This window comes from Anoplopoma fimbria, chromosome 9, assembly GCF_027596085.1.
Source record: "Anoplopoma fimbria isolate UVic2021 breed Golden Eagle Sablefish chromosome 9, Afim_UVic_2022, whole genome shotgun sequence".
Classification (NCBI taxonomy): domain Eukaryota; kingdom Metazoa; phylum Chordata; class Actinopteri; order Perciformes; family Anoplopomatidae; genus Anoplopoma; species Anoplopoma fimbria.
The window spans coordinates 11,801,716-11,861,338 of record NC_072457.1 but is presented as its reverse complement, the minus strand read 5'-3'; the positions used below and the strand labels follow the sequence as shown (position 1 = coordinate 11,861,338).

At 41.0% G+C, this 59,623-nt stretch overlaps 4 protein-coding genes across 4 annotated transcripts; 3 read left to right on the top strand and 1 right to left on the bottom strand.

Annotated features, from left to right (window-relative positions):
- Positions 1 to 986: 986 nt before the first annotated feature.
- On the top strand, positions 987 to 8,971 carry dnajb14 (DnaJ heat shock protein family (Hsp40) member B14). Its single transcript, XM_054604476.1, has 8 exons — positions 987 to 1,233; positions 4,376 to 4,550; positions 5,696 to 5,841; positions 6,446 to 6,652; positions 7,074 to 7,159; positions 7,342 to 7,451; positions 7,754 to 7,926; positions 8,063 to 8,971. The coding sequence occupies exons 1-8, from the start codon at positions 1,095 to 1,097 to the stop codon at positions 8,185 to 8,187; spliced, it is 1,161 nt and encodes a 386-aa protein (XP_054460451.1). The 5' UTR covers positions 987 to 1,094; the 3' UTR covers positions 8,188 to 8,971.
- A 1,082-nt stretch (positions 8,972 to 10,053) lies between these two features.
- On the top strand, positions 10,054 to 13,318 carry pla2g12a (phospholipase A2, group XIIA). Its single transcript, XM_054604820.1, has 4 exons — positions 10,054 to 10,437; positions 10,847 to 10,923; positions 11,058 to 11,223; positions 12,364 to 13,318. Exons 1-4 carry the CDS (start codon positions 10,224 to 10,226, stop codon positions 12,480 to 12,482), a joined length of 576 nt encoding a protein of 191 aa, XP_054460795.1. The 5' UTR covers positions 10,054 to 10,223; the 3' UTR covers positions 12,483 to 13,318.
- Positions 13,319 to 13,770: 452 nt separating this feature from the next.
- On the top strand, positions 13,771 to 18,464 carry LOC129095932 (caspase-6-like). Its single transcript, XM_054604545.1, has 8 exons — positions 13,771 to 13,852; positions 14,162 to 14,203; positions 15,225 to 15,267; positions 15,370 to 15,519; positions 15,635 to 15,711; positions 15,901 to 16,076; positions 16,186 to 16,336; positions 17,427 to 18,464. Exons 1-8 carry the CDS (start codon positions 13,822 to 13,824, stop codon positions 17,660 to 17,662), a joined length of 906 nt encoding a protein of 301 aa, XP_054460520.1. The 5' UTR covers positions 13,771 to 13,821; the 3' UTR covers positions 17,663 to 18,464.
- Positions 18,465 to 18,563: 99 nt separating this feature from the next.
- LOC129095931 (calcium uniporter regulatory subunit MCUb, mitochondrial-like) lies at positions 18,564 to 33,456 on the bottom strand. Its single transcript, XM_054604544.1, has 8 exons — positions 33,149 to 33,456; positions 22,841 to 22,910; positions 22,529 to 22,696; positions 21,238 to 21,342; positions 20,929 to 21,086; positions 20,550 to 20,753; positions 20,146 to 20,262; positions 18,564 to 19,686 (listed from the first exon to the last, which is right to left on the bottom strand). The coding sequence occupies exons 1-8, from the start codon at positions 33,254 to 33,256 to the stop codon at positions 19,609 to 19,611; spliced, it is 1,008 nt and encodes a 335-aa protein (XP_054460519.1). The 5' UTR covers positions 33,257 to 33,456; the 3' UTR covers positions 18,564 to 19,608.
- Positions 33,457 to 59,623: the final 26,167 nt, after the last annotated feature.

Here is a 59,623-nt window from a genome sequence, read left to right as displayed (position 1 = left end):
CTGAAGGCCATGGGGAGACCAAAAGCAAGTTGTCTCACTCTGTTTTCTTTATTTTTGACCACATTGTAAGAATGAATGAGAAGGTGTTCCTAGAGTATGGGGGAACGCACAGTAGCAACTGATCTGGTCTATTTTGTTTTCATAACACTTTTTTCTGACTATGGGAAAAATAACATCTAATATATACATTTAGGTGTTTATTTTACTACTTTGTCTGTGGATTCTTCTAAAATCACAAAAAAATGCATTAGATAAAGGTTGATTTGCATGTTTAAATATTAAAATGGTGTGACGTTTTCAGTACCAAGTCAATTATTCACATTTTGCCAAAATGATAGTGTGATTGGGCATGAAACAAATAGATGTTCAATAGTTATAGATTCTTCAAGGTGGAAACGCCAGGTGTCAACCTCATATGTAAACTCTTCTTGTTAGCATTTCAGCTGCTGTATAATATCTATTAATAATTTCATACTTTAATTATTTGGCCTTTTACAATATTGCCCATTTTAAATATTGAAATGTGATTGTTACATTATTACCTCTTAGTCTAATATTTGTGTCTCTTGTATAATCATGAAAACGTTGACATTCGCGAATTTTCCAGGTCAGGTCAGATCAGAAACAAAAATTTTAAAATGTTACTAACATACCAATTTTGAGTCCACAAGTTTTTTTTCCTATTAATTGTAATTGTTCTGTTGTTCCACAAGGTGGAGTCATCTGGAGTCAAGTTGTGGGTTATATCATCTTTCAGTAAATACAGTATTTCTCTATGAAATTCTGACATCTACAGAGACAATGTTGTCATTTAAAAAGCACATTTTAGCATAAATTCCAACCCTCCAATTAAAAATAAATATTTCTCATTATGTGAAACCATATTGACCAAATGTGTACCATAAGGCTTTTTTATCCAGTTAATCTTAAACAACACTGCTACCACTGACTCAACGCTTTGAATCCTCCCATATCACATTCTTTGACCAGTCCTGATTCTCTTAAGACAACACAGCCTGGACGTCCATGCTGTCAGTGCTGCGGACCACGTGGTCTGTGGCTGATCAGCTGACTCTGTCGGAGGAGGAAGGGGGATGAAGATGGAAGGGAACAGAGACGAAGCTGAAAAATGTATAAATATAGCGACGAAAGCCCTCAAAGCCGGAGATAAGGAGAAGGCGTCGAAGTTTTTAATCAAAGCAGAGAAGCTGTACCCCACGGACAGAGCCAAAGGTAAGGCCGCTGATGACCGACCGGCCCGGGGCTGAGCTACACTACCGAGGGGCCTAGCTGTACGGTAGCTAACCCGGCCACAGAGGACTCCCCTTTCAATCTGTATTACACACAGAGACGTGTAGTGGACACGTGTTGGCCTGTGGCGTCCCCTCTGTCGGTTTACCGGAGGAGGTATAGTGGAGAACAGGGTGACGTCCATTACCGGCCGAGCCACCAGCGGTCCAGAGGCTAATGCTAATGCTAATGCTAGCTGTCATTCATTGTGACATCTTGAAGACCAGCTGACCTCTGAGAGCTTTATTTATGAGCCGTCGTTTCACATTCATCTCAAGTAGTTAAGAGACTGTTAACCCACGTTAATCCACGTGTGTGTGTGTGTGTGTGTGTGTGTGTGTGTGTGTGTGAGTGTGAGTGAGAGAGGGCCGTGGGGTTTCGATGAGGGTTTGTAGTCATGGCTACGCCTTCATGCTGGCCCTGACTGCCAATCCTTTAATTGAATGATTGACCCGGGATATAGGCTAATCCGGGTCACACACACACACAACTGTCTGTGACATGACCGTGAACAGTTAGATTAAGTAAGGATGGGTTCATTCTACATGGGGCATTGTGAATGACTGTCATAGGTAGATGGATCTCCTCAGATAATACATTGTAATTTAATGTTAATTAAATGTATTTTCTTTCCACAGTTATGTGCCTGCACCCTCAGGTTTCAATGTGTGTGTTTTTAAAGCAGCAATGACAGATCTCAAGCTCCAGCAGGAAGCTAATAGATAACTGAGCTTTCCTAAGCAGGACCTTGAAAAAAACAAAATGTCACTTTACAACACACACACACACACACACACATTTGCTGTGAAAGTATGCAAGTTCCACTCATCTGTTTTTAAGTTATTTGAGCAAATCGTCAAGGAATGTCATGGATTCCTACTAAACACATGCACAGTACAACCCATCATCTTTGGCACATTGTCCAAAGCCTTGTCTTTATACAATCTCTTTTGCACATCCTGTTGTGCAAAAGAGATTGTATAAAGACAAGGCTTTGGACAATGTGCCAAAGATGATGGGTTGTACTGTGGAAGGAGCTGAAATAAATATTATATAGGAAGAAATATGTACATTTAGGTGTGTATTGAAAGGAGATGGGGAGTAAGGGGACTGTGTGGGTTTCCTAGCATTGAGCCCTGGCAAGATGAGGGTTCACAATCCTGATTGCTGAGGGGAAGAAGCTCTTTCCGTGTCTCCAGTGAGAGTGTTCCCAGATGTTGGAATCCTGCACATCTGGCATGAAGGGTTGACAGAATAAAGCAGGCCATGACAGCACCTGTACACCAGCATTCCTCAGTTATTTTCATAATTGTCCTACTCTCTTTGAGTTATCTGGCATCAGCATGCTGGTTATCGACTGGCTCAGTGAACTCAGCATTATCCAGTCGGCTGTGAATGTGTTCACATTAAAGAGGGAAGGTTGTAACAAGCTGTCAATATAATAACATATCACAATATGGCACCAAGAGGAGTGTATTTGGTCAAATTAATAGATTAAACAACAGATTCGTATATTAAACTATTGATCAGTGTGGGCAAATGAGGTTGTTGCCGTTGTGAAAACATACGATTCAGCATGAGAATAGCATGCTGAATAGTATGCAAAAAATGCAGTAAACCTGACTTTCTCAACATGTTAAGTAGTCTAGAGTGCCCTGGGATTATGGTTGTGTGCTTATGTTACATGTGACTGCATTATGACGAATAATGCATTAATAAACAATAAGGAACACCAGATCAGTTGAAAGCATTTGAGAGAGAGAGAGAGAGAGAGAGAGAGAGAGATGATTAGGCTGCCCTACTGTTGCTGTTCTGTCTTTGAGTCTGTAGTTTTGTATCACTGACCATATTTTCCTACATGAATAGCAAGCTTGACCCTTAAGTGCCTTTCACTCAGGACGTGGTTTGCGCTGCGCTCAGCGCTCATGCTTTGCTCAATGCAGCAAAAAGCCACTGTGGAGCCGCGCAAGCCGTTGGAAATAATGTGTTTCAGATTGCAGTGGTGCCGTTGGCGCATTCTGTGTGAAAGGATCAACTACTAAAGGGGCACTGCAAATAGTGTAAATCTGTAAATATAAAAATAATACTTGAATCAAGGCCCTAATGAAACACTGTGTATAAAATACAGCAGACACATTTAAAGTTTTCATTCTTCATGAATTTAAAGTCTGATCACTACCAGCCATTAGGGCACAGTGGCCATATTGGTGGTTGTTGAGAACATAAGCTTTTATTTCCTTTTGATGTGGGCATCTTTACTTGACTTTGCAGCAAGATGACTGTGGTGATTAAACCTGGTTATAAATGAGCTGCCGCCATGACACTGTAATGCCAGGTTTCATCCTAACCTGTCTTGCATTGTCCTAATATCATGTTGAAACACATGCTGATATTGCACAATATTGTCTCTATAGCATATAACATAGTACTTTTTAAATGATAAATACGCTAATTTAAATGTATCATGGGTACAAAAAGCATGACAGGTTTGCAAGGTTTTCATCTGGCTTCAGTTACTGCAGTAGGCAAATGAAAATCTTCTTGCCCTTTGTTCCCTGCACCCCAATAGGTGCCTGGAACTGGTCCTCAATGTTGAGTTGTAGTATGACTCGTCCTCTTGGTTTTGATGTACTTGCAAGCTTCTTCATTCAGTGATTAAAGCCAGTGCCTCCTTGTACTGTACCAAATTTGGTTGGCTGTTTTTCCTTACTGAAGTAAGGCCTTTTCAAATATTGACTTCGCTTTAAAGTAAGAACTATTGAAAAAGGACTGATTGGGCATTTCTCCAACTGGACCTTGTTAGGTAGAGGTGCCCCCTAACAGCATCACATCCTGACAATGCGCCTTAGTGCGGTATTTCTAACTACTTTAGCTACTTAAAAATCTTTAAACTGCAATTAACTGTAGTACTTTGTGTTTTTGTGTCTGAGTAAAGCTGTGCAATAAATACGTTATATCATTTACAGTGTTGTTTCAAAGTTGTATAGAATCTTGATACCAAATCTGAAATGGTATGACCCTCATAAGACACCAAAGGTAATCATTTGTCATCTAATAATCTTAAGCCTCTTCTTCTCTTCTTTAGCTCTGTTGGACGCATTAACAAAGAATGGGAGCTCAGCGGGTAATGGTGCATATCGTAGGAGACCAGCAGAAAGCTCAGAAAGCAACGGTGGACAATCAGGTGGGGAAAGCCAAGAGTCTGGAGGAGGCGACTCCTCTAAAGGCTTCAACAAAGAGCAGGTTGAAGGTGTGCAAAGGTGAGAACTTTAGGATTCACTGGGACTTCCCATCATGCTGTATTTCTTTGCACACTAACTGTTGCTTTGATCCCTCCTACTCCTATTTTGGCGCTTCCCTACAATTGGCCCAGTGACGGCAGTACTGTGTCTATTATACTAGAATAGCCCTTTCATCTGTGGCTGCAGGAGGACACTGTAGTCTCTGACTGCAGTGTTGTGCACACATTGCTAATTGTCATGGGAACCCCGTCAGCTTGGTGTCTTGCACATTAGGGGATAAAGTGAGAGACGTTTAGCGGTGTGGACTAGACACCAGGTAACCACAAAAGGCTCTAATCTTAGACCACGAGACTGGACTACAGAGAGAGGAAAGCAGTCGCTGCATTTTATCCACAGCTTATGGCGTCAATCATATCCTCGAAAGTTGCAAATGGCAACTTGAGTGCATTAAGAGGATAAACATGCTGCTCGTCGTTATGTAATCCTACCAGTGTATTGCACTTAAACAAATCTAATCATTCCATTCCTTAGTGTTTTCATACAAAGTCCTTTGGGTAAGCTTCAGTGGGTTTAAAATTGCATCACGTCTTCTAAGAAAAATAACACCAGTTTACATTAAAATTGTCTCCCATGTGACCTCATTAGTAATCCAACTTCAGTTATGATTCAATGACGAGTAGGGTGGACCATAACTCAAAAGTATCGACTTATATCATGATTATTCAGATCATTAACGTTTGATAAAATACTGTTTTCTGTTATACAGCAAATTATAATCATCAAAAACTAACAAAATGTTTTATTTACACGTGATGAGTGTTGTCTGGTGTATAACGGTGGAATAAATGAACGTCAGTTTAATTAGTCAGTATGTGAATTTTCATACATTTGCTGTTTTGTAATGCATATCAATGATTGTAAAATATTTCTATTCATTTTGTAACACTGATTTCAACCATAGGCCAGTGAATATGCGGATCTATTGTGATAAACAAAGTATACGTACATGCTTGACATTCACAAGCTGCCAGAGAAAGACAATGTAACACTACAGTTACGCTCGAGAACTAAGAACATTTTCCTCATCTGCCTTTCTGATGGAGTGGTCAAAAAGATCCACTAAATAGTTTTCAGCAGCTCCACTCTCTGTCCCTTTCTTTCAGAATAAAGCGCTGTAAGGACTACTATGAAGTGCTGGGTGTCAATAAAGAAGTCAATGAAGATGAGCTAAAGAAAGCCTACAGGAAACTAGCGCTCAAGTTCCATCCAGACAAGAATCACGCACCTGGAGCAACAGAGGCCTTTAAAAGTAAATCATTGCTGTTTGCTGATTTTAAATGTGGTTCGCATGTGATATAACATTTTTGCATGTTATGCAAATGTTGAATATCCAAGCATTGTTTTCTTAAGGGGATGAATTTGCAATTTAGAGTATGAATATGATTTAGGGATTCCTCCACATGGCTCTCAAAATGGTGAAGGTTGGCTAGCAGATAACAGTGCTAACAGAACTAACAGTGGTGACAGGCAATGTAAGAGAACATATTTTAAAAACTAGATGTGTTTTTTGGCTCCCAATAAGAGTGAAAATGGAGGAGGAGCCTGTACCATTAGTTGGTAGCCTAGTAACAGCCATGCTGTTGTTTTGAGTTGTGAGTGAAATATATTGCTGAGCAACCTGTATCTCAGCAAAAAAGGGGTTTGGGTTTTTTCAGTTATTGACAGTTTTATTATTTCAAATATTGATTTTTTTTTTTTTTGCACCTCTTTTCACCACAGCCAAATGGGATTAACATACATTACTTTAAATCTCTGAGGAAATTTAGCACCTTTAACACTTAGAAAAAAACGTTTGAAGTAATGTTTGTCCATTAATACTTCCCCTCCCTGATACATCAATTTTCCTCCTCCAGAGATTGGTAATTCATACGCAGTGCTCAGCAACCCAGACAAAAGACGGCAGTATGACCTGACAGGAGGAGAGGAGCCGAGCAGCCCGGGTCATTCACATGGAGGAGGAGGAGGAGGAGGAGGAGGCTTTGACTTCCACCGGGGCTTCGAGGCCGACATCACTCCTGAAGACCTCTTCAACATGTTCTTTGGAGGTGGCTTCCCTTCCTGTAAGTGAGCCATTGCAATGATTCATTTCCCACTTATACTGAATCAGTGTTTTATCCAAATATATAGATTTTATTCATATAGTCTTATGATATTATTATATGTTATTACTTTAGTAGTCAAATATTTTTTATATATAGTATTTAGGTCTGTTGGTGAATTGTGACTTGTGTCCTCTTTTCACCTCTACACCATGTATTACTATTGCTTTTGTTTTGTGTTTTTCTCATGTAGCAAAGTGGGACTACAACTCCATTTTGTTGAGCAACCCTGTTGCACAATAACAATAAATGAAACCTTGACCCTTAATGTAGAACAGCATGAACAAATGGTTTTGAATACGAATCTCTGTGAGTAGGTGTAATTGATGACCTAGTCCATATTCTTTGTATCTTACCTCAGTCATAATATTTGTGTCTACAGCAAGTGCACACACCTTCACCAACAGCAGAACAAGCTATAGCAACCAGACGGACTCCCGACAAGAGAGAACAGAAGAAAGGGGAGATGTATGTACATGGCTGCAGATTTTGTACCTTATATTTTAAAAAGGTGTATTAAACATTTTATTTTCACATGTACATTATAATTTGAAATGATGTGCTCCTATAGAAACTACATGCTTTCCCAGTGCATTATCGTGTGTGTGTTGTTGAAAATGAAGTACTCACTAAACAGCGTTTGCCTCCAGGGTGGATTCTCAATGTTTATCCAGCTGATGCCCATCGTGGTCCTGATTTTAGTGTCAATACTGAGCCAGATGATGGTTTCCCCTCCACCCTACAGCCTCTACTCGAGACCGTACGTGCACACACACACACACAAACATTTTCTGTTTTTCCGCTAATAACAACTTGATGTCACATTAACTTCCTATCTGTAAATCTGATTACAACATTTAATGTCATAACATTAGACAACGAGAAAGTATCCACCTTTATTTATTTTGAACATGTATTATGATGATTATGTTGACACAAGCAGCTTCTCCTGGTGTCACAGTAAACCTGATCCTTTAAAAACACATTCAGAGTGCAACACGTGGGGATCAAATGCATTTCAGTATTTTCCCTAACAACTAGTATTTCCTCCATCTCCTCCAGGTCCACAGGTCAGACCGTGAAACGGCAGACAGAAAACCTGCATGTCGACTACTTTGTCTCTAGAGATTTCAAGTCAGAGTTTAAGGGCTCAGCGCTGCATCAGATTGAGAAAAATGTGGAGGATGATTACGTCTCTAATGTCAGGAATAACTGTTGGAAGGAGAGACAGACAAGTGAGTAACCATTTTGTAAAACACCCTCAGAACTAGCTTAATGAAATCAATAGTAGTTTCTGCTTTGCACTTGTTTTTCCAGGACTACTTTAATTTTTTGATCACTCACGTTGTTTTTTCTGCCTGTCTCATCCAGAAACAGACCTGCTGTATGCTGCTAAGGTATACAGGGACGACCGAATGCGCAAGAAGGCCGAACTAATGACCATGGACAACTGCAGGGAGCTGGACAGACTAAATAACCTTTTCAGAGGAGGATGAGCTGGATGCTTTCAGATGATCGTGTAAATGTAAATTAATAGATGTGTATGTTCATGTTTTTTTAAGAAAGAGTCTTTACACTAGAAGCAAAAACTTACTGAAATGATTTAGCTCTATTGAAGTTTTAAAATGTCCCTCTCCTCATAACCTCCCCCCCCCTCGCCAACCTCCTCACTCCAGCCTGACCCCAGGAACCGCCTTGTTCACACGCTGTTATCTACACACACTGTAGAAAGCCTCAGACCTTTCCTTTTTTTTCCCCCTTTTCCTTTTCTCGTTTTTTCCTGGAAACAAGATGGACAAGGACACTTGATTGTAGAGGCATGTGCTTTGAGTAGTGTGAACCCAAACAAATCACTGTTTAAAGATAAACAAACAGCTTTTGGCATCATCTGCTTGACATCAATATAATCTGAGAGACTTTGTAGGTTTGTTTGGAGGAGCTGTCCTCCAGCCAAATTCATTTTGTGAAGAACACACGAACAAATGAAGAAAAGAGAATAACACAGAGCTACTTCTAGCTTCCCTACCCACCTCCCGAGTGTGGATGATGGTCAATGGATCATGAAGAGATACCTGTGATTTTGCTACTTGAGAACATTTTATGTCGTCATCTTCAAAATGTGAAGTTGGTTTGGACTAAACATGGAAGGACATTCAAACTGTTATTCATAAATTGTTGTACATTTTCATTTTTGAATGTTTGAAATTTATGCAGTTATTTAAGAAACTATAGAAGAAACTGATTTTCTTCGATGCTCGCCTAATCATTTAAATAAAGTAAAATTATTACCATTGAATGGATGTACGTGTGTCTTTGATTCAAATGTCAAAGGGTCAATTCACCAAAAGAACAAAAAAATTCACTACATCTAGTGATACATAGCCATGCAGATGGTGCAGGTTTATTTGCCAAAGTTTAGTGAGTTCTGAAATTTCTGCTGCAACAGTGGAGGTGAAAGGAAAGTGTGAAACTGACTATTTCTTTTGTACAGTCATGACCAGTGCTGTAAGTATCCTCTCACAAGGGCCCCTTACAATATAGAGAATATACTGCCGACCTCCTCATGTTTGGCCCTTGTACAAATTTGACGAAACCTATTTCTTACACTTCTATAGTCTTGTAAAAGACCAACACAAGAGAAATGTGTTAGACATGTACAAAAAATGTTTGCACCATCTCAACACAAACTCATAAAATAATGTAATTTACATCAATTCAATAATTAGCTACAACTAACACTGTACCTATAGAAAATATCAAAGAGAAATCAAGAGATATGGGCTTATTTGAAAGTGTATTTTAGAGCATATACACACTAACACATATCAAGAGAAGTGTTTAACTCTTTGTGAATATATAGTACTTAACAGAAAAATTGCCCTTTTTATTTGTTATTACAATAACTCACATATTTGAAAAACAAAAAACTAATCCTTACCTCAGCTGTCAAATGAGTGTGGGGGAGTGCAAAGTACATACATGTAATAACCTAAATAACAGGTAGCTCAAAAGTGTAGCACTTAGAATACAATGCACCAATTAATATTATTTGTAAATGTCTATAGCTGCAATTCAAGAACTGAAAGGTTTTATATGATCTGATTATTAGACTGAATTTGTTTTAAATGTATCTTCTTGCATATGCTGCAGGTACTGTGGATACCGACATGGGCTATGTGGAACTGAATTAACTACTGATTTGTTCTTCTGAATATTAAAATACTCTTAAAATGCAGTATATAGCACTGAATACCCGTTTTTAAAATATCATAGGCTTGTATTTCTCTTTAACTGACGTGGCGACCTGTGACCTCATCTTCATTGGTTTATCAGTGGCCACGTGACAAACCCGGAAACGACACTCAGAGCTGTGACAGGTCGGCGCTTACCTGCTAGGTGCCTGTTAGAAATGAAAACAACCAGAAGTGACACACGAGATGTTATCAAGACATCATTTTGAGGAATAAACCGGCCTTAATCAAACTTATGTGCCGGGAAACGCTGGTTTTCTGGCTCAGAGGTCAAGTGGACGATGCACCACCACATCTGTGTGTTTCTGCTGAGCCTGTACTGCTGTGGATGTCTTCCATGTGTGTCTGCTTGCAAACAAGAGCCAGAGACTCCCGACTGGAGGATGACTCTGAAAACAATCCGCAACGGAATACACAAGATTGACACGTACCTGAACGCAGCACTGGACTTGTTTGGTGGCGATGACGGGTTGTGTCATTATAAGTGTAGTGATGGTAAGCCAGCTTTAACTTTATTCATTATTTCTCAGAGTGAACCATTGATTTGTCAAACACATGTGTAACTAACATCACTAATAGTGGCTGCGTTTCATTTAGGGATTTCCAGGGCTGTATATTACATGCTGGCACACTGATCTAAACACAAAGGATATTATTATTATTATAATCAAACCTGTGCTTTTCCTTGCTATGTCAAGTAAATGAAAGAACTATGGATAAATACTAGACAACAATGAATGTTGAGTTTATGTTACACACGGCAGCCAGAACATTCACATTATCGCCCCTTGGGCTTCACAGTAAGCCATTCAATTGTGGTGTACTAATGTGGTTATCTGTGACAGCAAGATAACTTGACAGTGGCAGGACATGAAACATCTCCACCTTTGCTCCTCTCTCACAGGTTACAAGCCGGCACCTCGTCCTGGATACAAGAAGCCACCACCCAACGGATGTGGCTCCCCCCTGTTTGGATTTCAGGTAGTCTACTAACCAATTACTGAACCATGATTACGTCTTTTTAATTGAGGGAAATGCATGTCTCCCACAGTCAGTAGCATTTGAATGTCATTCCTAAAATACATCATAAAGAGAGACAAACGTGTTTTTTGCAGTTTGACATTGGCATCCCATCCATGACCAAATGTTGTAACCAACACGACCGTTGCTACGACAGCTGCGGCAGTGAGAAGCACGACTGCGATGAGCAGTTCCAGGACTGTCTGGAGACCATCTGCAGGAATGTGCAAAGGACTCTGGGATTGACCCAGAGTGTCCAAGGTGAGAGGCTGAGCCAATGGACGCTTCTCGTTTCTAGAGTTTGTGCACCGTTCACTTGCATTCTTAGTTAATTATTAAAAAAAATTGTAATGATGTTGTTGATTAAAAGTGAGTTTTAATGGCAGTAGGAAAAGCACAGGTGTAAGTAATACAATAATGATGATTTAATTATTTTTAGCTTATTCTGTTTCAAGTTGCTGGTATTGTGCATGCTCCCACTGTAATGGCTGACTGGGAATCTTTAAAAGAACAGTGCTATCATTAGTGTTATCAGTAACACCTGTGATTGTCCTACTTCACCAAGTCAAACCGTCTGCTGTGAGAGAAGCCTGCATTTTGTACTCTGTAAGCTGTAGCCCCACTTTCTGTACACTTTGACCCCTCTTTGTACTTAGTCAGCATTTAGATACTGTTTATTTACAATTAGTGTTAAAAAATAGAATACAATATAATATGATGTAGATTATGTGCACCTGAGAAAGCAATCTACATAAAAAGGGGTCTACTACGCTAAACCTTTTGCACAAAATGCTGGGAGGAAGCTATATTAGCTACATTTGACAGTTTTTTTAATTCAAATCTTATAACATCAACAAATTATTTCTGCAATAGTCCAAGGATAAAAAGGGAAGTTACAGAGCTGGTGCAAGTTAAGTGAGTAAGTGTACAAACAATTGTATAACACAGTATGTCCAGCAGAGGGTAAGATATTTCCTTTTCAAGCACACTTTGAAATCCTGACTCATAACTACAACATCAGTCGCACTCCTCGTGTCGGTAATAAACAAAATTAGTACATTTATATTTTTCTAATCTTGACTATGGTTTTCAAATGCCTCAAATCCTATATTTTAGGATTAAGATTAAAGCCTTATCAAACCTGTCTTGCTACCTTCCTCTCTGCTGTCGTGAGTGTGAATAGGATATTGCTGTGCGACATTTTTATTTTTTTAAACAAAAGTAAATATTAAATGGATCATTAGTCTACAATAAAATCAGTTTTTGATCAGTAATATATGCTGAATCTAAATACATGCAACATGTTTTTCACTCATTTGCAGTAAGGGGATAACCAGTTCACCTGATTGCCCCTGTTGTGTATGAGCTCACGTTCTCCTTCTTGTTTTTCGTTCTTGGCAGCTTGTGAGTCAGCAGTGACCCTGCTGTTTGACGCTGTCATGCACATGGGATGTAAGCCATACCTGGACAGCCAGAGAGAGTCTTGTGTGTGTCAGTATGAAGTGAAGAAGGAACTGTGACATCGCCACAGGATCAAGACTGTGAAAAGGACTGATTCAAAGCACACCACTGACAGAAGGATGCCAGCAATAATGTTTTCTTTCAGATTTTCTCAGGGATAGAGCTTCTTTGGCCCATACTGACTTGTGTCCATCACCTCCTTTTATTGGAGTTTTTAAATGTAGAGCTATTAGACAAAGTGAATGTGAAAATACCTAGTGAACAGTTCATATCTATATTCATGCAGTTAATTATTTATATTTTGTGTCGTGTGTTTGTCATTTCATGAACTGAAAACAGGGTCGTCAGAGTTTCTTTGACTTCTAGATGCTTGGGTTGCACCCAACACTTTATTTTATGGGTTACTAAATCCCTAATTATTCTCAAAGAAGGTTTGTGGTAAAAAATGAAACTATATAATGTGTGCCCCTTTTATGGGTAAAACAGAGCAATGTAAATTGAACGGTTCTTACAAGGAAGTTCCTCTGGAGACAAGCAAAGCTTTCTAACTCAGCACAGCAAACGAAACTGACTAAATTAACAGTTTCAGACCTTTGTCTTTATTTTCCCTGTAACAAACACCAAATTGATTTAGTTCTAAGAAAACTTACAATAAATAATTTAACCTATAATAGTTTGAAATAAAACATTACCTCATGGTTCCCTTCTCTGTTAATCCAAATAGGAACATGTTATAAAATGTAATTAAAAATACTGTCGCTCTTTGCAGCATTTAAAACAATCGTGGCTTTCCCTTTAGAAAATGTGTAAAATGTTTGTATAACACATGATGGGGAATGCACCAGTGCACTCAACTAATACCAATGTGATAACACTGTGGAATAAATGTGTTGAAACATGCTTTTAATGATAATTCTGTGTGTCAGTTGTCATCATATATATTATTGTAGACACTATGTTTCTTGTAAGCAGCATCCAGAGGGGAGTCTGGAGACCACATACTCCCATTGATACCCCATCAAAAAGAAAATACATTTATTTTAAGTAAATAATGGTAGAGAATGCTACTGACAATAGTCTGGATTTAAAGTTTAGCCCTCGCAATTTCTTCGGCTGCACCTACTCTTATCTCATTTAGAACCAGAACCTGACTTTATGACATATTAGTGCCCTGTACTTAGATGTTTGACCAGTCTCCGTTGCAATATGGCAAACACGGAAGTCCAGGCTGTTGACCTTTGAGTGACAGGCGTGAGAGCCAATCGCATTCTCCGGCTGTCACTTCCAGCCAATGAGATTCAAAGGAGGAGGGGCTACATCCTGACTCATAGGTGCTGCTTAGACGAAGCGATTCATTGTTCCCAGTAGTGCCAGTTGGAGTGGAGTCAACCAGTGACCATGTCAGACACGGCAAGAGACAGTTGTGGAGGTAACGAATTAACAAATGTTTCGTTATCAAAAGTAGGCATAAGATGTAGACTTCTGCGAGCGGCATTTTTAAAAAGTTAGAAAAATAAATAACTTGTATAGGTCGATGTAAAATGCTCAGTATCATTATTGAAGCTCTGTTTACTGTCGCTTTTTCTGTGCCTGCACAAGTTCTCACGCCTTTACTGCCAGTCTACGTTGACAGTCACACAGTTACTGTCAACAGGTTGCTAGTACAACAGGTTGTTATTTAATTAAAACGTTTTAAATGTCAAAGGTCTTAATTGCTCTGTCTCTATCTCCTTCCCAGGAAGTGTTGCTAAACACAACAGCAGAGAAGCAGACAGGACGGGTGAGTGCTTTACACGCATGCACACTGGGTGTTTTTTTTTCAAGCTTTTGAACTATTCTAAAAATGTATTGATGATTTCTTCTTTGCTCCTTCTGAAGTAAAAGTGAAACAAACAAGGTTTTATTAGCAGTGAGGCCGAAGTGCAGTCAACTTTATTAGGGTGAGATTAATCATCAGCTCAAACTGCATCGTTTAATACTCTATATCTTGCAGACAGGATGTAATTTCCCCATATATCCTGTCATCCTTTGTCATTTAGAAACTGATCAATATGAAGCCTTTATTTGTGGGAAGTGAAACTCTTAATTTCTACATTTATAGGACTGTGTTTGTGGTGCGGTTTTGGGGTTTATAACATTTTGTAAATGAGGTTACACTAAATATTAGAAACATCGCTCTATGTACAGCATCCAAACGGCCATTAAGTCCAATCTACACAAAAAAGATACTAATTATTATACTCTTAGGAAGTTAGGATTTTATTGCAACACAGTTTTATATAACTGCAGCAGTTTTCTCTTGGTGTAACTAATAAACTGCCAGCAGCGTGTATACATGCAAATATATGATCTTTTTTAACAGTCATATAATACCTTCCAAGTAGTCAAACAGCCCGTAGCCGCTGCCTTTAGCAAACAAAGTCTGACCCAATATCTGTAGGGTGGGGTATGCAGGTGTCACTTTTGGCCTCTGTTCTTTTAGTACCCTTTGCCATCTTTCTCCACCTGTCACCCAGCTATTGAGGACTCTAAGCTGATGAAACAATGGCTGCTTGACCCCATACCAGCAGCAGTGGAGCAATTCATGCACCTGTAGTTGTGCTGCTTAACAAAGAAGCCTAAAAAGCTCAATCCTCCGCTGTATTTTTTTTTTTTTTTTTGCAACTTAAATCACATATTCTGAGTATTTGTGAAATAAAAGAAAAAGCTGTAAACCCAGACTTTTCAGTGCAATGTTGTGCAGTGATTAAAGTATATTCTTCATGTTGTGTGAATATTCATGTATGTGTTGTCTTTTATAGCATGCACCAAGAACCTAACAGAGACTGATGCCTTCATCAGAAGGTAAACTGTTTCGTCTTGTATGATAAGCCATCAGCTGGAAATTCACACCTGTACTCACCTAATATTGTCTTTGTTCGTGGGCTCTTTTTCTTTATGACACAGCTCTTTAGCTTTGGATCCTGCAGAGGAGTACAAAATGGACAACAAAAAACGAGGCCTTGCACTCATCTTTAACCAGGAGCGCTTCTTCTGGCGTCTTGGGTTGAGTGACAGGCATGGAACCAATGCTGACCGCTACAACCTGGAGAAAAGGTATCACTACGCAGCCAGCTGCTAGAGAGGGAACATTGTATTCTGCAACTGTGTGCTTTACAACTAGTCTGTACTTGTTCAGCGACTGTAAGACTTTCCTTCGCCTCTCTTTTAGATTGAAGGACCTGGACTTTGAAGTGAGGGCTTATGATAACTGCAAACAGGTGGAAGTTTTAGATACAATCAGTGAAGGTAAGCACATGTCTGATCACGTATGACACTAAGATGACGCAGCACAACATCATGACTGTAGTTCAAATTCCTACCTGCTTCCTTGTTGTCCTAAATATGCAAACATCAGATCCAACATGTGATATTGTGTAGCATGGGCTGTTTTACTTGTTCAGTAGGCAGTTTAACAAATACCTGATTTCCCACCAGCCGCGGAGGACAACCATACAGACGCAGACTCCTTTTTGCTCGTCTTCCTGAGCCACGGCGAGAACGATCACGTTTTCGCCCATGATGGCAAGATCAGCATTCAGGATATCACATCCCTGTTCAAAGGAGACAAGTGCAAGAGCCTCATAGGGAAGCCAAAGATCTTTATATTACAGGTATGTGCATACAAAGCCCAGTCAAGAATATGGCAAACACCTGTTTTAGTTGGAAATCCAAGGTTCTTAAAGATACTGTCAAAGTGAAGTTGACCGTGTTCATCACTAGGCATGCCGCGGAGACAAGCACGACAATCCAGTGACTGCCTGTGATGCTGTGGACAGCGAGCTGAAGACGAATGAAGTGGTGGTGGACGCCAGTGCTATATACACCCTCCCTGCTGGAGCTGATTTCATCATGTGCTACTCTGTGGCTGAAGGTGAGTCTGTGGTGATGCTTATAACTCCCAATATGCTCTTTGGCAACATGTTGGGAAGATTCACACTTCATTTCATATTTTAAAGATGTCAGTGTTGGACAGTAATCCTAGAATGAATAATTTGAGACATTTATATGGGGCCCCCGAGAGCTCAGTGCACTTTGAAAATCATAATCTATTTTACAACACATGTGCAGCTTTTAGAAAAAACGCTGCAATTAGATAAAAACACAACCAAATACAGAAATGTACTGCAAGTAGCAAAGACAAACAATGGAAACTGTTTCAAAGGAACACTGAAGAAGCTGGGACACAGTTGTTGCTGCCATGGTTTGTGACTCATTGAGTTGTTGAGGTCTGCTATCTATTAGTGGGTGTGGAAAATAAGCTTACATGTAGTTATGTTGTTTTGGTTTATTTTAACATATTGATTGCATGAGTTAGATACTATTGCAGATATCTGCTGTTAACCTACCGTTAGCCTTATGCTTTTTCCAATTTAAATAATCCGAGCAAATACACACAATTTATTTTTATTAACAGGCTAATGTTGTGTTTGCTGGCTACCGTTACTTTCAAAATATTGGAAATTGTTTAATAATTAATATTATAAAACGATTCAACATAAAAGTTGCAGTTTGACGACATTAATAAAAAAAATGTCTTGATGAAAGAACGAGCAGCAGTTACACAATTGTTAACTGATAAACAAATATGTAATGTAACATGAAGTTTATTTTTGTCAGCTCATAAATTCATAAGCCACAAGCCATGGCAGCAACAAACTTGTCCCAGCCAGCCGATCACTTGTTAGCTTTCCATGGACACTGTTTCCGTTGTTGTCACAGCTTGTTGCTTGGCAACTCTGTTTTTGGGTGTGCTTTCTCTATTTGCAGCATTTTTTCTAAATTCTGAGCATGCGTCGTCTAATAGGCAACGATGTTTTCTTAGTTTGCTTGTGTTTTGTTTATTTGCATTTATTTTCTAAATGTACGTTGAGCTCTCAGGGCCACCATACATCACTATAAATGTCCTTTTTGCTGATTAGTAATTAACCATCATGTCCTATCACCTGTGTTGTTTTGTTAAGGCTACTATTCCCATCGGGAGACCATCAACGGGTCCTGGTATGTCCAGGATCTGTGTGAGCTGCTTCAGAAGTACGGGGACTCCCTTGAATTCACAGAGTTACTCACGCTGGTCAACAGGAAGGTGTCGATGAGGAGCGTTGGCAACAGTAGTGACCGCAATGCCATTGGGAAGAAGCAGGTGCCTTGCTTTGCTTCGATGCTCACCAAGAAGCTTTACTTCCGACAAAAACAGTAACAGTTTCAGACTGAGCTGTTATTAATAATAATACCTGGGAAACATGGTCTCACTGTTTTTCTCTATTCCTCCACTGTATTTTGTTTCTAAACATTATTATTCACACATGCGTTGAACAATCAGCTTATTGACAGCAGTGGTTATAAAATAACGGGAACAACTTCTATACACATGCACTGAAGACATATGACTATTCTTGGCTTTAGGCCATCACGCCACTTCTGAAACCTCATGTCATTTAAAATTGTGTTTACATTTATCATGTTAATTATCTTCTGAAGATACCAGATTTCTTGGGAGGGTCAAACCTTGACCTGGTTGATAAAGGGTTTTAGATTTCTTTGCATTGGCATGACAGAGAATCCAGAAGCATTTGTACAGATTAGAGGAGAAATCATGTCACAGTATTTGATTTACTGGTTTATCTGGTCCAATCTGAACCTGACTTCTCACACTAATCTGGTTTCCAGTTTAAATGTAAACATAGAGTAGATGTTATAATGCAATCTAACACCCCGCAGTTTTCAAAAGTTTACAATACTCAGCAGACTTTTTGCTAATATCTACCATCATTCTATTATTTATTTGATAACCCATTTGGCCCCAGAAGTCCAACGTGAAGTTTTTATTTAGTTTACAAGATTACAATTTTTTTTTTTTTGTACATTTGTGACACAAATGTGTTGAGGGTATTTTTTTTGAGACCATGTTGTTTGGTCTTGTTGTATTGAATTGCATTATGTTTTAAGGTGTTCCTGTTATTTTGTCCAACCTATTTAAATCACTACACATCTTTGCACTCTCAAGAAATTGCTTTTCAACTGCAGGATTACTACGGACCACAATCTGCTTTCTTTTCCCCAGCCTTTTGTCACATTTTTGCTTGCTTTAATCTGGTTTAAACTACTGTGGTACCACACAAACTTTGCCTTATCCTGCAGCTGACTTTTGTCTTCCTAGAAAGTAGAGAAAACAGTAGTCTGCTCTCCTCAGACTCAGAGGAATCTTGAAATGCCAGACGAGTCTGTTTTTCTTGACTGTAAAGTCAGTTGCAGGAATGTCTACAAGCCAGACAAATACTTACCAACTTACTGTATCTTGTGAGGCGGGTGACATAACAGCATGCCAACCAGGTCACTAATGATTTCGTTCACATCAGGGTTTTATACTTCACCATATCTCTAAGCACCAATGAACAAGTACTATCTCTCATATCCAGGCATCACATAAACATGCTGTTTGTCCTCAAGCTCGCTCCATCAAAAAGGGAATTCATGTTTTTGCTGTTCTTTGTGTTGTACAGTACTACATTTAATAATGCGTATTTGCACCCAACATGGCAACAATCACCTGTGTGTAAAGTACCTCAGGGAGGGGAGGTGTTTTTAAAGCTGTACTGTAGACCTGAAGTACTTGTGTCACATGACCTTTGACTCAGGAAAAAACAAAACTACCAGCATTCATTGATCCTGTATGTTTGTGGTCTTATTGTTGTGACTTTGTAAATTAAATCTGACATTTCAGCTACTGTTTTGCTCCTGATTGATTGGATATGTTTTATAAAACTTCCATTCTTTTTCTGGCAAAAAGTGTATTCATGTGATGTCTTTATTTCACCTGTGCCCTGAAGTCTCCATCCATTAAAATAACTTAGGGTTGTTATTTGTCTTCTAGCAGCAAGTACAACCACAACACCTTTCCACAACAAGACAGATCCAGCAGAGAGGAGATTCTCACAATGTTTGGGAATACCTTTTATTTCATTAGTCCTCGGTGTTTGTACTTTTCTCAAAGACATAATTGGCAACATTATCAAGACTGTAAACAAAACACAGAATGATATGGATTTCTGGTAGAAAGGCACCATTATCAAAATAAAGCAGAAAAATTGTTTTTACTCTGGAGTGTTAACATGTATGTGACCATTATTCATGGCATGGCTTTGTTCATGGCTTTGGCTGGATCTGTTCAAGTGGAAGCTGAAATTCAGTCGGATATCTCAGACGTCTCAGGTCCTCCTCCACCTGAAGCACAGAGAACACAGACCACTTGTCACTAATGACTAACTCAGCGGGATATGCACAAGGAAATGTATTATACTTTTTATAATTTCTGGAAACAATGAATTCATGAGAACAGTTTTCATTTCATTAGAACATCCTGATGTTTCCCATCAGTCTCAGCTATACTTAGTTTTTAGTGCTAATCAGCAAATGTTACCATGCTAAGATGCTAAACTATGGCGACTAACCTCAGTCAAATCAGAATAGCTAAACATCAGCTTGTAAGTATTGTCATGTGAGCAAGTTAGCATGCATATGTTAGCATTCAGCTCCAAGCACTAGCCTCAAGGTGCTGCAAGCAGTGCAGTGTAGACTTGTTTTTCTTGAAAAAGCAGATTTCCATGTGTTATTTGATTGAAATCCTGGATATTAGGTCAATTGAATACCAGAAAAAGGAAAGAGTGAACCAAATCAACCAACCTCAGCCAGCTCATCCCTCAGTTTATTGTATTTTTCAACGTTGAAATTATTCCTGCTGGCCGCCTTATGAAAGTAACGCAGGAACTGTCGGTCTTTAGCGTCTGGGTATATGTAATCCTGAAGGGAAAGAATAAAGAGGGCTTGTTATTAATGTGACGAGGAAAACCATACATGCACACATATGTATAATTTTGTACAACAGAGTTTCAAGTTTGAATAACTTTGTGAAAGGAATAGAGTTATTGAAAACATTAACATCACTGCTATATCTGTCTGTTAAATATGAAGTTATAACAATTAAGCATTTAGCTCAACATAAAGACTGGAAACAGGGTGCTGGCTGTAGTTTTCTATTTAATGGATGGACATAAAAGTCTTTTCTCTTTTGACCCTTTGAGACTTGCCTGTTTGGTAAGGACATAGTAGGCGAAGACTCCAATGCTGGTGGCGTAGGTGATGAAGTAGGTGACAGGCTCCATCACGTCCCATGAATAGACCCACCATGTGAGCCAGGCCAGAGCGCCACCCTGCACAGATAACAAGGCCATGCCGGTCCAGATGGCCCTGGAGCTGTGGAAGTCTGCTGTATGGGACAGCTGTGCCTTCATCTGTCACGGTCAGAAAATAATACAATAAAGAATGGGTTACCAGCCAACAAAACTAACAGGACAGAAACGTCATCTGCTCCTTTTAAAAACGGCAATAAAAAGAGTCTGTCAAGGGGATGTAACGAGGGAGAGAGAGCAGTTCAATGGCATACAGATGTTGAGACACATCCACTACCTTCTCCAGAGGTGACAGCTCCTGTTTGATGTTGTCCAGTCTCTCCAGCAGCTGCCTCTCTTTCAGTAGGTGGTGTTCAGGCAGGTGGAGCGCTGTGTGCAACAGATGCACAACATGCTTCACGTCCTTCATCTCCATGCCATGCTCACCGGTACCCGCTGAAGTTAAGTCACAAGAAGGTGGATGAGGATGAGAAAGTTAGATGAGTCATGCCTAGAGAGATAACCACTGCTATTTATCAGCAGGCCTAAGTAATTATGAAGAAGACAACATGAGGGCCATTTGTGATTGGGGAGAAATGTGTCGTACCTTTCTCAGGAGAGCAGACATTATAGACTGCATCATTGATGACGAGCTGGAAGTCCTTGTCCAACAGGGTGTCTATCAGGGTGGTGTTTGCTATCGGCTCTCCGTCTGTCAGAAGAGGAGAATTGTCCGGTACTTTTATTGCAAGCTTATAACTTTATATTCTCATAGGTCAGTAAAAAAGGTTTTTTAAAAGTCTGCCAATATGAGCTAAATAAAAACAGGAAAAGAGACAAAAAAATATTTAAAAAAAGAAAGAAATGCTAAACAGATCACCCTGCATGCATACATGACATCAGTGGCTCCAAACTAAGGTCCGAAGATCACAAAAAGGGTGTGCTAGGCTTTATCTGCTCTGAGGTTGTCAAAATTAGATTTTCACATGTATAACTCAAATCATAAAATACTTGATTATTTATTCAAAAGTCTATAAATAAAATGATTTAGAATCATATATTTTTTTCCGTCATTCAAAACTAGTGGGCTATTTAATGGGCTTCAAGGGAATAAAGGCTGGAAACTACTGCACTATATAAAGCTCATAAAAATAATGAGTCAATCATTTACAGCCCACACAAAGTAACACATCACTGCTTCACCACAGGTCTTCTTAAAGGAATCGGACACATGGGAAAAATAAGGAGGATGCCAATGTTGCATAATATAATATATGTGCACCTCAGTTCTGACATGCCCTATTTCCTGAAATGATACATAATAGACACGTCACCCTGCCTCAGGTGGTGATTTCAGGAAACTTTTCAGCAGATTCTGTACAATCTGCATGTATTGGATTAAGGTGGTACCGAGCGATTGTTCAGGAAAATGGCATGTTTTTTCTAGTCAGGAGAATGTCTCCTACTTAAAATGCACTGCAGCTGTGTTTCCTTACGGACCACAAGGACAGTTAAAATAATGTAACGGCCATTTACAGTTGGCAACTAATATTTCAGAAAACTCTTAATTTTCTTACTTTTCTTACACTGGCTACTTTTACCTCTTTAGGGCTCTAAGAATCCCTCCAATGAAACCACCTCAGATGAAAAACAATCACTTGTTGGTTGAGCTGCTCATGAGTGACACTAACATTAACATTTAGTCATTGGTAATAATGAGTTAATGGTTTATGCAGACTGAAAACATTGTGTCAAACCACTCCAATCAAACCACGTTCACTCTTCACCAAGAACTTGTCAAATCATGTTGCAACAAAAATGTTTAAACCTGATTGACTAAGACCTGAAGAATGTGATCGGGCTGGTGCACAGCTAAGCTAACACATGTCTGGTCCTACCCTTGGAGAAAATGGAGGTTGTGGCTCCGGGGTCCTCTCTACGCAGATCTGCGATCAGGTCTCCTACGCTCATCAGCATGGGTCTGAGGAAGAACAGACAATTCTCGTTCCTGGAGGGCAAGGGGACCTCCAGAACCAAACGGCCATATTTGTATCTCAACGACAAGTCTGCAACACAAGGAGGAGAAAATCATTTTTGTACTATATGTTTTGTGCACAGATCATCAGGTCAAGCTTTTCCCAGAAGGAATTATTGTAAATTCATAAATGGGGGGGATTTATTCTAATGTAGATGTAGTAACTGTATATTACCACTGGAGGGTGCGAGCGTGCTGTAGAAAAGAGCTTGACAATTTCCAAGTAGAGACGGCCTCTGCTGAACCTGAAAAAGAAAAGACGGACATCAATGAATAAAGACAAAACCAAACAAAACAGAGAGAAAAAAAGAACTAAAAGAGCATTAGTAGCTTGTTCAGATTGTTTTCTGTCCTCACATGTTCGAGCACGGAGACAAATCTGGACAAGCTGCCCTGGTAAAAAGACGTTAAAGAGTTAACAGATCAAGAGCATCCTGACATTAAGGATGGGAAATTTTTTCGATAATTAAGTGTCTTTGAAACTCTTGACACTCCCTTTCTAAGTGGTGTGTAATCTATCTAATGAGCCTATAGTACAGATTCCGCTGATTAAACCAGCTCATTTTTGCTGATGCACTCTTCATCAAAGTCCGCAGCCTTTAATGCTTAATGAAATGCCAGTTTGTTTCTCAATAACAAAGTAAGATTGTATTCTCGAACTGCTCCTGATAATAGAGGTCCTCCATAGGGCACTGCTCATTATTCTAGTCTGCAGGAGTACCACCCTGTACTGTACTTGACATTCCTGGGGTGTAGTCTTTTTTTAATTTACATGCAAACTCATCTTTCTACTCAAAATGTAACACCTCTGGGACGTGCCACAAAGCAGATATTTTAGAATGAAGCCACAAACACAAAGAACTTTAGAAAAGAGAAGCTGAATACCTTCATAATATCAAACCAAACCAACACAAATGTACTCAATGTGATCGTGATAGCGGCATTAATAACAATAAGATGTTCAGATTCTGCATAGGAAGCTAGTGATTCCTATGAACACTAGCTTCCTGGAGTTGAAACAATTGGGCCGTCTGAACCTCAAGAAGAGATTTCTCTACAGCATTTCCTATTGAGCTGACAGTTGGTCAAGCTGACCTCTAGGGATGTGGCAGCCACTCCCCCTCACCCCTTTGTCCTCCAGCTGGGAGCTGTGTTCGATCAATATCACATTAAAGAGGAGCAAGGGAGCCGTCCATTTTCATGGACCAAGAAAGCAGCCAGGCCTTAAGGCCCAGTGACTGAGTGGAGACCAGATGCGTAGGAGTCCCTCACACTCCACTGGTTAGGACACGTGACTTTAACAGGAAAACAACATTCACATACAGAAATGAGTAACTGTGTTCATGACCAGAGGCTTTTGTGTGCTGGAACATGAACCATGAAGACAGCAACCCATGGTGGACTGTAGCGGCAGAAGCCAGGAGGTGAAACAGAGAGAAATGTAGGCAAGCTTGAAACTGTTGTGTTATCCAGAGATTACATAGTCATTTTCCGTTTGCGTGATAATGATGCTGTGCACCAAACTGTGAAGGACAACATGATTATATAAATACCCTGTCCCGAAAAGAGATGGGGACACAGGGATCCTAATGGGACACAAATTAAGATGTTCAGCTTGTGTGATATCTCCAGATGTTATTGTACAGCTGGAAGCTCACACAGAGCTTTGCCTCCTACGCATCAGCCCACCGGCTCCCAATGGACAAGAGGAACACTTATTTTTAGGGGATATACATATCAATTCTTACATATCAGTGAAACAAGCCTGCTGGCATCCAAAATCGTAGGGTTAACAAGTGTTAATAGCTTCTCTCCTTTTTGAAATGCTGTTTTAAGTGGTGATACATACAGCACAGTGTAGATGCATAAAGTCCTCTATCCCTGTGTATGTTTAGTTTTATATTACGATAGTTATTTTCTGGAAAATCAATTAAGAAGTCGTTTTTGGGAAGTTTCTGGCTTCCCATAAAGCCAGTTACTTAATCTCATTGATGCATAAATGACCAGAAACACAAATCCAAACTGCCATAAAGCAGTCCCACTCAGTGATTAGCAACCTTGGCCTTATGTGGTTGCCCAAACTGGGGTCTTAAATAAAATCCTTGCTCTTTCTTAAGAAATACTATCTAACTAAAATGGATGAGGTCTCTGTCTGAATGTATGTCTTTCCTCCGAGTTTCTAAAACACCATCTTCTCACTTGGTGGGTGTATTGCTGATGAGCCAAGGAAGCATAGTGTCGAGTGTCAAGTTGTCTGGATGTGTAGTTCAGTAGAAAGCTGCAAGCAGGAGTACCGGAGGCCAGGCAATCGGTCGATTCGGGCACTGCCTTAATTTACCTAAGTCCTTTAAAAATATTTATAATACAACAACCTGTGAAATAAATATTGCTCCTTGGTTTATCTGCTCACACCCACACTGAGGTCATAACATGGGGTTGCAAGTAGACACTGTTTGGTTTTAGGAGGTCACAAGCCAAAATATTTGGAAACCACTGGCCCAAATACAACTGGAGAAATTAAAGTGATAGCTGCCACAGAATAAATGGTATAGGTGAATCTCAGAGTTGACAAAAGGTCTAGTTATTCTGTGACGCCTCACAGTTAACCTCAGACAGCAGCGCACATTGACAGTATGTTAAACAGCCTGGAACAGCATCTTATAAGCCTCCCCTACAAACCGCTGCAGCCTCAGCGCCTCATTAAACTGAGTGGTTCAGGCGCTGACTGCCAACACACACACACACACACACACACACACACACACACACACACACACACACACACACACACACACACACACACACACACACACACACACACACACACACACACACACACACACACACACACACACACACACACACACGAAAAATAAAAATGCCTATACCTCATCACTCTTGTTAGCTAACACGTCACGTCAAAGTAGTTTAATTTTGAGGAACAATTGTGCTCACATTGCTGGTGTGTAAACAATGGTTCCGAGGCTAAGCATAAAGGGCGAGGCTCGACTATTTGTCCCTTTATTGAACGTGTGTGTTCTGTGTGTGTGTGTGTGTGTGTGTGTGTGTGTGTGTGTGTGTGTGTGTGTGTGTGTGTGTGTGTGTGTGTGATCATTGAGAGAGTCAATTCAATGGCTGACCGAGTCAAGGCAATTTGTATGCTACGTGCACACATACCAATCACATTTTATATCAACAGAATGTGGTCACTGTGGCAGATAATGCGTCTTGAGAGCCATGTGATGAATAGTAGTCTATTTCCGAAGCCATGCTGCTGACCCTCTGTTATTACCTTCTGCAGCCCCCCCCACATAATAAATGCTTTGCTCGCCTACATCTGGCAGTTACGAATGATCTTACATAGCACTACAATGACATTGAACTACAATTGGAAAGTACATTTATAGCACAGATGACCCCTAGAGTTAAGTTTTTTTGCATCAGACTATTGTGTATCGGTGGACGTGCCCCCTGGCCTCATTACATCTAATGACAGACACATAAGGAGCAAGTGCAATAAAGCCTTTATGTGCCTTGTGGGGACAATTTGACTTCTTAATGCTTAGAACTCACAGACAGACAATATAGAGAATCTTTTTTTATTTGAGTGTGTCTACACAAGAGTGCTTTGAGCTAAACGCTAACATTAGCATGCTAACATGTTAACAACTGGTTAATATATTGACGTTTAGTGAATAACTTTTGCATTGTTCACCATCTTAGTGGGTTTGCATGCTAACACTCGCTAATTAGCATTAAACACAAAGTATAGCTTTCATTGGGGCTACACCCATGCAGAGAGGCAGACACACCCATAGAGTATTGAGCACATAACAAAGGGTTGTAACAGACTGCAGGTTTAAGACTGTACTGCCTGAACAAGCCTATACAAAAACATGTAATAGGCGATCACACCCATGCCATGTCACAAGACACAAATACAGCCTGCAGAAAGGATTGGGCAATGCTACTCCGCATGACGACGAACGTCACCACGGTCTCCTCAATTGAACATTTGTTCCCTTATCAAAACAAAACACACTTCCCAACTACACGGCTCATCAATATTCAGAATGCATGGCAGTCGCTGTTGATCTATTGTCCTTCACACATATCTGGAGTCCATTTGGTGGCGCGGGGAAAAACCCTGCACACCTGCTCCTCATCTGAAAAGAATTTCTTCCAACTGTTCTTTCTGAAAACAATCAGATGAAGGTATATTTACCCCTTGAGCTATACGTTTCTTATTTATGCCACGCCGACAGGGACAGAGGAGCGAGAAAAGACAAACTGTCATCTCCCTCCCCTGCAGTAAAGCAGACCGGGGCTTCTGTTGGAGCAATGATCGGGGTTATCATTTTGAAAAGCTCATTTTCCCAGCAGTCCCCCAACAGACCACTCCATTATGAATCCTGTCACAAATGGCCTGTTGCATCAAGATCTCCTGAATATATCTCCTCCCACTCTCATTAAGGGTGGGACACCAGTAAGGAAAGGGAACAGGTATTTTCCTCACACACACACACACACATTCACAAACCCACGTGATTGTCATATTCTGCAGGCATGACTTGAAGCAGGTGGGAATAAAAATCTGTGAGGGTGATAAATGGCCTAAAGCCTGAGGGTGGGGTGAACAAATGAAGGCTATCAAGATGAGAAATAGAATTACTCCCCGATGCCATGAGAACAGCAGCACTGTACCATGAAAAATGATTTGCATAGAAGCATTTGTCTTCTGCCATGTGATGCAGTCAGCTAAAGGGGACAAAGAGGAAAAGCAGTGGGATGAAGATGACTGCGGTACCACGGCAGGAAGGTACTGGAGAGAGAATTTCTACAGGAGTTTTCATGCCAATATGAGAATTAAAATGTTTGGAGAATTCAAACCATAAAACGTACTGTAAAAATATCTAAAAATATCTAAAAATATGAATTAAGGGACTAATAAAAACAAAGGACTAAAAACACGGAAACCCTGGATACACGGTAAAACTCCAAATCAAATGTCAGAGTTTATTTATTCAACTCATGCTAGGAATGTGAAGACGTCTTTCTATTCAAGGCAAGTCCAACAAGTTCCTTACAGCTTTCCAAATTCTACCATTAGAAGAGGTTAATTGTCTGTTTGTAAGATCTCACACGTGTCTTCACTGAAAGCAGAATGAGTAAGGACTTTAATGATCTAGACCATGTTTATATGAGTCAAACTTCTGCTCTTACAGTAGTCTGGCTCACTGCATCTAGACTGTGAGTATAAGACGCTGCAGCACTCTCCTCCCCTTCCGCTATCGGCGCTATCTATTTATTAAGGGTGCTGTCACTGCATCCTGTGCTTAGCGCCGTACAGACATACAAACAAGGCCAATATGAGAATGAAAATTTGCGGAACCAGACACTCTTCTTCTTTGGCGCTGAGGTGATAGGTACTCTTACAATGAATCACTACTCGGCACAAATACTCAGATATAGCCTAGCTTAACACAAAGAAGGAGCTATGCACTGACAAGAGGGGGACAAATATGGGGGCTCTGACTTAGAATGGGGGATGATGAGGTCAGATTTAAAAGGGTGCAACATGAACTCTTCCAAAGCAAGAAAAAAAAAAAGAAACTTCCTGTCCTGAATGAAAATTCAAAGCCGCCACAAGAATTTGGTGAATCATATTTCCCCTTTGGTCACACATGGCTGAGTAATGCACAACCACAGGGTCACACAAGGACAAGAAGTGCGCTCAATGGATTACTAGTTTCTTGGATTAAAGACAACCTTGAACTCAATAAGCAAAGTCTCTGGTAAGAGTCTGCAAAGGGACTTGAAATTAAATCACTAGTGTCGTTTTACTGTTAAGATTCTAGGAATCCTTCGTCCAATGAACACACTTAAAACCATGAGTACATTATCATACAGTGTAGAGCAATGAACCTTAACAGGTTTGATATTGGATTTTTATCATTAAAACCAGTTTCAGTGGAGGCATCATGATCACATCCGGAGTTTTTCTGGCTTTTCGACCTCAGTCGGTGTCAAAATATCATGTTTGACCATAACGTTGTAACTGATTAGGTTTATTTGATGGATTAAGTGATACCTTATTAATCTCACATATGTCTAGCATGGGCTGTTGACCGGACTGACCAAAACATTAAGGGACATATTAATGTTTTATTTTAACCATCAAGATGAAACACTGATTTTTATTGTCGATGCGCATTCCTACAAGGAATAATTCATGACTTGGCACCAGCAGATTGCAAGTCTAAGCTTTAAAGCCTGTGCCAAACAAAATACAGGCAGAGGAATCACATTAAACTTTTATAATATACAACAAGTGTTGCATTAAAGTTTCTTAGGGTCATTTTGAAGTTTTGAAAAAGACTGAAAACTACAACCCCATTCACACCTTGTATTACTTTGAGATCTGTATTTAGATGTCAGAGTTACTCCAAAAAAGGACATACTGCATTTACATATAGTAAAATAAGTGTTCTTGTTATCTAAAGTGTACCAGGTCAATGGAAGAAATGCTGCATTACCCTACTTATTTTTTTATATGCAGAAGAGAGGGGCTTGTCTATAGCTTTTTTCCAGTCCTGCTTGAGACAGGAGGAAGTGGCAGAGACAAGCTTGATTTATGCTTGCCGCATCCACATGAGTGACGTCCCACCATCAGGCATGGCCCGTGGTGGTTTTGTGTGGCAGAGTTTGCCTCTCTGTGCGCATCCAACTTTTTTCTAAGCACACAGATGGGCAAAGAAAATGGAGCACTTTGAGACTGTTCGCGAGGGATACAAAAACAAAAGCAAAGGGCAAAAACAAGGAAAACATGAATACACAGTAAAACTCAAAATCAAATGCCAGATTTTCTTTATTCAACTCATCCTGGGAATGTGAAGATGGCCTTAAAAATGGCCTATTAAAAATGTGTTTATCTGATTACAGCGTGAGCCAGATCACCTCCAGATGTGTGATATCTGATAGCATTCCAACAGGTTAATCATGGAATAGGCTTACACTTTGCATCAACAAGCATTTTCCCTTATAGATCTTTTTGTGCATTTTTTTATTTTACTGTTGATAAAGAGAAGGAGAGGGGGAAAAAAGGTGGAGAAAAAAAGCAGTATGACATGGAACAGTCCCTAGATGGAATCAAACTGGGGATGATACGGTTATAGGGTACGCCTTCTTAACCCATATCCAATGTTAATACCAGGTTTTAATGGAGTAAAAAAAACAAACTCTGCTACACCAAATATCTCACAACATTCCTCCCTGTTGAGGAATTTTCCATACGGAGCTGGTCCCAAGATCAAAAAATATTGGTTTACAGAGTGAAAAACAAATGAGATTCCCTACTGGTGATATTTCTGTGGATGCTGCCCTCCTAAAGAACAGCCTGTTTCACTACCTTGCATGACCAGTTTTGACACTGAGTAACAGGCAGCCAGGCTTGGTGAAATGAATCTGCCAGACAAAAATGTCAACGACAAAGTGACGCTTATTTCAGTTGTCTTGACGTTTTGGGGTTTAACGTTTTCTGTTGAATATGAATTTGTCTCCATTTCAGGCATCCATTTCTGTTGAATATGAATTTGTCTCTATTTCAGGCATATATGTTCTTATTATTTCAGCCCTCTCCATGTACAAATATTTAAATGTACATGCAAAGGAATGACCATAACACAATGTCGCAGTGTTGTCACTTCATGCTTAAAAGGAGTTATATTTTGGGAAATAGGTTGGTTTGCAATCACACCTGCAGTCAAATGAAGCTATCAAATATCTATGTGCATCCAAAAGGTACAGTATGTTCAACTTGCTAATCTGCTACTGGTAGTCATCAACACATCCAGCAGTCACAAACTTGGCAACCCACTGTGAAAACAGGAATTATAACATCACATGTGCAGTCATGTACACTAGTTGTTTACCATCCCATATCACATTTAGCCCCGTGGACTTTTCATTACTGGTTGAAAGAGATAAGACTGTATTCACCCTCTTATCTGACTGAAGAAGAAATGCAAACAAGTGTGTTCCCCAAAATGAAACAGTTCATTTTATGTGTTACTGTAAACAGGCAGCAGAGCAAACTCACTGCCACTTATTTGAGTGTATTGCAGGTCTGTAAATTGTATCTCAACACTCCTGCCCTGCTTAGTAGCGCCATCATATTATACCTGTATACCACTATGAGTGCTGAAAAGAAGAAAATGATCTAACAGCATCATCACTCACTCTACCGCATAAAAGAAAAACTCTCTAATGCTTCTCTCATAAAATTAAAAGTGTCTGCCTTGATAACATTTGCCAAGTGGTAGTCCTTTTGCTGAAGGCAATCGAAAAATGACAGTAGCTGTTGCTTGAGGCTTTATCTCCTGCAGACGCTCAGTGGATGATGTCTCAAGTACAACCGTTTAAATAAAATCAGACGTAAAAGGACACTTTCGGTGACTACGGTATCACAGAAGCAGCAGTGTGAGCAGCCGAAAGAGCATGCTCCATACTCGACTGAATTAGAAAACACCTGTTAAGTCAATATTTAAATTCTTGCTCTATGGATTCCTAAAACAGCTTTTTGTATGCAGCAGTATTTATAAAGTCTGTCTTGTCAATGGCTCTCTTACAACATGTGTGGTACCAGCCAATTCAAAAACAAGCCGTGATGCAGCCGTTCCCCTCTTTAACTGAGAGTTTTCGATTTTGTCCAATATCTAAATCTTAGACCAGCATTAACCTTGGTCAGTAAATTACACGTCAGTGAATCAGTCCTTTTGATCCACCCAAAATCTGTCTTTTAAGTATAGTGCCGACACAGTCTGTAAACTATGGGGGCCATCCTGGTGATCTAGGGGTTAAAGATGTTGGCCCTGTAATTGCAGGGACCATTGTTGCATGTATTTAAGTAAGCTAAACACACTGCTTCTGCTGTATCTCCAGAGGTTCAAGGAGGGGGATAGAACAACATAAAATAAGTGACTTGAACCATATTTTGTAGAAATATGTTAAAATACTTGTTTGGAACATGCTAAGCATACTGATGAGTAAGATGAGTTTTTTTTTAAATAATGTCTGCGCTCTATGTGTCTTTGCCATTAAAAGGTCCAAATTGGGTTTGCTGGTCCATGGGTAGCTGGAGTGAGACTTTCCTAACAGTATGCCATTATAAAAGAGGAAATGGGAAAACTGCAGCTGGGCTTTTTCTATATGATGCAGTCTAAATATAGAACACATCTTAGTCATACTTGCATTCAGGAGTGACTCACGGCAGCTTGCCCATTTAACAATATTATATCCTTCAATCCCTCAAACTCTAAGTTGATATTCACTCAGTATGGAGAATATATTCGGCATTTAGCAACACAGTGTGCCCCGTTCTTCCTGCACTGGTAGAGATACGGGACGTCCGCTCAAGATCAGCTTGCTCACGACTTAGCTGACCTCTAAGGCTGACCTCTAACGGATGATAAATGGGTAGTTAAATTAAGATTTAACTGGTTCATTAATAACATGAGTAAGTAGAACCACACCCCCAGAAACCTCTTAGTGATGCCCTTGATGCCATGTGTAGGGGAGGTTTCATTTTTCTGCAGCACTACTCTCTCAACTGTGAGAGTTATGACTATTTATGCAGCCAGATATTTACACTGCATCTCTGACATGATAATCAGTGTTGAACTATAGTTGCAGTCAAGCATAACAATGCACAACTCCAGCATGCGTTATTAAGATATTGATCTTTATGCCGAGCATACTGTCAGCTGCAGAGTACAGCAGTGTTAGTGGTGTCTCCTGGGATTGTGAAGGGCAAAGAGAGTCTCTACTTAAAGTTTAGAAGTCAAAATAGCAGCCTAAGCATGGTCTCCTTCTCCAGTAACAGCTTCCTGTAATGATCAGTCACGCACACTTTGATTGGCTTTATCGGTCATGTTCCTAAACCAGAGTAGAGGTAGGTAATGTACATTAATAATGTATTTCTTATTCTGTTAAATCCTTAATGACAATAATCAAACACAGAAATAGAGAACAGATAGTGACAAACAGGGGTAGATAGTGAAATAGTTGCATTTCTGCACAGCTTCAATACCTCCATTAGAGCGAATGTAAAAATGGATCATATTTCTTATTCTGTTAAATCCTTAATGACAATAATCAAACACAGAAATAGAGAACAGATAGTGACAAACAAACAGAGGCAGATTGTGAAATAGTTGCCCTTCTGCACAGCTTCAATACCTCCATTAGAGTGAATGTAAATGGGTCACATTCCAGCACAAGTACTAGTAACAACATAGTTTTGTTAGGTTTGCATCAGGTCGTAAGGAGTTGCAAAAATAATGCAAATGACTGACGTAAGCGATTCAAACCAACATCATCGAGCAGGAAACAGCCCGTCAGATATATACGTGTCTGTGCGGCGGTGTAACGTTATCAGACCCCGACGGAGGAAAGTAATCCACGTTTAGTTTAACGGTGTAGTCACCTGGTGGAGGAGCGTCAGCGGGCGGCTGGTTGTCAGTCCGCAGCGAAGAGGCTGAACACTTCCCAAAAGTCTCGCCGTAACTTTACCGACCATCCGCACCGAAGCCATCGTCACCGGGTTAACCGTGTTAGCGGAGCCGTAGGGGCATACCGGTTAGATTTACCCCCACGATATGTGAGCCTCGGAGTCCGGGTGTCCCGGTCGGACGGGGAGGGTCAATATCAACAGAGGAGACGGATAGCTACGGGACAAGAGGGAGGAACAGCTCCGTCACAGCTGCATACCGTTTCCTCCCAACAACAGACTCGCTTCCTTTTTAGCCTCCCCCCCTCTCTCCCTCTCCCTCCCTCCCTCCCCCCCCGGTCTGTGTTGCATGAAGCAGCCAGCAGGGAGCAGCCGGACGTCATGTCCCGTCCCGAGCCAAGTGATTGTGAGTGGACATTGTATCCAACACCCCGACTACAAGGTGCTGCGAACACACGTATACTATTTATGTGGATATCAGAACGGTTCTGGAGAACCCTCAGAGGCCCCCGGGACCGTTGTTAATGACACCCACAAATCAACCGTTGACATATCAACCGTTTCAAATCAACCGTTGACATATCAACCGTTTCAAATCAACCGTTGACATATCAACCGTTGACATATCAACCGTTTCAAATCAACCGTTGACATATCAACCGTTGACAAATCAAATGTGACATATCAACCGCTGACATATCAGTCGTTGACAAATCAACCGCTGACATCTTTTCATCCCTAATTAACCTTCAAGACAGGAACGTTTTCCGTCAAGTGCCTCAAACCTCGAAATATAAATGTCAAACAACAAGTGGTGGTGTTTAAACACGGTGAAATAAACTAACAAACCTAAATGTTTTATGCTTACAACCATGAGTGGATAAAAAAAAAAAGGTGGGCAAGGAGAGATGAAGAAATGATATCCGCCATCTTGGATTTTCATCAAGGTTAAAATTCAATTCAGTTTATTTTGTATAGCCCAGAATCACAAATTACAAATTTGCCTCAGAGGGCTTTACAATCTGTGCACATGCGTTAATAAACATAGCCTACAAAAACTAGATTTTTTTAAATTAATTTTTGCTGAGAAGTAAATTGCCTTTGATTTACGCGTCCTTTAATATTCACTCAATAAGCAACTTTATCAGTTCAATGTCCACAACTGTCGCTTCACAACCATTGTTGGATTACATTTTTTTATCCAATTACCCATTACTCGTTGAATAAATAATGACATTGCTTTCCTTAATATGCTGCAGCTGAAGTAATAAGTGACATTACTTGTTGCAGTACTTTCACCTACAGCCCTTTAGCCCCATGTGTCGACAGCCTATGTGTACAACTGGAAATACTGGATGTAAACATTGGTTCCACCACAGGAAAAGATATACTGATCCCAGGGCAGACCGTAATCAGCAATGCAATCATAAAAATACCTTGGAAGATGCAAATTCCTGCTAGTTGACATGTGAATTTATTTTTTTACATTTGTATTTCCTCCATAAGGTTTTCTGCTGAGAAGCAGTGTGATGGAGCAGGCGGCAAACCTCTAGTTCTGCCGAGTGAAGACGTTGCGTAAGTGTCTTAAATTTTGCATTTTCTCTACTGACCAGCAGTTGCAAAAAGCAGTTTGATTGTATAGAAGTCTATGAGAAGATTACCCTACTTCTCACTTGATTTATTATCTCAGTAAACATTGTAAAGGTCCCTTTCCATCAATCATTTAGTGAATAATTAATTACTGCCAATCGCTATTGACTAATCATACACAGATAAACAGGGTAAGTCTGACTCAGAGATTTCACTTCTCAGTTTTGTTATGATGTCAAACAATAAAGGATTATCTTATCTTAAATATCATAACACAGGGAACACATATGCATTGTTCGTTTTTGAAGTTTAATTACATAAAAAAAATTTTGTATAACTTATTATGTTTATTGGCATAGAGCCTCTGTGCATGAATTATACTTAATCAGTCTTATTGATGACTTGAGTTTTTCTCCAAACCAAACCCTTCCCTGATTTATAGTTAGGGACTCATTAGTTCATTGCCTCCAAACTACTGACTGAACCTTCACTTTTGTGGTCAATAATAACCAAGAGTAATTTGCTCACGGCTCTTAATCCGCATAATGACCGGCCATCATATGGTGGACAAAATGTCAGTCTGGAAAGTGACATTTAAAATGCATTCGATTCTGGTAACTGCAGGTTACCCATTAATATTTAAGCATTTTACAGAGAAGCTGTGCAGTTGGAAAGCAGAGAAGCTGTGCAGTTGGAAAGCTGAGCCTGGCTAGTAAGATCTCTACAACTGAGCTCAGCAGACAATGTGATATCTGATTGTCTTTTCACCTAATGACCTTCAAGCCCAATAAACCCAGACAACTGCTTAGAGCACACTCTTGAAAAAGATGTCTCACTTTCTACACATCGTTGTGTCCACTTTGGAGACATTTTCATTTTACTGTATCCACAATATTTTACAATACCATCAGTTCTAACGTATGTTGCGATGGGAAGTGGATCTGTGTTTCTATTAATCCCCATAAGGGCCCTCAAAGAGCTTGTTTCCTCAAACAAGCCGATGCAAATTGAGACACTGCTTCTCTCTCTGAACCTCCCGGACTAACATAATACCTCTTCTATTAAAACAGGCACAAAGGAGAGGAAGTATTATTCATAAAAAGCTGGTCATTTCTCAGACCGGCTATCTGCTTCACTGTATACTGTTTGATTGGTTAAAGTCATCAATATTCCCAGAGAGAAGATGGATGACAGAAAGGCTTGGGGGCAATCAATATGATTTTGGCAAGGAGGTTGTTGTTTTCTCATTTGAAACTAACCTTTTATTTTATTTTTTTGCTGGCATTGTGTCAACATTTTTACGGAATTTACTGTAGACAGAAAATGCTTCTTCATCTGTGTACACAATGAAGTTAACTAAACCACAGTGTATTATGAGTATTAATGAGTGTCAGTCACCGTGTGCAAGCTTCCCTTGACAGAGACACTCATTTTTTCACTAATGGAATTGCAGACAATATCTTCTGTCCAGTAACTGTTCTTTTATGCTGGTCAGCTATTATCTATCACCCGCTGTTAGATTTATTCTCTCATATTGGCCAAAAGCTGACTGAGTAAGATCTCATTCAGCTCTCATGTTTAATTAAGTCATTTTTTGGGAAGTGCACCAAGTTTCTTTTCTAAGGATTTGGCAAATGTGCTTAAGGCCATTGAGAGAAGCTGCACTTTATTAACAAAATCTGTCTGCATGTTAATTATCGAATATTATCGTGATCCATCCATCCATCCATTTCCTTCCGCTTATCCGGGGCCGGGTCGCGGGGGCAGCAAGCTAAGGAGGGTCCTCCAGACGTCCTTCTCCTCAGCAACACTTTCCAGCTCCTCCTGGGGAACCCCGAGGCGTTCCCAGGCCAGACGAGATATATAATCTCTCCAGCGTGTTCTGGGTCTACCCCGGGGCCTCTTACCAGTTGGACGTGCCTGGAAAACCTCTAAAGGGAGGCATCCAGGAGGCATCCTGATCAGATGCCCGAGCCACCTCAGCTGGCCCCTTTCGACGCGAAGGAGCAGCGGCTCTACTCCGAGCTCCCTCCGGATGTCTGAGCTCCTCACCCTATCTCTAAGGCTGAGCCCAGCCACCCTATGAAGGAAGCTCATTTCAGCCGCTTGTATTCGCGATCTCATTCTTTCGGTCACTACCCAAAGCTCATGACCATAGGTGAGGGTTGGAACGTAGATGGACTGGTAAATCGAGAGCTTTGCCTTTCGGCTCAGCTCCTTCTTCACCAAAACGGTCCGGTACAACGCCCGCATCACTGCTGACGCTGCACCAAACCGCCTGTCCATCTCCCGCTCCATTTTACCCTCACTCGTGAATAAGATCCCGAGATACTTGAACTCCCTCGCTTGGGGCAGTGACTCACTCCCAACCCAGAGGGTGCAATCCACCGTTTTCCGGAAGAGAACCATGGCCTCAGACCTGGAGGTACTGACTCTCATCCCGACCGCTTCACACTCGGCTGTGAACCGCCCCAGTGCGTGCTGAAGGTCACGTTCTGAAGAAGCCAACAGAACCACATCATCTGCAAAAAGCAGGGATGCGATTCTGAGGTCCCCAAACCGGAAACTCTCCTCCCCCCGGCTGCGCCTTGAAATCCTGTCCATGAAAATCACAAACAGGATTGGTGATTATCGTGATGCAGGCAGTTATTCTATTTTTGTGATGACAGACCGCTTTGAATCTAAAACTAGATTTTCATGTGTTATAATTCAAGGACGCTGAAATACTTTTTGTTTCACTGGTCTGTATTATAGGTTGGATTGCTGTTGGAGAACCTGCTTGGCTACAATGTTGCTTGGATTGACAGATTTAACAGCAGACTCTGCTTGATGGGTGAGTTTGCACTTCGTCATCTTATGGGGGTCGATCTTGTTCAACAGACAAATGCTGCCCCCTTGTGCACTTAGAGTGGCATTACAAAACCATAATGCACAATGGATATGTCAGAAATAAACGCTCTGCTTTAGAGGCATTGAACTCATACAAAGTAAAACACAATTCACTTCTACATTGCAAAAATCTACATATAAACTTGTTGAGGTCTTGCTGTTTGAATTGATGGAAATGATCAAAAGAGCAGCATTACAGTACTCTTCATTTAGCTACATGTAGCACCATCTTGTGGTATCAAACAGTACGATGCTCTGAATATGTTCAACGTCAGTAACAGTTTGAAAAAGATGTAACAATGTCTGAAATACCCGGTAAGCTAAGTGAACGCCTGTGTGAAACAGTATGGTTTTACTGACATTACACACATGCACCACTCAATATCGCACTGTATTACATCTTCAGGAGCATGAGCAGTTTCAAAGGATGAAACATTTCCAAATGAATTTGATTGACAGTTTATTGATAATGTTTTAAAGAAGATATCTAACATTTTCACAAAAGTTTCCTGCAGTTCTGTCTGCATATCACATCAAACTCAAACCCCTGTGTTGAGAGACTTTTCCACACACAGAGGCACACACGCTTAGAGACAAGTTAACCCTGCATTTTTAATGTCTGCAGACTGAATATCAAAGGCTTGTGGAAAATTATAGATGAACCATGACAAGTCAAATGCATTTGAGTTAATTAGACGGAAAGACACTGAGAGAGAGAACGCTTGAAAACTACTGTACAATCTTCATATGTACAGCTATATTTCACTCAGAGTGTACTGTACTGTAACCACAGAATCACTCAGTGGGTCATGTGGTCACATTTACCCTATCACATGTATTTGAGACACAACAGGACCTCTTCTGTGGTATTTAGATAGTTGCCATCAGGTTTTTTGCAGTTTTTTTGTAATCAGTGTAACTTGACTAATTGGGTTTGTTTCACCACTGGAAGTTCATTGGTGTAAACCAGGGTTGCTGCAATTGTTAACTTTAGTTTCATTAATCTCCCTTGGAAGTTTCCATTTTTTTCATTAAATAACATTAAATCAAAGGATACTAACTTACAAACATGTGTATTTATATTGCAATCAAATGAAACCCTTGACTACACAAATTTAATCTCAATTTTACGAATTATAACTTTCAATTATCTGCAATAAAAATGATTAACGTTTGTCCATCTAAGGATGAGTTCATACTAACGAATTTTTTGTCATTTATATTTGTAATTAATTAAGACATTTGAATCGGTCTGTTTTCACTTTGATATTAAAGGTTTTGTCAAAAAAAGGCAACATTAAATTCCTCTTTATTCATTGTTGTATATCAATAAATCATGAAAACCTCTAATAGAGTGAATACGTTTTATGGGCCCTGTACCTTTCTCACTCATACATAATAGTAGTTTAACTACTGACCTGAGCTGCTGCATGTTTGAGGTCTCCTGATATATCATTTAAGCCATTCAGAAAGTTTTTTTATGGCCATATTACAATGTATGATTAATATCCAAGATAGTTGTAGAATGCGTATTGTGAGTTTGTTGGCTAAACAGAGGCAGTAGAAAGTGTGGGGCTGTCAGAGTCGGAGGGAGGGGCTGTTGTTTGAAGTGCGGGGGAGTGCGGAGTCGAGGTAATTGTGTCTGACGGGCGGCGATAATGATGAGGCGCAGATCAGATCAGCTGCGGATCCCCTGCGTCCAACCCCCCGCTGCTCGCCTTCACTTTTCCCTTCTCTCCTAATTGACCGGGCTGCGTCTCCCCCGAGCCCCTTTGTTATTATTTATTAATAATTCATCACTAAATAATTCACAGCCTTGGACCCGCAGTGTTAATTGAGCCGGGTTGGGGGTGGCAGAGCTGGTGGGTGTGTGACTGTGTGTATGGGGGTCGTAAAAAGTAAGGGAAGTGAGCCTTCCCTTAACTTGTATGGCATTAAAAGAAAAGGCAAAAAGATTGTTTTGTCGTCCACAGGGAAGTGTCTCTGGGGCACCTGGACATTACAGTTGTACATGTGGTGTGTGTGTGTGTGTGTGTGTGTGGTGCGTGAGAGCGAGAGAGGGGAACAAATCAGTAGGCTTCATTATGATCGCAATAAAGGGCTGAAAAGCACTCGCATCTTAATCCTCACATAGTTCACTGATAATATAAAGGTTCTCATTCTTCGTTTTGCAAATGGTAGGAAGAGAGGTGAATAAATATTTTTATTTTTTATATTGAACTGCCATTCCATTTTAGCGAGAAAGCCCTTTAGCTGCATTGGCAGAGCTGAAACAGTTGGTCGATTAATCATTCTTTACAATTGGCAGAAAAGTTATAGGTTACTATTTTAAATAATCTGAGGAGTTGATACTTTTTGGGGTTCAGGACGATTGGTCCTCTCTCTGTCTTCTCCGTCCTCCTAGTCTGCCTCTCACCCGTCCTATAAAGGCAAAATATATATATATATCTTAAAACAGAAGAAAAAGCCTATAAGTGAATGAATGTGTGAGTATAAAACCATATACAGTTGTATGCTAATATACATCTGCAAAGATTTATTATAGGGTCACAAATTTAATAAAATAAATAACAAGAAATTGCAGTACAGTAATTGAGATAGTTGATCCAATAAATATTTATTTTCTACTTTAAAATGTCCTTTTCTGTACATTTCTCTACGCTTTAAGAGATCCTTATCAAGAATAATGTTGGTCTGTATGTTGTTATGTAAAACAATACAAATATTGACCATTATATATCATTGTCTAATTTTTTTAACTCTCAAATATTGATAGTGACCTCAAAAGTGTTGGAAGGGCTACAATATCAAGATGCGTGTAGTTATACAGTATATAGTTATAAGTATCATTCACTGTTGTTTGAATCAATACTCAGTAAAATAACACCTAAACTGACATATTCATTCATTAATAGTTCTAGGTGTAGCATGTGGCAGTGCCTGAGAATGATGTTGAGTCAGTCTGGTAACAGTGTTGAATTCAGCCCACAGAGTCGTCCAGTAGGGGTCAGCATCGGATCACCAGAACACCCAGCACACACACACACACACAGTGGAGCCGCTTCATGTGTTTCATAGGGCCGCGGTTAATTTGGAATCGCATGCTTTGTGTGTCTTCAATTATTCATGCAACCCTTCATTAACACCCTAAACAAATACAAATTGCACAGCAGCATAGAGGGAATCGTGGCAGTCACACTGTGCCAAGAATGTTTTCTTAAGAAAAATGTCTGCTTGCTGATTTGTAAGACCTGCTTCCTGAATATTGTTGAATTGTTTGAATCACACATCCTCGCCAAAAACCCACTGGCTGGCTCTTTAGCTTTCTGCTCACTAACTAGTTTGGTAGAGATAAGAATACATAAAATATGGAAAGGTTACATTTGAGACCTTTTGTTGGCTCTGGCTGAAAAAGCACATCACACTGGATCAAGTGATTCAAATTTTAAGATGAATTTAGAATTGAAAATGTTGACTGTTTCATAACAAGTTACAAAATCATTCTCTCTGTCTCCCCCGCCACCCCCTCCCGCTCTCTTCAACTCGGTCTTCCTCAAACTCAAACACTGGCACTGTGTCGAGTCGCATGGGCATTGCTCATCTTCAGAGCCTTGCCTAGTTGATAAATCTCTTTTAAGCAGAACGATATATCAGAAAAAAAATCAAAGCAACTCTGAACCCAGTCTTTTAAAAGTTTAGATTTTTTTTTTTGTTGGGGGAAATATCTGGTTTTGGGGGGGAAAAACAAGTTTGTTAAAAAAAAAAACCAAAAAAAAAAAAAAAAACTCTCTCCCCAGTTTGTGTTTCTTTGGGGAATGGTTCATCTGAAGCTGTCGACAAGGTCCATACAAGTCTCCTGCTACCACGGAGCGTACAGACTGTCTTTCATGCCGCGGTGGTTTGGGACCAGAGAGGAAGGGCCAGCAGAGAGGAATCTGTCTAGCTGTGCTCAGTGTATACACTGCATGTATTTCTGTAGACATCGTCGTAGACTTAATCTAAGAGTACATCAAAGCATCCCATGCTCCTCTTCTTCAGCTAAATCCTGCTCTGGTCCTTATTACCAAAGTGCTCATAAATGCCTTCGGGGAGTTGAGAAGAGGGGAAAAACACAAACAAAAAACAAACATGTTTGCTTTTATCTTTCAAATAACTATTTATGCTGGTACAAATGAGCATTCTGAGACGGGATCATATTGTATCATAGCGGGTGAAGATATAAAGATCCATGCTGGCTGAAAAGAACAAAAGGAAAGACAGTGTACGGCGGATTAAATTGTTTCTGTGACGTTTGCCAGAATGTCATCCGCGCCGGTTGATTTAAGTCGGCTGGCAATCTCCAAAAATGAACCTTTTTGATTCAGCAAGTGGTTCCACAAAGTGCTAGCGAACATTCGATTAACAAATGGCCTTTACCAGTCTGCTTTTAATCATTTTTTAAAGGCTCTGATGTGAGCATTGGAAGTAGAGGAACTGGGTTGTATACTCCAGCGGGCCACTGGGTCGGGGGCGTAAACATGCTCTCAGCGGCACAGGGGTCTTTCCATCAGGATAGAGAGTGTAACCCCATAGAGATCCTAGAGAGTTCTGAAGCCAGATATGGTGAATAATAGAACAAAGTGAGGATGAGTCTTCTGAGGTTCCACTGCTCTTCAACATCCCTCCGTCGCAGCGAGAATCGGCATGTTGCATGTGAGAGAGAGGAAAGATGTAGAGAGCGCTGATAGTTGCAACTTTCTCCGTCCAGCCTCCTGACATGTTTTTCTTTTGTAAGTAAAACAAACCACGACACCAGCAAAACTTTGTTTAGAGAACATTATAGTAAGCTGACACTATGACAGCTTCACATAATGACAAAGTCTGCGTTCACATGACAGCATCCAATCCTAATCCCAAGGGTCCGTGGGGCCCTTCTCGTTTTTTTCCTCTTTTCGCTTATGAAAAATTCACCACATCCACCCTCAGTTTGCCCTCTCTTCTGTGCGTCTCCAACACCGAGAACTGACACGCGGTAAACGGAGAGATATTCAAAGGCAGGCCGGGTGCTGCCTGTCTCCCACAGGGGCCTCCTTTTTTTTTTTTTACCCCCTCACCACTGCTGAGAAATCAAAACTCTTTGGACGTCACACAGGCCGATTGAAGTTCAATGCCGGCTCTGGAGCGGTCCCTTGCCCGACGATGGCAGGCGTCATTAGAGCTGTCAGTCAGGCCCTGGCAACGGGGCAGCGCCGCAGGGCACCCTCAGGGCCCAATCAATGTTGGGGTCCCCAGGAAAGGGCCCATCAAACGACCCTGTAAGACGATGCTGTAACCCTGCATTGTCGGGCTTCACCCTCATCCCCCATTCATCACTTGATTAACAGCGCATCTCCACACTTTCAGCTCTTTATTTTTGAACTCTGATGCAAAGCTGCAGACTTGTATTTTTAATCGACTTCCCATTGGCTCGGATATGGAAATGTGCACCCTGGAAGTCTGTATAGGAGCCGCCTTATTGAAACTCTAATAATGAAGGAGAATGAAACTTCTGTCACAAACATCTCCCAAGTAGTGGGAAACAGGAGCCAATTGTTATTTTTTTGCATCATTTCAGCCTGCTTTTTTCCCCAAATGTGTTGCAATAACAATGAGTCACAAGAAGCAATGAAAATAAATGAGCCAGTGGGTGCTTCTATGTTCAACAATCTCAAATCCTGGAACAATGAGATATCCACGAAAATCACGGTACACAATTCAAATACAGGAGCAAACAAAACCCAAACAAAACAAAGCAACCTTCTTTGAAGAGCCAAAAACTCCGACTGCCTAAGTTCCTTTCAACAATATACAGAGCGCAATATTCTCAGTACCAGTATGTTATTCAGAGCGTCCTTCCAAATATTTGGAGAGAAGGAGGGGAGATGAAACAGGGACAGAACAATGGGACTTTGGCTGTGTTATGGCGTCCGTGCACCTCGCCCCGCCAGCCCTTTGTAGTGTGTGTTGTGCAGCGTCCCCGTTCCCCAGTCGGTCCCCCGCTTGTTCCGAGTCCAGGTGGGGTCTCAGCACAGCCCCCTCCCCCTCCCCCTACCCCCTTATCTGCCTATCTCGCACACACCTGCTCCATCACTCTCACACACACACACACACACACACACACACACACACCTTTTTTGTTTCCAGGGCATTCAAACACAGATTAAAGAGTCATTTAATATTTTGCATTTCAAGCATTTTCAAAATGATCTGTTAAATATCACGATTGGCGCCTGAAATCCAAATCATAAAATAATTTACCCCGCCATAGTGTTAATATCACTGTGAAATATTCAGTTTGATCGTTTGGTTCAATTCAGTTACGTGTAAAAAAAGGTATTTTGAGTCTCTTGATAAGCAAAAAATGTAGCTGTTCTTAATATAAACATATTACATTACATATTAATTACATCATATGTTATTGATTACAAACAAGATCTCTGCTGTCAACGGCTGTGCACAGATGAAGGATAAAGGATTTTGCTAATGTATTCCGACTCTCCTCTCATGAACATGGGTAAAATATTCTCTCTGGTCTGTAACAGTGAACAACTCTTAATCCCCCCCCTCCACCCTCCCAGTGTGCAGTACCCACACCGACCACTGGGTAATGCTGCGATGTGGTGCCACACGAGAGAAATAATGAAGTTGTTGAGTCTGGAACAAAGAAAATAAAGTAATGATTTCTCTGTCAGATATTTGGCTTTGGGTACAGAGCGTTGCTCGAGTTCTTTATTAAGGGCGATCATTAGCAAGTAGCAGAGACTGTAGACACCTTTTTTTTTTTAATCCAGCAATCAAAGGCAAATAACAACAGAAACGAGGTCTGACCTATATTCACTCTGCAGCAGCATCCCAAAGGAACGACAGGTACCCGGGCATCATGCGCCCTCCTAGCGATGCATTTACTTCATACAGGATGTGAGGAGTACTTGAAAATATGAGCAAAATCTTTCTACTTTAAAAAAAAAAAAAATATGGATAGATATAAAGAAACACCTTCCAACATATGATTAATAAATTAAACTTATTCAATATTAAATTTAAATCTGGCTCCCTCCCTCTCTCTCCCTCTCCCTATGGGGGAGTTGAGGGGGAGTCTATGGTCAGTGTGTAGAGGCTGTGTCTGGCGGAGGTAATCCTTGGTGATCTGCCCTAATCTTTCACAGATACGCAGCTGAAGCGCAGAGAAGCTGCTAGAGGGGGGGGGTGAGTGAGAGTCAGAAAGGGGGGAAAACTGGATTATGGCAGTACGTCTGCATTAACTCATTGGCCTTATCTCTTAAATGCTCTGCGAAAAAACAGCTTTGGCTTGTACACAGGGAACGGTGCGGTGTGCGTGCTCGGATGTATTCGAGTGTGTACGCAGGCATGCGTGTGTGTGTGTGTGTGTGTGTGTGTGTGTGTCATGTGAGCTGAGCTTATTTCATGCCAGCCATACAGGCCTGAGTGTGTCCCTATTACAGAAAGGAGCACGCCCAGTGCCACCTTGTGCTAGTTCACATCCCAGCCTGACTAGTTCCCCTTAAAAGCCTGACAGCCATTCTCAGATGATTCAGTTTCCAGTTCCCCCTCTTCGGTTAGGCACAGTACAGTTTCTCAATCGGCAGATATAGATATAAAATCCCTCTTTGTCCCCATATCTGAAAAATATGTGCTTTTGGCATGATTTTCCCTGTTGAAACCACATGCAATTATGGTTTACACTGTTATTGGGGAAAAATAACTGATTGTCGGTTGTTGCGGAGGAAACTGTCTCACATGTCAAGTCGCGCCCTGGTTTTAGAGGTCTGATTTTACCCAGCAGCACCGGAACACACACACATCCTTCACGGTCATAAACAAGTACGCAAAGAAAAAAAAAAATTCTCAAAACGTGTTCACAAACAACTGTTATAAAACTGATATGTTGATTGATACAGCCGGTTTCGGCTCTCCCTAACACAAACAGCCAGGAGCACGCACAGTCCTGTGCTCACGAAGTCCCTCATCTCCAGTCATGGGAGGGTCACCCCTCTGCCCTGAGAGAGAGAGAGAGAGAGAGAGAGAGAGAGACTGTGTGGATGCTCTCATGTTTATGTTTGGGAGATTAGCAATGATGAAAGAATGCCTTTTCAAGTCTGGGCTAGAGGGGCCTCTGTTCAACGCCCCACCCTTTCACCGTACACACACGCACTCCTTCTCTAACACACACACACACACACACACACACACACACACACACACACACACACACACACACACACACACACACACACACACACGCGCCCTTGTGCTTGTGTGTGTACATACATAGTCACACACACCCACAGAGACTAAGTGTAATTACGTCATCAATCCCCCGCACATCGTACTCTATAGCCACCATATGTTCGCCACATCCAAAGAACTGCAAGATTTGCAGAAACTTTGCCTCCAAATCCATGCCTGACATTGATTCAGTGGTCTCTCGTGGGGTCTCGGATCTTGGTCGCACTGTACGTGGAGGCTGCACTGACACTTCACCCTCATCTATCCTGTTCCCTCTCATCTTCCCTTCATCATCAAACTCCAATGAAAGAGCCTCATTGTTCTGCTCTGTCTGTATGTGGTCTCTCAGTCTATTCTTTCTCATTTTCCTCCTTCCCTCTCTCTCGCTCCCTCTTGCAGCCATATGCTTGGCCCTCTTCAGTGTTTCTTCATCTCATCTCCTTGTGGTGTTATGGATTATAATGTGACTTATTCATTTCTTGGGGGGTTCCCATGCCAGAAGACGAGCACAGTGCTCTCGATCTTCCTTGTCATTATCTCTCCCCACCAAACCAAACAGAAGAAGTTATGAAGTTGAAAGCTGTCTCTCTCTCTCTCCATCGGTTGTGGATTTGGATTAGGAAATCCCTCAGTTTGAAGGGGGACAACATGCTCGGGCAATTTGTTTCCCATTAGCTGTAATATAAAGCAGGGTTTTCCAAACAAAAGCTTATTACCAATAGGTGAAGCACTCACCGCATCTCAGCCACTCCCAGTAAAAGTGATCTAAAGACTATTTGGTCACAGTCCCATGATCCTATTCACTCTCCAACTATTCCATTGTGTGAATTGCATCAATCATAGGTTTGTTTGACCAGGTATTACGGGCTCCATTGTGTAACTTTTTCTTCTTTATGCAAAGCTGATTCTGTTTTCTTTGGCTCCTTGACAAGGCCCCACATGACAGTTTCACTCACTGCAGAGATTCATGCTTAGGGAACAGCTCATAGTGCACGCCAGAGTTCCTGCTTGTCTTGAAACTGACTAACCACTTTGATATTCCCCGGTTTTATTACCCGGCGCAGTGACTGTATCCAGCTACCTCCTTTGTTGTCTCGGCAAGCAAACCACCCATTCATCATAATAGTTGGAAGCACAGATGTAATTGAAGTTTTTTTTATTCACAATCACAGATTCTGGGGGGGCCCTGGCTGTTGAGAGGCGAACTCCCTCAGGTCCTACCTACCAAACAGTGGAAAGCACCTTTTCAGGTGAGAGAGCAGTTTTGCGGTGGAGGATAGGGGAAACAAAAGTGTGCTTTTAGAACGTCCTGGAAACGACTTAATTAAGCATATATCCAGATGATAGTTATTATCTCCTGATTGGCTTGATAATGTTTTAGCAACAGGAGCCAGCTTCGTGTTCGTGGCACAGACGAGCAAGGGAGAATAGAAGCCAAAGATAGACAGACAGACAGACAGACGTATCGAGGAGGTATGAAAGAAAGAGAGAAGATGAAAAGCTGTTGTATCAGCCAACTTAACCTGGAGGCACTGGCCTGGCTGCCTGCGTGCAACATGATATGTCCTCTGTGACAGCTGCTGACACTGCTTGAAGTGTGGACTCAGAGGTTGTGGAGCCATTAAAGAACTATGGGAGTGTGGAAGGTTGTGTGTGTGCGTGTGTGTGTGTGTGTGTGTGTGTGTGTGTGTGTGTGTGTGTGTGTGTGTGTGTGTGTGTGTGTGTGTGTGTGTGTGTGTGTGTGTGTGTGTGTGTGTGTGTGTGGGGTGTGGGGTCGGGGTTGGCATGCTCATACAGAAATGCCACAAGGCAAGTGATCCACCATCCACCATTTTTAGAATTGTTACTTGCAGATTAAATTGCATTCCGACGTGCCCCTCGCTCCATGAATGAGACGTCTTGTGCGTTTCGCCTCGCAGTTAGCGACGCGCAGGAATGTGATGTCACAGCTTGCTAACCTACATCAGCAGGCCCTTAATACAGATCATTAACGCTGTCACAGCAACGACCGGCCTTCTATGCAGCACAACAACAGTCCTCCATTGTTTGTCTTGAAGCACAAAATAAGGCAGCAAACATGCTGACTCGATCAACGTTGTCCTCATGAAACTCCAATGAGCAGTTAGGTAAACATCCTGGATGCATTTCACAGTATATGCCCCCAATATAAAGCCTATAGAGCGATCAAAGCTGCAGTCTGAGGAGCCGGTCCATATGATATGTGTGTGGACAGTTTGTTGATGTAGTTGTACGGTATTTGTTGTACATGGGGAGTGGATGGCACTGCCATTGACCCCTCCGTGTGTCTTCCTGTCCCCTAGCTGAACCACAGCGTGAAGGGGCCCTTATCTGGTCAAACTGGGCGGTGGGGAGGGGAAAGCTTTGAAGGCACGCTTGTGTGGCGATGCAATCAGGCAGACTGTAGGGCCACATCCCCCCCTACCACCAACCCCTCCAGTCCAATAACCTTCTTTGCCCCTCTTCTGCCATTCGTAGCCGCAGAGAGATGCTCCGAGGGCTCCCTGGGTGTTGTTTGAGCAGCAGAGATTCAAGGACAGGCCTTGGGAATTATGCGGGCGGTATCACGTAGAGTTCTTCCCATTCCCCAATAACAAGTAACATCTTGTGGAGGATCTCTAAGTGATAACACACTAACAGAAACCCAAGGGATTTGTTGCAAATTTTCCACCCTGGACAGAAAAATAAATAGAGATTATCTATAGAGACAATATGATCCCAGTGGTCCCCCCTTTTACTCTACCCTCTGCATGGAGGACACAGATAAAGCCTCTCAGATATCGACTGGGGGAAAAAAAAGGTCTCTGAGATGGATCACATGAACGGATAATGCAATTAGATGTACTGTATAGATCCGAGATAAAGCTAATACCATTGTATAAATGTGTATGCCTGCTGTCAAAAGCTGTGTCTACGAGTCAAGTACATTTATATAATTTGTGTTTGTTTCTGCTGGTAAAGTGAGAGAACGGTCTACATTGAGCTGTCAGTCAAGTTTCATTGAAACCGTGGTTGTAAAATGTCACTGGAGCTATAGAAAGCTACTGCTTCCAGTTCACTGAATATACAGTAAGACCATTTGCATGTTAGCAAAAATGTACACCATCTCTTCCAGATCTTTCCAATTATTTCTTGTGATATAAAAGACATAATTTGATGCTTTCATCTTACGCTAATATGTTCCACACTGGCATTGTAACAACACTCTACCACTCACAGATATTGATTTGGATTAGTCTCTGTCACGTTCGGGGATTGCGTAAATGAGGCTTCTTTTTTTTTTTTCTCTCTCTTTTCTTTATTCTCCCCTCACTCATTTTCGTTCCCCCTCTCACTGTCGCATCTCCATGCTGCCTCCACACAGGCCCTTTGATGTGCCTGCTTTAATTTGGAGCTTAATGGAATCTGTGGCACTGCTGTGCCTATCGGTGGCAGGATCACAGATCCCAGGGTTCATTGCGGTATGCCTCCATTCTGGTGAGTGGGTGTCAAGATAGCCGTGAAACAATGGAGGAGGGCCTGTAGCCCTAGGAGACCAACTGCATTTCCAATGCAGATCCCAGAGTATCGGAAGCCCCTGTGTTGCCAGAGTGTTTCACTGGAGGAAATCCCATCTGTAGCTCCGTATTACAAACAACTGTTGAGCAACAAAGACAAAACAAAGCATTAAGCCATTTTATTGCTATTACATGATGTAATTGAGAACTGTGTATAAAACAACAAGGGCAAAAATGAACAATAAAAATGTAAAAAATAGAATGAGTAGGTTATACAGGACAAATAATAATAATACTAATAGTAGCAATAATAACAACACCAGTAGTAACAGTTATAGCAGCAGTAATGATAATCATAATAAGGAGGCGCTGGCGATTGAGATGCTGGACGTTGCCGGTTCATGTTCAACCAGCCCTTGTTGCAATCCTGCAGTTTGATTGCAGTGTAGTGTTTTGAGCACCAGCTTCTTCCTTCTGATAAGTACAGAGAGTTGCCATCTTAAATACCCATAATGCATATGAACATAAGTGACATACCACACCTGTTACAAATAGTCAAATCAAATATTAAATATTAGTAAGAAAATACATTGTATATTTCTGTAAATATACGTACCAATAGTATATCAAAACTACATAGATAATTATTATATATTAAGAGTACAGAAAGGTACATAAAGATGACAACTGTATGCAAAGGAACATACCAATAAAAAAATGCACCCAATAAAATAAAACCAGTTATGTATACGCACACATTAATTACCACCCCCGTTGCAAATGCACATAAAAAAAATGCATTAAGCATATACACAAATAAATAAATCTAGGCTACATGTGTCCAAAAATACACAAATATACAACAGCGCTAAATAGAGAAAACCTATACAAAGGGAATAAACAGTACAAAAAAAAGCATACAAGATGTTATACCAAAGCCAAAAGGCAGTATCGTAACAAGAGACATAACATAGAATATCAAATCACAAAAAGACTCTTAATTTTGAAACTCCTCAGAAGTATTTTCAACTGACCACTTGTCTTTTTCTAAATGTTGCTTTTCTTCAGGAGTCTGGTAAGTAACTCCCAGTCTGCCTGCATCTGTTTGAACAAAACAGCAGGACCTCCTCGCTGGGTTATGCTTTGACAGTTATTTCTGAAACATGCATGTTTTATAGCCAAACCTTCTGGCTCATCTGTGCCCTCAGATGGCGGAAAGATCATGTTGATTTATTCTTGTGTGCTACACTTCATATTCCGCCTTTTACCATACAGGTTGTGTTTTTTTAACGTACACAACCATTTGCCACCTTGCTTTTGAGCACACATTATTTTTTAGTTCTTACCAGTTGTCTCATCTGCAGATTTTTATTTCACATTTTCAGTCCATATTTAAGTCTAACTCATAATTTAGACCATCAGGCTCAAAGTCTGGACTGCCCAGAACCCAGCAGTGCGACTGTACCCAGAAGAGATGTCAGAGTTTACACACGGCCGTCCAGACTACAACTTCCAATCCATGGGGGTTATAAATCAAAGCAGGTGGTTTCCTCCCCCAAAAAAACTCTCCACAGGATAGAGTGCTCGGGGCAGAAGGTTATGAGCGAGCAATGATAAAAGTATGGTCATAAATCAATTCTTCATCCCTATCAAAGGCATATTTCAATCGCTGTATGTACCGTTTAACTAGCATACTAGTAAAAAAAAAAAAGGAAAAAGATAGAGAGAAGGAACTTCAATCTGTGTGTGGAAAGAAGACAGGATCTAGGATCTGAGGCCTGACGAGGAAAACGCCCTCAGCCATGCATCTGTACTGTATTCAAAGACACTGGCAGTCATGTTCAGACAGTAAACTAGCAGGGGGAAATCCCCCAATACAGGGGCCTTTATCTCTCCTCACATACTCAGCTTAATGAACGCTGCTGCATGTAACGGCACATACAGGAGCTGTGTTGGAGATGCCTGGCCTCTGTCTTTCATCCATGTTTGTATTTGATGTGTGCCTGCCAGATCATTATATTACAGGGAGAGTTGTTTATTTGAGGTCCTGCCTTTTGGTAGTACATGTGTAGCTCTCCTCCTTTTTATATAGTAGAATCAGCATCACACAGAAGTGAGAAGTAAAACACATTAAAGAAGACTTTAAATGTGTTGATGTTAACTGCGATCAATAGATTTATTCGAGGCCTCTGGCCTGTAGTAATACATATTTGTTTTGCATCAGCTACAAGAGCACCATGTCCATTCGACCCCCCAGGAAGGGAGACGGTGTGGAAAAGACTGCTTTGAACACTGAGACATTCCAATTTCATGCCACAGTGTATTCAGAATAAATGGCATGTATGCACACAGTCTCTGAAACGTTAATGCAATCTCAATTTGGGAGCATCAACAAATGGAAAAATTATAAATAAATGCAGCAAACTGAAATGCAGTATGTTTAACTGGCAGTGTGTAATTGAGTTTTCTTGTGTGCAGAAATTAGATGTTGCCAAACACTTCAGAGATTGTTGTGCATGCACATTTCATATTTTCAAAGAGCTTTGGTCAAGAAATTAAATATTTTTTAACAGTCAAAGCAATTAATTCTCTGAAACAGGCTCCATTCCTGTGGGGTTCAGATTAAAACATTCTACTGAAGCTGATTCCAGAGAAAAAAAAAAGATAGTATTATTACTAGCTCCTGCATTTATTTGATGTCTGACAACTCCTCATACAAAGACATATATTACACTTGACTTCAATGCAGTTCAAAGCAAAACATGTATTTTTTTTTCTGGCTTACAGTGGTTTGAATACTCCTCATGCAGATCAAAGCAGAAAAGTTAAATCTTGACTTTGGTCAAACTCAAATTCCAATATAACCGCGGGCATGTAAACACGATTTGCTTTGTTTGTGTGATGTACCTTATGCTACATCAAGTTAGAAATCAGCCGGTCCGGACCAACCGCTGTTGCTATAGTGAGCTCTCACTTCCTATCATATCCCTCTCATGCCTCTGTGAATGAGTGATATTTAAGAGCCATGAAGATAAAGGCACATGGGCAAATTACTAATACCATGAAGCAGTTTACTGGCCGTTGGAGCATGCTCTCTCTGGGCTTTGATGTACCGACACACAGACCTTTATGGCTGCCGGTGAAGACAACACCACAGTCCACCCACGCTCCAGGACCCCGAGCTGAACTGTTTGCGCTCTCGCTCGTAAATCGATGTGTGTAACCAACGTAACAATGAAGCTGCTTTAGCCGAGCTGTCCGAGCTGTCTGTTTCATTCAAATTTGACAGATGAGGCGGTTGTGGAGCTGCAGCCCCACTCCCCCGACTCTCTTGGCCTCTACCTGTGCAGGAGAAGCCTCTCCCTCTGATGTCCGTCTGTAAATTGACTTGCCTTTTCAGGCTTTGACCCTGATGTCTGATGTAAGACCCAGACACCCTCACATCAAAAGAGAGCAGGGGGTGGGAGAATGGATTTCTATTTTGGAAGAAATATTGACTTTCGGCACTAAAGTCATGAGTCGTCCACCTTTTCGTATCCTATGTGAGATTACAGAATCTAAAAATTGATTTTTTTTCTTTTAATAAAACTATCATGGGGTAGGTGTAGTGGGTTTTTTTGCCAAAACATGAATTGGTTTTGTTTTGCATTATTTGGCAATTTCTCCTGAATGGCTATAAGATGGAGCCTAAGTGGGTTTATTTTCTCTTTATATATTCTGAGCATATAGCTCACTAGAACAGATGTGAAGGATGTTAAAAGATGTTGGAAGGGCTCCATCAGTGGTTGTTGTCATTATATATGCGTGAGTTTGTTTTTAAAAAAAAAAAGATCTGCAAATTAATGTTTATTTTTATAAAATTTGAAAATTGTGAAAATTGTCCGTCACATTTTCACAGAGCGGATTATGACATCTCAAATTGCAAAATGTGTCTGACCCAAAACCCGACCATTTTTAAATTACTAATGAATTCATTTATAATGATAATAAACAGAAAAAGCAGCCCATCTTAACATTTAAGCAGTAGTGAAAGAAGTATTAGAACCCTTCAATTTGGTAACAGTATCAATACAACGAAAGTCTTTATTACTAAATTTAAGTAAAGTAAAGCAAAATTTTTCATTGTGCAGAATTGATCCTTTTTGTATTATATTATTTAATATTTTGTTATTCGATGGCTAATACTGATGCATTAACAAAATTGTAATGTAGCTGATCAAACTGATTTGAACTACTTTAATTACTGTTTGACAGTTTAAACTATACCAATGCATCATATACTTTGAGATGATCATATGAATGTTATGTAAAATCTGTCTGCAAAGCATCTTTTGACTATAGTTTTCAGATAAATGTAGCAGGATAAAAAGTATTACATTTCCCTCTGAAATGTGGTCCAGTAAAATAATTACTTAATACTCAAGTAAAGTACCTCAAAATGTGACTATTTTCTTACCACTTTCAGTACTGGAATAAGTGTACTTAACGTGGAAAGGCCAGACCAGCCTCCTGCAGGGCTGAATCTATAAACTCAGTATTCAGTCACACTTCAAACTTCGCCCTTAAACATAGGGATCTGGAGTTTGAGACGCTGCATCCCAGTATCAACAAACGGGACCCAGCTGTAGTCTCTATAGAGACAGGGTCCACCTGCTGCTGGTCCTGCAGGCCCATTCTGCTGCAGCATAAACACACCTGCACTGCACACACACACACACAACACACACACACACACACACACACACACACACACACACACACACACACACACACACACACACACACACACACATACACACACACCATGCACAGAACCAGTTCATAAGGCCTACAGGTACTGATTTTACTGATAGCTTCTGTCAGGATCGGCATTGCTGGATTCCAGTAAGGACTGGTGAAGGGAGCTGGTGAGTCACACACACTGCCAGGAAACACTGAAATGGCAGCCTCAGTAGCTTACTCCTTTTTTAATATGCAGTTAGCCAGCACTTCATTTTTTAAGTGCTAGTCATGTTCATGATATATACGTCAACAATTTGATGACAACCAACTTGGAATGGCTCAACAAAAAGAAACAATCTACTTTGTAGTGATGAGATTTTTTTTATTTTAATTTTGTCAGAATGTGTTATAGTTTATAGAGTGATCAAAAGAAGTGGTGGGACTGCAGCCACACACACACACACACACACACACACACACACACACACACACACACACACACACACACACACACACACACACACACACACACACACACATACAGAGCCAGACTTGTAAAGGCCCAAAGATAACACTAAAGCTCACACACACACATCTAATGGCACTACCAAAGCTCCCGATGATCTTTGTTGTGAAAAGTTAGCTCAGACTCTAGAGCCATCTTCAAGGTTCAGTCAGCCGCTGTGCTCAGAGAGGAGTTTGCAGGATGGAAAAGCATTTAAGCTGGATTCACAGTGGGGATCTCCGCAAAGCGCGCTCAGAAGACGGCAAAACCAAGTATTATGCAGCCTTCTTTGAAGAGTGGGAAATACCAGTTGTTATGTTTCCCCCAAAATAAGCAGCACAGCACACTGTGGGTTTGTACCTTCAATTTTTCTCCTTGTACAAATAAAACTAAACATGGGGGAAACGCAAACACACGCAGCCATGCATGAGCACACAGGAAAACTCTTTTAGATTCAGGGGCACGCTGTATACATGAAAAAAGCCCTCAGTGATTTACTGCACTTGTACATGCACACACACACACACACAACACACACATGGCAAACCACTTCCTAACCCTCTACCGCTAACTAGAGTGTAGCAGTCTGAGAGTTATGTCCCTCCTCTGGCTGCTCTTCTTGTAATCGTCGGCTGGCTGCAGCCTCAGCCGCGGCGCTGCCTTGCTCAGGAGCCTCCGGGAAAACACAGCCAGCCAGCCACCTGTGAGGTAGGCTGGTTGGCCTGTTGCCAGAACAGAAAACAGATATGAAAGAGCGTACCTGTGAAGGCGTCACACTCTAGTGCAAAACCATACACACCAACACTTGCGCACACACACACAAAAGGAGGGATAATTCCCTCGGCCACATGAAAGCGGGAGGCGGTGGGCAGAACGCCAGGCAGCGCTACCTGGAGACAAAGGAGCAGCACCTCTTGGGGGGGAGGAGGGGGGCTGTGATGTTCATCTGGGATTCAACATGCTGATGGATCCTGCCTGTGAGGAGGAGAGGCAGATTGTGTTTGTGTGTGTGTGTTTGTGTGTGTGTGTGTGTGTGTGTGTGTGTACACAGATGAATATATTTGAGCCTGCAAGCGATGTGTGCTCCCAGCATGCTGCAGCTCCGTAGTCTGCAATTAATCTCTCCGACATCAGGCCTCCCCCCAGAGGGGGCAGATTTCTCTCTGCTGCTACTGATCTCCACCGCACAGCGGGCCCGGGGGCGTAGTGGGCGGTCTGGGAGCTCACCCAGTCGACTCAGACGGGAGGGATCCACCTGAGACATGAGCGACGGAGCAGCTCACCTGGCTTGCCAGGGTAGATAGTGTGATGTCAGATTAGTTATGATCGGTGGCTAATTAAGCGTAATAAAGCAATTTAAGTAATGTCATGACATGTTTTATTTCCCTCATCATTATCCTCCTCTCATGACGCTATGTCATTATAACTATCTGTTTTTATTTGACCTCCTGGGTCCTGAACTATAATAAATACATTATTGTAATGTGAAAACTTTGTCTCTCCAAAGCACGACTTCTTTTTTTAGGATCTACGTCAAACAGTGTGGGTTTTTGCTTTGATGATGATGCATTTTGACATTATCCCATGGGTTTAAAAAGGCTTTTATGAGCCACTCCAGAGTTGGATGGTGTCTCAACTCTTCACTTTTCTTTCAAATGATCTGACAACATGAGAATCATAAGGAGTGAAGGCACAACGTTTTCAAACATCAGCAATGAAAGACAAAGATACAAATATAGTTGCAAGTATTTGTACTATAAATATCATCTTTTACATTTTGTACATCACACACCGATTAAACTTGACAAAGCTTCAGAATTAAATCAGTATTTGATAGAAGTAGAAAGTTAGAATGAGATCGGGCATCATAAGCTCCCAAGGATCAAATAGATATTGTTTGTCTGAACTGCAGCAAAAAGTCAATGAATCGATTTGTTGATCGCCAGAAAATGTATCTGCAGCAACTTTGTCAATCAACTTATTGCTTAAGTGTTATTTTCAAACAAAAATGCACCCCAAAAATGGACTTTTCTGCTTTTCTTGGTTTTACATTATAGCAAATTGAATATTATTGGGTTTTGGATCGTTTGTTTAGACAAATGTGTTCAGCATTTTTCATTGCTTTTCAATGATCTACAGACAAATAAATGGCAGATGTGTATATCATGAAAATGATCCATAGTGGCTACCCTAGTTACTTTCTAAAACAAGTCATAGAAGATGAAGAAAACCAGCAAATGTCCACATGTACAAAGCTGAAACAAGAGAGTTGCCTTAAACGATAAATTGATTATTAAACATGTATTTTTTTCATTAAATGCATTAATCTACTAATTTTACAGGTCTTGTTTCATGATACAGCTGGTAGCCGAACACTGACAAGAGCATGGTCACTAAAATCTCATCATCAACTTACCACCGTCTAAAACTCGAGTGATCTGATCTCATCACCCCCTTTGGTGAAAAGTTAGCTCTATGGATGAGCAGCGACCTTTCCAGAGTTACATAATCAGAACAAGAACCAAAAACCAAAGGATGCTGCTCTGGAAAAACAACGCCTCCCGAGCCTCTTGGTTCTGTTTCACGTACGGGTACAGCTGACTGATAGTACCGCTGGAATCACTGCTGCTTTAGCTGGTGCCTAATCCTGTGTTTATGTTTGCATGTGTGTACTGAAACATGCACAGTGTCACTCCACGTCAGTACAAAGGACCTGTGATGTGAGGATTACCACATAGAAGCCACGCGACGCTTTTTGGTTTCATGCGGTGGGACGGCGGTCGGCTGCCGCTCACCGCCAGCCTCTGTACTGTCCTAATGATGTTGTCTGAGCACCGAGGGGTGGAGATGTGTGTGTGTGTGTGTGTGTGTGTGTGTGTGTGTGTGTGTGTGTGTGTGTGTGTGTGTGTGGGTGTGGGGGGGACGTGGAGGAGGACGGGTTGGGGAAGCAGGGGAAATTGGGGGGGGGGGGATGTTACTTATCTCCACTGCTCCGCAGCATTTCTCTTAATTAAAACTCCTATCTGTGTCTTTGAAGTTCATAATGAGTCAGTTTGGTTACGCGGAGGAACCGGGAGAAAATAAGGCCAGGGCTGATACTCAGTCTGTTATTTCTCCACCTCTGATTCCTCCCGGTGTTTTTCGACACCATATTGAATGCGTGTTGTCGCGTGTTATGCCAGGGCACGAAATATGTAACGCGTTGTTGTGGCGTCTCTTCTCTAGTCATTTACATGAAAACAACCTAGAGGAGTGACGATGTAAGAACTGAGGCCGATAAAAAAAAGGAGCCGGTGCTGCTCATTTTTTTTCATTATAGGATGTGAATGGGTTTAATCTTATCACTGGCTGCTCCTCACAGCTTGTGCTGATCTCTCTCTCTCTCACTGCACACTCCTGCTTTTCACAGGCCTTTCAGATTACAGTCAAATATTACAGCCCGTGACCAATCTCCAATTAACCAAATGTTGTAGGGGTATAGTATCACCCTTGGCTCCTTTCATGGTCCTTTAACGCCTTTTTTCAAGGGGGCTTGAATATTTTTCACTTCTGTACTATGAAATATCGTTCTGTTAAAGCCTCCTTACTCTTCCGCACGGCACCGATGGAAAGCTTAACCTAAATAAATCAGTCTTCCTGTAATGTATTCCTAAATCAGCTTGGAATTAATTGGACCTCAAAATTGTGTTTCAATCAAGTAAATTACCACAGCATCCCTGTTTTGAAAGGCTAACCAAGGAATTTTCGTGTGTCTGATTTCCTCACAAACTATGAGGCATGATGAAGCGTTAAATGGGCTGATCTCTGGACAACATGGCTTACATCGCTGGTTTACATGCATCTCTTTTTGTGGGTGTTTTGCGTGCTTTGGCAGTGGTCACCGTGGCGTTTTTTTATGCCTCCGCTCCGGCGGATGTTTTCGGATTGTGCATCTATCCGTACGTACCTTACTGTGACCTCACGTCATTACCATTCTTGTAACATCTCCGGAAATCCTTTAAAATGTATTTAAATTTGGCACAAACGTCCGCCTGGACTTGAGGAGGAACAAATTAGGTTGTGGTGGTCAAAGGTCAAGGTCACTGTGACCTCACAATGACCTCAACAAATAATATGCTAACAATGACAATTTCAGACAAATGTCTAATAGAATAAAATTATAAAGTGTTGAGCTTTTGGACAGACATGGATGCAAACTGCAACAGTCGGTAACTCTATTTTTTATTAATCTAAATCCACCCTTTCTCTCGTGTTTATGCTTCTCCGTCCTGCTCATATGCTGTCTGTGTTTTAAAGCAAATAGGAAAATAATTAGAGGCTGAACATTATGGGTAAAATAAATCACAGAGAAGCAGGCGGTTCCAGTCACGACAACCAAGATGCAAACTGCTTTGCCAACATTGGCGTTAATGAATAGATTGAAGTCTCTCTGGCTCAGAGACTATAAATGTTTTACAGCGTGTGCTGTGATTGGTTGACCTGCACGAGTTTTTCGTTTGCAAGCAAACACAAGTGTTGTACAGTCTGATATTTCCTTGACTGCTTTTCTTTTTTGGTTCACCTCAGAGATAACCTGGAGACTTTCTTTATTCCTTCACTTCTCTCTTAAACTTCAGTTGCTCAAAGCTGGCATCTTCTCTGCAAGCAAAAAAGAGCAGCACCTTTATTTCTAGATACATTGAAACTCCAGATAGCGAGTTATTTATTTCTCCTTCTTTTCCTTGAGTCAAGAGAACTTCAAACAAACACCCAGATAGTGTGAAGCACGTTTGATGTCACCAGGGACAAACATTGCAGCTCGGACTGAGGTAAAGTTTTGGAGAAGCTCAATATGAGAGAGACAGAAAAATATGTGCTGTACATCATATATGGCAACACTGTGTCTTTGTGTTTTGAAATGAGCTTAGAGTCAATTTATATCATTGAGTTAACCTTAGATATAAGCCTTTGTCTGTCTTTTGACTG

Coding starts and splice junctions, on each gene's coding strand:
- dnajb14 (XM_054604476.1), top strand. CDS start 1,095: ATGAAGATGGAAGGGAACAGAGACGAAGCTGAAAAATGTATAAATATA. Junction 5,842..6,445: donor AGCAACAGAGGCCTTTAAAA/GTAAATCATTGC, acceptor TTCCTCCTCCAG/AGATTGGTAATTCATACGCA. Junction 7,927..8,062: donor TTGGAAGGAGAGACAGACAA/GTGAGTAACCAT, acceptor TGTCTCATCCAG/AAACAGACCTGCTGTATGCT.
- pla2g12a (XM_054604820.1), top strand. CDS start 10,224: ATGCACCACCACATCTGTGTGTTTCTGCTGAGCCTGTACTGCTGTGGA. Junction 10,438..10,846: donor TCATTATAAGTGTAGTGATG/GTAAGCCAGCTT, acceptor CCTCTCTCACAG/GTTACAAGCCGGCACCTCGT. Junction 11,224..12,363: donor ATTGACCCAGAGTGTCCAAG/GTGAGAGGCTGA, acceptor CGTTCTTGGCAG/CTTGTGAGTCAGCAGTGACC.
- LOC129095932 (XM_054604545.1), top strand. CDS start 13,822: ATGTCAGACACGGCAAGAGACAGTTGTGGAG. Junction 15,712..15,900: donor TTTAGATACAATCAGTGAAG/GTAAGCACATGT, acceptor ATTTCCCACCAG/CCGCGGAGGACAACCATACA. Junction 16,337..17,426: donor GTGCTACTCTGTGGCTGAAG/GTGAGTCTGTGG, acceptor TGTTTTGTTAAG/GCTACTATTCCCATCGGGAG.
- LOC129095931 (XM_054604544.1), bottom strand. CDS start 33,256: ATGGCTTCGGTGCGGATGGTCGGTAAAGTTACGGCGAGACTTTTGGGA. Junction 21,087..21,237: donor TGTCTGCTCTCCTGAGAAAG/GTACGACACATT, acceptor ACTTAACTTCAG/CGGGTACCGGTGAGCATGGC. Junction 20,754..20,928: donor AGCTGTCACCTCTGGAGAAG/GTAGTGGATGTG, acceptor TGACCGTGACAG/ATGAAGGCACAGCTGTCCCA.